The sequence below is a fragment of the Athene noctua genome, chromosome 4, assembly GCF_965140245.1.
Source record: "Athene noctua chromosome 4, bAthNoc1.hap1.1, whole genome shotgun sequence".
NCBI lineage: Eukaryota > Metazoa > Chordata > Aves > Strigiformes > Strigidae > Athene > Athene noctua.
Genome location: NC_134040.1, coordinates 15,693,622 through 15,765,710, shown reverse-complemented (window position 1 = coordinate 15,765,710; position 72,089 = coordinate 15,693,622).

Below are 72,089 nucleotides of genomic sequence, written 5' to 3'. Positions count from 1 at the left end.
ACACAGGAAAGGTCCAGAAGTAGATAATCCACTTTAGTGGATGAGTCTGGAATCAAGGAAAATCCTATAACTGATTACATGTTTACAATACCAAAGGGCCGGGCCAGAAGAATTCTCCAAGACCACGATATGTATTGTTTTTCAATATACATAACATAAACTCCTACAGTAGGGACCATGGAAGACTTCCCTGACACTTAGAAATGTTTAATCCATGGGGGAGACTGTATCACATATCAGAATTATCATACATGCAGAGACATCAACTTACCATGCAGCAACATCTATAAAGCACTTGAATTCATGCAGATCCATGTCTATCAGTCCTGTAACAATATGTTTTGTTGGTCATCCAAGTGGGGAAATAAAATACCCAGCCAGCAGGCTTCCATGGTATTATCTGTATGCGCAATTTCTAGCATGACTTCTGGGAAGACAGCACAGGTTGACTATTAACTGTTACCAAAATGTGGACCTCTCACAGCAAACCATAAGGACCAGTGCAATCTCCTGGACACAACAGGCAAAAGGATTTTGTCAGTATCTGAGACATTCCTAGTGATGAAGATACTACCAAAAGCAAAATTGTGTTTGAGCCAAAACCAATTTGAGGACTTATACCATAGTGACATTTTTCAGAAGCTGGCATCTGTTTAGTGCTCAGTGCCGCATGTAGAAGTGCCTGGTGGATTATTGAGCCTGTTTGTTGTGAAAGGTCTTACCTAAAAAAGCCCACAGTGGTCTCATTATAAGAAAGCTTCGAGATAAATTATAGCTACTATAATAAGAGAGATAAAACATTATTATAATGTCTTTCAAATTTGTTTACTGAATAATTGAAGATCTTTAGTTCTAGATTAGGGACCATGAACTTTAGATCTCAAGGGCTGTCACTGTTACTTATATGGTCTTTAAAAAGCAAGACTTTTTTTTTCCATCTTGAATTATTTACATCTAACAAGCTTAGAAAAAAGAAGTCCTTTCTTACGTAGCATGTAACTTCAAATACACTGAAACGTATAGACAATGCTTTTCTGATAAAAAGATTTCATCCCAGAATTTGATGAATAGAAAGTTTGTTTTAATGACATCAATTAAAATTGTTTCAGTTACAAATTCATTCAAGATGCCTCTCATTCTCTTCTAATGTAGTTACTATTATAGAAAGTTAGAGCATAAAAAAATGTTTCCTTTAGCTCCCAAGACATTTTTAAAAGCAAGATGTTCCTTTTCCCTTCACTCAAATAATTCCGTTGTTCCTGCATGAGAACAATGCCTAACTCATTTAAAGAAAGTGTGGTGTGGTTGTTTGTTTTTTTTTTCTGTTGCTATGCAAAAGATACAAGCTGCTTTCTTGTTTCATTTTATGACAAATTATCTTTTCAACACCAGCAGTTGGTTTCAGTGTCTGTCCACTGGATGTGAACATAACTTCTCCATGCAAACTCAGTAACAAACCTGGACACACCGTTAGCACTGGTGTCTAAACGAGGTCCACTGAGAATTACCAGATTTTAAGAGAAATCAACAATCAACAAGCTCCAGAAATGCAGCCTAAGCACCACGTCAGTGATGATTCTCTCAACAAAAATAACAGTATTTGTAACACTTGCTGTAAGCAAGCATGAAATTGGAGGCAGTCTCGAAAGAATAAATCTGCAGTGCTGTATATAGAAGCACTTCATGCTAGGAAATGGACTTTAATTAGAACATCACTGGTGTCAAATTTCTAATAAAATGTTTAAAGACAAATGGAGATAGCAGAACCTTGGGAGCTCTGCTAATGTAGAAATGGCTGTTAATTGCTGGGGATTTACATTTTTACATTAGCACAAAGTCTGAGGCACAAAACTGATAAAGGGACACAGAGGCTTTGTATACGCCTAAGCTCTTTTCCAATTGCCATGTAAATGGCGTGTTCAGCCAGCATGGATCATCTCCGAGCTCACAGACCCCTCACCACCCCCACCACCTCTGCTTGTGCAGTCTATGGGGATTAACTCCCACCTATGCTCCTGGTCATTTTTTATTAGTACTTGCATGCATAAGTTACCACAGACTACCTGCATCTGCATTTAGAGTAAACCCAGTTTTACTCAGTCTTTCATAAGGTGACTGGAAGACAGAGAAGGATTGCTATTTTGACAGCTTCATTGCCTGTTTCCTTGAATCTCTCCCACCACCACTGGAGCATGACATAACTATATTCTGAAGCACAATATTCTACGGAGCCCCACATGGATTTTCAATAAGATATTTGATAACAGATTATTGCTTGTCTTCAGTGAACTACCCGAGCTTCTCTCTGGGATCTCGCAGGACCAGACCATTAAAAAGGTGATAAATTTAAAGCTACAGATAACAATGCATGAAGTCACTTGAGGGAAACAGGTCCAAACTACTTCTGCCCCTCCTGAAGATGGCAGGTACAGCTGACCAGTGAAGATAATATGGACACATGGCCAACACAGCTAAGAATCTGGAAAACCAGCAACGACAACTGAAAAACAAACTTCCCCTGTAAAAAAAACCCAAGCCAAAAAAAACACAGAATACCAAACATATGTTATTCTTTCCTACTCAAAATACAAAAAGTGGTCTTCAGATTGATGTCTTTTCACAAAATGAATAGTTTGAAGCCTGCATATTTCAAAATGTCTCTATGTACTTTCAAAGTTATAAAAAAAATCACAAACTCAGAAATGGTCATTTGGGAGGTGTGGGATAGAAAGAATCTGTTGAGATAAACAGGCAGAAACGACCTGTGCAATTGAAATCTATTCTGCATGGCGTTAGACCGCAATAGCAGAGGATGGCTGTGCAAAACCCCAGAGGGAGGCAGTGATATGTATGTGCATATATATTTGTGCAAATATGCTTCAACAGATAAAGGTTTCTCTCTTGCATTTCTGGCTAGGACACCAGAGCATCGAGGCAACAGTGTCAAGGGAAACGAGCTCCATGCTCAAGGAGAAACTGGCATATCACAGAGAAAGAAGGCAGTGAGCTCAGAAATGAGGAATGAGGAGGGTATTCCTGAGCACCTCTGTCCTGGCACATGTCGCGCTCTGCAGACACAACCTTCACACCAGAGGCAGGTTCTCAGTCTTGGCTCTAGCATTTATACCATCCACCTCTTTTGCCTGTCTCACCCTGCTCCAACAATCCCCAGGCCTCAGCTGTCATTTTTTAGGTGACTATTTGTAGAAATTTTGTGAGTGTGCATGAAAAAGGCAAATATGGAATCTAAGAAACAGACCTGTAGTGGTGTCATTGGTCTCAGGTCATCCCTGTTTTAGAGAAAATCCTTGGAGATATTGAGGACTTGAATGGACAAGTCTCTGAGAAATCTCAGCTTGGCTGTCCCTGCCCTGGGCTGGGTTTGAACAGGTGGTCAAAGTCTCAGACTGCATCTCAGTGGGACATTCACCTTGACATCTCTACACTATACCCCACTCCTTACTTGTTAAGGACAGGAAAAAAAAAATGACACCGGGAATTTAAGCACTGGATTTGAACCTGCTGCAAAAAACACTCAAGCAACTCATATTTTTCATTCAGTCATTTAAAGTAATTGGTTTACATAACATTCAGTGTTTCCATATACAGAGAGGAAAACTAAAGCACTGCTAGAGGTGAAGCAACCGTGTAGGCCACATTTTTCTTTTGCTTGCACTGCCTGAGGAGAACAGCTTTTATAAGGCAGATGTGGTAGTGATGGGTTTTTTCATCTTCTGCGGTGATTTTTCAATTCTCTTGGCTAAGTAAAATCTGTTATTCTGAATAGCAAGGCACTGACTTCTGTGTTCAACCATCTGTAAGGGACTAATAGTTGTAAAGCATCTTCAGTTCATCCAAGGACGGCCTATAATACCGAGCAGAATGTGCTTTCATAGGCAGAGAGTGTGCAGAAACCCTGATACCTCACTCTGTTATAAATAACAATTAGACATTTTTAACAAGTTCTGCTAATTCAGAATGAAATAATTAAAAGTTACACATTAAAGTGCAAGAAACTTCTGAGATGGAGTTCATTTTATTAAGCTATTTCAAATACTAAAGTTTATGGCAACATAGAGTTTTTACTCCTTTAATTGAATTTCTGGCACTAAAAGCTTGGTAATTTGAATATCTAAATGATCTGTAAGGAAATAAGTAGAGTTATGTATATTTTTTAAGTGATAACAATCAATTATGTCACACATCTATGGGATGGCTAGGGGCGTTACCTCAGGCCTTAGCATAAGAAGATGTATTTAGTGATTCTGTCCCAGAAGAGGCCAGAACTAAAGTGGGATTCATTAAGTTTTACTTCCATGTCTAGCAGTGCTCATTGCAGAGGCACAGGGAATGAGGACAGTTTTAGTCCTAATCCAGACTTCCTGAGGTATTCCTGCCTGCTATCTGCTGCTGCAGGATTTCCTTCCCACTGTCTGTCCCATTTAAGAGGTTGGCTGCCTTTAGCCCACGAACATAACCCTTGATGGAGGTGGTCTGACCAGGGAAGCAAAATGTTTGCAGTTAGTCACAAGATTCAGCGAGGGTAGAGGAGTTATTTTAATCCTTAAAATAAATTGGAATCACTTTCAAGCTATATGTAAACACAGCCCATGTTCTTGCTATCATGCATTATCTTTGAATTGTCAATATCTGGGCAAAAACGTAAGGACATATTGTCATGCAATTAATTAAATGAAACTTTCATTAAGTAAATGAAAAAGAGATTTCCTGCTCTAAGGATTCTTTGCTGAATGTATTATTAGATATTGTATAAATACTGAGGTTAACCCCTCCGTACTTTTTTTTATCTAGTATTAAAACCTACTGCATTGATGATCATGCTACAATGAACTGAAAAGATAAAAGCCAATCTAACTATATTTATTATGCAAGAACAGTCAACAGTCAAGTTAATATTTTTTTACAGTCAGCTTTTGCAGGTGTGGACTGAAAGGAGCTAGGGCAGGATGATTTTTTTTCTATGCAGGTTGCCATTTGACAAGAAAACATTTACACATTTAATGGTTACTGAGAAAGAAGAAATCTGAGGTTCTAAAAGAGCTCTGTCTTTTAAAAGACAGTTTTTCTGGATTAAGGACAGCAGGATTTAGTTCTGAGCTTTTAAATGATGAAACTCATAAATAGTTTTGAAGATGCAAAGTCAAGAAAATAGTAAATAAAGGTCTTTGAAGGATTAACTGTAAAAAAGATTCCACTAATCACTGCTTATGAAAGGGTGACCTTCAACATAAATAGAGCTATTTTGTCAAACCAAAGTCGATTTGATGGAAACAGAACTAACAGGGAATAAAATCACAAATTGTCTGCAATCAAAATGCTTTGTGCAAGGTTATAAAAACATTCAGTACATCTATCAATGGTAGGACACTCACATATTTTAGGTCTGTGATGGTGAAGAGTGTGGTATAATAAACTCATAAAGACTAAGGCCAGAAGGACCCTTAGATCATTTATCTGACCAACATCATAAGACATCACATCTCCTCTACTCACCCACTACACTGAGCCCAACAGTTCTTTATGGGCTAGACCATGGCTTTGCTATAAACTCTAGAAAATGCATATTTTTGCATGGTCCGTGGAACAAGGTTATAGATTCAGAAAGTGATCAGGTCACCTGCATTCCCATATGGGTCATGTGGGCCACTGCAAGGCACTGGTTTGAGTCTACCATGCACTGAGGTGGCAAGATGAGAAGGCTCTTTTCACTCCCCTCCACATGAGAGCCCCAGCTAGCATTACTGCCAAACAAGAGCTTGAGATATGTGGTGGCTAGGCCTAGAGACTTAGCCCCTTCCAGCCTCAGTCATGGACCTCATCTTCTCCAGAAGAAAGAGAAGATTTTGGCCTGGCCCCATCACCCCTCTTCAGATTTTTCCTCTGTCTTTCCATGTTCTGTGTGTGAGGCAGGAATAAAACCTTCAGTCCCTGTCCTGGGGAGAGGGATCTAGTGAAATTCAGTTGACCAGTGCTGCAGAGAATCTTTGAGAGGGCTCCAAGATCTGACTGGCCTGTATTAACTACTGGTGCACTGAGAAAAGATTGAAAGGAGATGGTGCCATAAAACTATGAATTCATCAGAGTTATAAATACAGGGGTCCCTTCAGAACTCAGATCAGTATAGCTAATCACTGGGTATTAGAACTGACTTTCCTTATACAGCCTGTAGGAGATGCTTGGAGTCTACACTTTTCATTTTAGCCATCAGACAGCCAATTTGCACAGTGGTTTTATTCTAGCTGCTTTTTTTTTTTTTTTTTTTTTTTTTCCAGGGTGATTCCTTCTGATTTATTGGGTTTTTATTGTTATTGCAAATGCCTTGAATAGTCTACTACACTATTTAAGGGAAGATGCTTGTTATTAGCAACTTAACTGTAGAGCTGATGAAGCATAAAACCCACAAAACCAGATGAGAGGAAAAAAACCCAAAAAACCAACAAACAAACAAACCAAAAAAAAAAAAAAACAAAAAAAAACCAAACACCCAAAAAAAGACAGCTGAAAAGGAAACAAAATCCCTTGTCTAGATACATTCAGGTTTTAACTAGATGTATAGACAACACATCTTGTATATTCTGAGCTGCAAATTATCAAGTAAATGAATGAATCCATCATTAATTAAGACCAATGTTCTTCCTTTCCATACTTCAGCAGAAAGAAGAATGGGAGATGGTCATATCAGCCTAAGTCCCCTGAAGCATTTGCTTTACTGAGGTTTGGTTCAAAATCCAAGATTTAGTGAGTTTTACAAATACAAAAGTAATGAGAAGGAGGAATCTGATTTCAGTAGTCAGGCTGGAGGATACAGTTCCCTATTGTGGGAAAAATATCAGAGGAAAAAAAGAAAGAGAATACTTCTTAGTTGTGACTTGAGTAAGGAAGACTACCTCAAATGATAGTATACCATGTCTTCTGCATGAATTATCACAAAAAGAAGGAAAAACTCATGAAAATCTATTTGGAATGGGTAAGTAATGCATGATCACTGGATGGCGTACATAACAGCATGTTCATCTGAGTGTTCAAGCAGTCTGAAGATAAAATGGATTATGAAACATTGAGACTCAAAACAGCAATGAGACACTGTTAGATCTGGTCGTAAGTGAAGAAGAACTAAGCATGCCCTGAGCTCAACTGGGATGACTGAGTTTGTGTAATTTTTATATCTTTGGATATAACAAGAAGTATGACACTGGGGAGGGAAGAAGAAAACTAACACAGCAGCAACCCCAAACCTACAGCTTGTTTACTCATTACAACACGCGGAGTATAAGTTCTTTTTGTCCCACAAGCTACAGTAAGAACTGGATGTGCCAGGATATGGGAAAAGACAAAGGAAGTTCAGTAGTTTGACTGGAGATAAGAGAGAAATGGAACAAGTGACTATGGAGGATAATGATTCTCTTGAATAAATAGAGGCCTTTTAGGTCAAGAGCTGAAATATTGCCTTTCTATACAGAGTTTTCACCAACGCATAACCAAATCTGACAGTGTCCTGAGTATTTCTGGAATATGTTTACCTTTAGAAGAGCACTCTACCAAATTTCTGTATTCATTCAGAAACACAGAATTTCTTTTTTAACACAATCTCCCATTTATCAGTATTATCTGTTGTTCTCTCTGAACCACCCAGAGACACAACTGACATTTAATTTATTTTTTTTTCCTTTCCAGGCAACTCCATGGCTATATCACAGTATTGTCTTGTTCAATCCAAACATTACCTATTGATCTTAAAAGGATAAAGATGCAATTCATTCTATTGCTTGCTCCCTGAGAGACCTTACAGATCAAGCAAGTACATGCCATAGCCAAACTATGAAGTAAGTAGACATTTTGTATATTGGGAACTTGCAAGGTTTTTCATTTAATTTTCCTTTGACATTTCAAAGGAAATGGGGCAGATCTCCTCAAATTAATGGAAGGACAGAGAAACCTTTACAAAGTATATTGTTAGGCCTGTGAACGATAAGTGTTACTTTTTATACTCAGTGAACAGGGAATTTTTATGTCTCAAAAAGAGAAAAAAAGAGAGGAGTAATTAGACTCTTTAGTGGTGAAATACAGATATATGAATAGTTTGAGAGAACCGTATATCCACAAGGTCAGTTCAACATTCCTATTAATTTAGACCTGAGATTGTTTCCATTATGCACAACTAATACTGCCTTTCCAGAGACTCCTGAGTTGTAAATAAAATGACAGACTTTTATGTCAGTAATTGGGTGGTATTGAGTTATTGAGAAGTGGGCTGAAGGGGCATGATAATGTTAATGAAAGCTCTTGCACAATGCATGTACTTGAAAGGAGTACAAAGGTATAACTTGTCTAGGATGGCCTATTTCAGTAGTCAGTAAGAAGATTAATATGATGGTGTCAAACAGAGATAATTGATACCAATTTTATATGTTTAAGTTTCTATCAAGGAAGTGCACTGAAATCCATCATTCCATTTGTAGTGACAAGTTGGTGTAATAGCAGCAGAATTTTTAGGTTTAATTCTTTCATAACTTGTGATAAGCTGTTATTCTGAATTATCAAGATTATGAATTGACAGATTTAAAGATCACACTTGGGGATCAGTAATACTTTCCATATGAAAAAGGTATTAAAAAAGATGGAAAAATATTTTCTAGGAACCAAGCTGCCAGGAAACACTGGAACTGTATAAAAAGCTTTTCAGATATAAGGCTACCACATTTCTCATTTATTTCTGATAGGTCCCACACAGAAAGTCTGTTCAGGTAGTGATCCCAACACCACTTTGTATTTTTGTGCACTTTTCACAGCAGTGTCCAACCTTTCATCAGCACCTGCCATACACCCAGAAATCCTCATTGTCCCCAGTGTGCCCTAAACACCCAAAGAGTACTGAGGGCATTCAATAAGAAAGCACTGCGTGGTGACTTGCTGTATAAACAATCAGCATAACAGCTTGTAGATATCAGTTAACAGTGAATAATCCACCTCTTCCAAGGAACATCATCTTCTTGGGAAAGGCGGAGGTTCATCAGGACTCTAGGAAGGCTTGTGTGCCCACAGAGGTCCTAACAACTGAAAAGGGCAGACCCATGACCATATTGCAGAATCATGTGGGATCACACAATGCTTCCTATAGTCTGTCCTGACTACTACACATGTATATCCTCTTGTCCTAAGGGGTACTGATGTAGAACCGCTACTACTTTTTAAGGACTGTCCTGACCCTATCATCTGACCAATATAGACACAGCCAAATCTTCAGCAGTTGTCTTATTAGGCACACAACTGGCTTCCAACACATTTTCTTCTTCATTCAGAGATGTTTCTATAGAAGATTCTATTCCCATTCAGGTTAAGTAGAAGTACTGCATTATCATTTTATTTACAGTTTTCTTACAGTCCACTTAGCCACAACCATCTTTGTGCACACATGAAAAATTAAAAAGTAAACAAACTTTTAATATAAATACTAAAGACCCTGCTGTCCTGCAGACTGATATTTAAATACATTCTTTGGCAGTCCTTTCCTCCATCAGCATTTTTATTTTCCATTGTGTTGCACAAAAAATTGGGATATAAGTACATCATGAATCTCCATATGGTTTCATTATTTCATTGACTAGAAATTTAATGAAAGGTCTTAAAAAACTTGCTGTAAATTAGAGCATATACATGTCACTGGAATAAACTTCATGTTTACTTTGAAACTGAATGCTACATGGCAATTTCAATTTTGCAGTGATTTGTGTCAGTTTTTTTAATTTTTCAGTGTTGACAAGGCATTTACAGGACCTACATAATGGGGCCGAATTTTTACTTACTCTATGATGTTTTGACATACAAAGGCATATGGGTTTTTTTTGGACAGATGAAGAACAACCCTAATGTTTTGATACTTGTTTTATTTAAAAAACATAGACCTTAAACTTGTGTTTGGTTAGGATAAAGGCCTCTTACTTTCTTGTCATGATGAAGCCCAATCCAACATGATAAATTCTCCTTTTGTTGATCTCCGTATTTTCCATGACTGATTACAAAATGGAAGATCAGAAACACAGACTGATTCCCCCTCAGGAAGACTGCCTCACCCTGTATGTTCCTCCCTAACAGCTGATACATTAACAACGCTATGCATTTAACATGATTTTCAGAGGAAAGTTTGGGGTGCTGCTAAGTGACTTTTTGAAAAAAATTCTTATTTATCCAAGAAAAATGGGGGGGGGGAGGGAGTGTGGGGGTGTGGAGGTAGGGAATTGGTAAAAAAATTCTCTAAATAAAATATTTGGTTAGAAAATTAAAATATTTCAATTCAGATGCTGCTGTTTATCACTGGAGTTGTATTTTGGCTGTGTTTCATCTCTGTTCCCCGTGGGCTCATCTCTTGTCTTGAACTTTTCTTAACCCCAATATATATTTTATGAAAAAAATCTGGTTTTCTAACCAGGTCCCAAGGCTTGGTGCCTGTGGTAAGAGGTAGAAAAGAGTAGAGAGATTTCTAATTGCCTGCTCTGTACAGGGAATATTTGCATATTATTTATTTAATATAAATTCTATATATTATTATTATTGATAATATAAATAATGTAATGTCTAATTTATGAGTAAATTTAGTTGATGAATCTTATACATCATAACATACATAAAATATGTGTTTAATTTTATACTTATAATATAAACATCATAATATGTAAAATGTGCAATGATACATTATTTTGTATATTAGTATAATTAATATGCATATTATGTATTTATGCAGCTGCACCTGTAATTTGGCCTTCCTCTGAGAGAACTGAAGACCATTAGTCTTTTATAAACTGCCACATAATTTTCTGAAAACTTGTGAAAAGGAAGAGGTTTCTTTTTCCAGCTGCCTTCTTTAGATGACTATTAGCTAGCTAAAAAAGCAAACATGCAAAAACTTTCATTAACCATATTTGATACTATAAGTCAGAAAACCACAAGCTTTAAAAAACACCTAGTTATTAAAAATCCCTAAAAAGCGATATACTGCTTGTTGATATTTACATGGTTTAAGTGTTATTTGCAATGCATGAACACAGTTCTATTGTGTAAAAACCAGAACACGACCAGGTTGCTGCAGTTCTCCAAGGATGACAGCTTTTGTTGGACTGATTTTATATGAGAACTCATAAAATCTCCACACAGGAGCAGGCCATTGGTAACTTCATTTTCCAGCGCCCCTTACTGCTGCACCCAGAAGCAGACCTGTGAGGAGGGACCAGTACTTTGGACTCCAGCGACTTCTTCGCCTGGAGCCACCCCTTGGAAAACTCTCAAAAAAGCCAGGCTCTGGCTTGCAGCTGTGACAGCTGGGCTTCGGGAGGTGAGGGTGCATCAAGTTCACCTGATGGCCAAGGGCCCTGAGCCCCTGTTGAGCACATTTAAAGATATTTTTGACAAACATACAAAAAACCTATGTAGAAACTTCCTTTAATGAATCACTAAAAAAGCATGCTTTTCCCTGTGCAGTTTAAAAGTTGAGTCAGAAGCTTTCTTGAACCCTTCTTCAAACATTGCATTTCTCGAGGATATTCTTTTGAAGATCCATTTTGCATGGCAATTCCAGATGCTAAACCAGTGCTGCTGCAGCAGGACTGTGTTTAGCCAGACGTACTGCCTCGGTCGGCTGACTGGGTGACTGCAGGAGCACTGCTGCCTGAAACAGATGACCACCGATAAATGGTGGTCCTAACTTAGATCAGCATATGCTGATCTGAAAATCATCAACCATCTTGCCCCTGGTTTTAATATTTATTATGTCATATGTAAATCCTATGAGAGTTACATCAGTTCCAATGAAGTGTAAGCAGCTCTATATGTTTTTTTTTCTGAGTATACATATGCTAAGGCTGAAAATCAGAACTAGGGAATCTTAGAATATGGTAGCATATTCATTATCATTCAAAAGCTAGTTAAAAATAAGCCCCAACTAGGTAACTATATTTCTAGTTATAGATACAAGTTCTCATGAAATAAATGTAAAAATGGCAAAAAGCCAGCACTTGAAATAATTTGGAATTAATTTATCAGTCTGCAAACCAAACCAAAACATGATTAGATATACTTAGGGAAAAAACAAGAATGAAAAGACTTTAAGTTGTTTTCTTTATGACTCTATCTGTCCCTTTCCTGCTCAGATACAGACTGTGTTTGTACTTCAGGCTGTTTGTTTCACATTTTTCTTTAGTAAGTCTGCTTAGTTGTCTTTTTTTTGCCACCATATATTGGGCTTTTTTTTCTCGTCTTTTATCTACTACAGAAATACAAGAAAGTATGAGGATACTTTACGTACACTGGGAGTGGAATATTTACATTACTTATACAAGAGTGCATAGTAAAGATACAAAGCTGCAGCAGGTTCAAAGCTCAAACATCTGCCCTATTAATTTCAACCAAATGTTGACAAGCCCTGGATTGCCTCATGGGCCTGCTGCTTGGGTCAAGAGCAACAGGCAGTGGTGAATTGATGTTGAATAGACTCCTACAGGATCCAACACAAGTGCTTTCCTTATCTGGGGAGTCATAAAGCAGAACAGTATGGCCCACATCTGGAATATGCATCAGTTAGATTACATTAATAGGAGAGATACAATTATTGGGCATCTTCACTAAATCTGATCTTTTCTTACTTTAACACTAAATTCTGAAAAAGTACATTTCAAGTCTTTCAGGAACAATAAATATTTAAGTTCCCAAATTTACACAAGAAAGGAAGTTGATGCTTAATAGAAACATTCTCTGTACTCAACAAAAGAAGCTGAGGCTTAAGTCCCACTTGGCAAAGACTATGGACACGCTTAATTTCAGATTTGGGAAGGGCCCACTTAATGGATCCTAGCTCCTATGAAGCTTTCATTTCAGACCTCTTTGTTATAAGACAAACCTGTCCACTTTCAAACTTCTTAATGTCTGAGATTTAGATCCAGAGGTTTTAGTTATATTGCTCAGAAGTGGCAAAGTTTGGACAACCCCCAAAATTTGGTGTGTTCTTACCCAGATCCTTAGAATGTGACCACAAATATAAATTAGAGATTGGCAGATCTCCATCTTGGAAATTAACAGGGTTTGAAAGTACAATAATTACTTAAAATAAAACAAAACTAAGCTAAAACCCAAACCCTTTTTTGCAGTTTAATGTGACGCTTACTGTCACTGGTATCCTTCTGCCAGATGATCCTACTTGCCCTGTACTTTGAAAATGTGTGTGTGTGTTTAAATGACTAAAAGCTTTGCTTTAATAATTAGGGAATGAATTAACACTGATGTCAGCTGCCCTAATTAATGTAAAAGCCAGATACAGTCCTCAGAGGGATAGTCTTCTTTGCATTACACTTACATTCATGTTAAAGACAGAACTAGAACAGAAACCTTAGTGTAAGCAGGCTTAGATAGATGACATTTGAAAAGGAAGGGGAAAAGATATGTGCTGTAGCATTACTTATGGCATATAAATGAGAGGAGTTAAAGACAGCAATGGATCAATTCTGATCCATTTCCTTGCAAGTGAAGGTCCACATCGGCATAGCCCTGTGATTTTAGTTAGGCTCTGTGAAGATGCATGTGTCAGTCTATGCATCTTGGATTTTAAAATAAAAGAAGGGAATGACTAAAGGTGAATCCTGTCTGTCTATGAAATACCACTTGAATTTGAAAAGAAGGAAAACAGTTAAGTTCTCCATGGGGGTGAGCATCAGTAAAGCTTTCAGACTCTTGACAGCTACAGGGATCTTCAAATGTTTAAGGAAGTTGAAAGTACTTACAGAAACCCTGAATAATCAGGAAAGCAACTTTAATGAGACTAACCTCAGGGAACACAAGGGGCTTCTTTCCCCCTACTGAGTGGATATTCTGTTTTAGGAGGACAATTGTAATTGTTAAGGTAATTTGTTGAGACGATTTTTTGCCATCATTTTTTCCTTCAGTTATAATTAGAGGTGAGTTAAAATGGAAAATTGTCATAAATTGACACCAAATTTTGCTCCTGCCTTGGTTATTCAAAGCCAGTCAGGAAGCTGGCTGCACCAATTAGAAAGATTTGTTAAAAGATATGCTGAAATATCACAGTTGCTTCAGGTAAATGGAAGGATGTTAAGGCAGGTGACTAATGATATGTAACAGTGAGAAAAATATGAATCTCCATAAAGTGGACTATACTGTGCTACAAAAGCTAATTTTGTAATGGCTAAGCATTTTTTTTTTTTTTCCCCTGGAGGTCAGCATATTTAAAAAGCTGAAAAGGAGAGTATATCTTCAGAAGGTAAGAAGGTCACTGTGTTCATGTTTTAATCAGAATACAAGAAATGTGTGAAACGTTCAGTGGTAAGCTGCCAACAGTAGCTGTAATGCTACTACTGTGTCATGACAATGCAAGCAAAAGTGGTGAGATAATGTCAGTTTCTTACATTGTAAAGTAAGGTGAAGTGAACGATCTTTTGGTTGCCGAAAGATTTGAGGACTATGTTAACCCCAAGAATCACCAGACAGTTAACTGAGCAGCAGATTTAGGACAGTGGGCAATTGCGACTCCTTCATCAGTACAAAGGAGGAGCAGCTCCAAAGTGTAATTTAGACCCTACATAGGATGAACCACTTTTCTCTCTTTTTACTGAGGTTTAAAAGAACAAAAAACTCTTGTAAATTGGATCCTCAGTCTAACAGTACGTGGGTCGCAAAGAGCTACATGCGTTAGCCAGGAGCAACCACAAAACCACTCAGAATAGTCCAGCCAAGCAGCTGGCACAGCAAGATGCTAGGAAAGTACAATGACTATCATTAAAGAAAAAGCTCTTGCCTTGATTGGTTATGTTACTCTTGCAAATCTACCATTTGCATATTTCAGTATACAACACACTGCTATGAGGTAATAATCCAGAGTACAATTCTCCTCTCCAACAAACTAGAGCTGACAGAAGACCTGATCCAAAGCCAGTCAACATTTTTCTACTGGTTTCAGTTTAGATCATACCCATAAAATCAATTCTAAATTGTCATCTAACCAGCAGTGAAGACATGACTGATTTTATTGTACATATAAATGTAAGCAGGAACTCTTCTCTCCCAGAAACCAACTTGTTTACCCAATTGGTGTTAAATACCAGGCTTTGCTCATGTTCTGTTTAATGTTACCCAGCTATAAAATCATGACTGACACTTTTCTGCAAGAGAGGTGTTAGGTCTGGTATCTCAGCTAGCTCCAAATTTGGGTAATTACCTTCTGCCCCTGCAGTTTAAACAAGATACACCATTTGTCTTCATTACCTGCCCCAAAATTGCTGTTCCAATTTGCTGTGCTTTACACTGCTGCATTTCACTGCAGAAGTGACTGCTTTAAGTGGTAGGTGAACTGATTTTAGAAAGATAGATAGTTTGTATAAAATATTTTGTTATCCTTTGAAGTGAGCAGTGCTCAGAATTATTTTTGATTTTTACAATCCTTATGAGTATGCCAGGATAGTCACATTAAATATGCTATTTGGCAGGTTTTATTTTTAAAGATTACCATATGGTATATGTTTATCACCCAAGCTATCTCATAGAACAATTCCATATGAGTGTTTGATGTTAATTTTATTTGAGGCTGTACCGAGATCATCATGCCAGGTTAATTAAAGCATTACAAAGAATTCTGCACAATGAACTGATGCTAAAACAGAAGGATGTGTCAGTTTTCAGTGAATAAGATAGCAATGCTGGAAGGTAATTATCTCCTGTTGGTAGCAGAAAGAAATTAAGATTATTGCAGAGTTTTGTGAAACAAAAACAAAACCCACAAAAAACCCCAACCAAAACAAGAAAAGAAAACCCCACCAACAAAAAGCTGTCCAGGACTTATAGCAAAGATTAACAGCTTGGGTAAATTTATTCCTAACTTGGCAGCACTGAATGTAATATTCAGAACATTGTCATATAACATGTCATGAGGAACAACGTACCTGAGTGAATAGGGATGGAAGTATATTTCAGTCTGGGTGTGCCATTGTTTAACTTATGAGTATTGCTACTGATAACTTGAAATGTAAAGTGCTTTCTTCTCTGTGGGTGTGACACAATCAATTCAAATAATGCACTTTGAAGATGAAACCTATCTTTACTTTAAATGTGTTTCTGCCAGCATTTCTGAACAAAAGTGCTTTCCACAGTTCTAGATTTGGCTTTCATTGTAACTCAGTGGGTTCAGTTAATCACTAGAGTGATTCAGTTTTATACCTGTGCAATTCCATAAATTTGAATTCAGGCACATCCATGGTAGCTGTAGTTATGCAGTGGTGAATAAAATGTCATGCGAGAAGACCATCAACACTACAGTAAGACAAATATTTTCTTGTTCCCACAGATTTTTCTTAAAGTAAAATATATTTTGTCCTGAAGTAGAACAGGACAAAATATATTTTACTTTAAGAAAAAATATTTTTAAGAAAATATTATTTTTTAAAAAATTTTTAAGAAAAAATATATTTTACTTTAAGAAAAAAGAAAATACATAACATCTTAAAATGTTAAAACCAAAAACTATTCTGAAAAAAAAAACCTTGAGAGCACCATGAGAAGGGGAAATTTGGGGAGCAATTGTCCCCTATAGTACCCATTTCCTCTTGCCTTTCTGTGAGCAATTTTGATGATTTGGACCATATCGTTCATCATTATAAAGTATGACACCCCTATGCGATACTTTGTAGGCTGTGCAATCCTCTGTCTTTTATACCATGCCAAAAGTTTCAAGGCACAGGCAGCAACAGTGCTATCAAATGTGGAGATCCTGCACAGCACGCCAAACGCCAACAGCCCTGGTCATGCCTGAACTCCTTGTCAGCATTCAAGGGATCAGGATAGGGCTGTAGACATCAGGAAAGCATGGATTAAGTGTTTCTGGATGGCAACATGATGCCCTGTTGTCCCATAATATTCCAGAAAGGACACTATCCATAGTGAAAATATCTTCATCCTTAGGTTTTCAAAGAACAAAGTACACTTCTGTGTACTTTTACATACTGATTTGCAGGTAGCTCAAGAGATTCAGATAAGAAGTGGTCAGACTAATATGGCAGCGTGAAGCCACACGTAGGAAAAAGGAGATACTTCTGTTTTCTCTAAACACTAGTTCCTTTATGCTGTGATAGACTGACAAAAAATATTGCAGCAAGGCAGTGATATTTTGAAGTATTCTCTTCCAAAACCCATTTCTGTTCATGTGACTGGAAAGTGTGTCTCTTGCTTTCCTTATCAATTCAGTATCTTGCTAAAAGTATGTCTGGGGCACAAGCACTTGCAGAAAACACAATGAGGTTTAGGAGACTGAGAATTTGATCTTACATTTTTAAAAGTAACAAAGATATTTTGTATTAATGAAAGAGAAAGACAGCTGATGCTTATTGAAGCTAAGCCTGAACTTTTCTGTAACATAAACCAATCAACTTTAGTGTGTACAATGTACATTCTTGGCCTTAAAAAATTAGTATAATTGCAGTTAACTTTGTCTTCTCAAGAGTAAGGGCAGCATTTTCAATTTAATTTAACAATTTTTTTGCTGTTGAACAAAGGTCTAAATCCACAGCACACAACAGAGAAAAATGTGAATGATTTCAGGTTGACATAGCACTGAGGGATCTGGTGTAGTTGAAAACGGTCAGTGTTAGGTTAATGGTTGGACTAGATGATCTTCAGAGTCTTTTCTACCCTAGATGATTCTGTGATTCGGTGATAATTCCTGGGAAGTTTTCTAACCTTGCACTACAGTATGCTCATTCAAATGTTTATAGAAATTAATGTCAAGTTATTAGATTTCAATCCACTTTTTAATTTGTCATTATAGATCCTTTCAAAATTACATCTAGGTATTCACCCTGTAACAGCACTCCCATGAAAAAATTTCCAACCAAAGAAAAGGAATAGCTTCTCTTATAACGCACTCACAACTCTCAGCTGGATTAATGCAGAATCACAGAATCGTCTAGGTTGGAAAGGACCTTGAAGATCATCCGGTCCAACCATTAACCTAACACAGACAGTTCCCAACTACACCAGATCCCTCAGCACTAAGTCAACCCGACTCTTAAACACCTCCAGAGACGGGGACTCCACCACCTCCCTGGGCAGCCCATTCCAACGCCCAACAACCCCTTCTGTAAAGAAATGCTTCCTGACATCCAGTCTAAACATTCCTTGGCAAAACTTGAGCCATTACTTCTTGTCCTGTTGCTTATTACTTGGTTGAAGAGACTCATCCCCAGCTCTCTGCACCCTCCTTTCAGGGAGCTGTAGAGGGCGATGAGGTCTCCCCTCAGCCTCCTCTTCTCCAGACTAAACACCCACAGTTCCCTCAGCCGCTCCTCGTACGACCTGTGCTCCAGACCCTGCACCAGCTCCGTTGCCCTTCTCTGGACACGCTCGAGTCATTCAATGTCCTTTTTGTAGTGAGGGGCCCAAAACTGAACACAGGAATCGAGGGGCGGCCTCACCAGTGCCAAGTACAGGGGTAAGATCCCTTCCCTGTCCCTGCTGGCCGCGCTATTGCTGACACAAGCCAGGATGCCATTGGCCTTCTTGGCCCCTTGGGCACACTGCTGGCTCCTGTTCAGCCGGCTGTCAATCAACCCACCCAGGTCCCTCTCTGACTGGCAGCTCTCCAGCCACTCCTCCCCAAGCCTGTAGCGCTGCTGGGGGTTGTTGTGGCCCAAGGGCAGCCCCCGGCATTTGCCCTATTGAAACTCCTCCAGTTGGCCTCAGCCCATGGCTCCAGCCTGTCCAGGTCTCTCTGCAGAGCCTCCCTACCCTCGAGCAGATCAACACTCCCACCCAGCTGGGTGTCATCTGCAAACTGACTGAGGGTGCACTCGATCCCCTTGTCTAGATCATCAATAAAGATGTGAAACAGGAGTGGCCCCAACACCGAGCCCTGAGGGACACCACTCGTGACCGGCCGCCAGCTGGATTTAACTCCGTTCACCACAACTCTTTGGGCCCGGCCATACAGAAAGTTTTTTACCCATCAAAGCGTACACTCATCCAAGCCATGAGAAGCCAGTTTTGCCAGGAGAATGCTGTGGGAAACGGTGTCAAACACTTTACTGAAGTCAAGGTAAACAACATCCACAGCCTTTCCTTCATTCAATAAGCACGTCACCCTGTTGTAGAAGGAGATCAGGTTTGTCAAGCAGGACCTGCCTTTCATAAACCCATGCTGACTGGGCCTGACCATCTGATGTTGCATGATGCTACTCAGGGTGAGCTGCTCCATCAGCTTCCTGGGCACCGACGTCAAACTGACAAGCCTGTAGTTTCCCAGATCATCCTTCTGACCCTCCTTATATATTGGTGTCACATTGCCCAATTTCCAATCTGTTGGGACCTCCCCAGTCAGCCAGGACTGCTGGTAAATGATGGAAAGCAGCTTGGCAAGCCCCCCCAGCCAGCTCCTTCAGCACCCTTGGGTATATCACATCTGGTCCCATACTTGTGTGTGTGTAGCAGGTCACTGTCTCCTCTGCAATGCAGGGGGGGTCGTTCTCCCAGTCTCTGTCTTCTGGCTGAGGAGGCTGGATTCCCTCAATACAACCAGTCTAGTTATTAAAGACTGAGGCAAAGAAGGCATTAAGCACTTCAGCCTTCTCCTCAACACTTGTTGCCATGTTTCCTCCTGCATCTAGCAGGGTATGGAGACTCTCCCTGGTCTTTCTTTTGCTACTGACATACTTATAGAAACATTTCTTGTTGTCCTTGATTGCTGAAGCCAGATCAATTTCTACCTGGGCTTTAGACATCCTGATTTCCACCCTGCATAGCACCACAGCCTCTTGGTAATCACTGTGTGTGGCTAGCCCCTTCTTCCAAAGGCTGTAAACTCTCCTTTTCTCCTTGAGTTGCAGACAAAGCTCCCTGTTCAGCCAGGGTGGTCTTCTCTGGCGTCGGCTTGTCCTACAGCACCTGGGGACTGCCTGCTCTTGTGCCATTAAGACTTCCTTCTTGAAAAGTGTCCAGCCTTCCTGGGCCCCTATACCCTTCAGGACCATCTCCCAAGGGATTCTGTCAAGCAGGTGCCTAAACAAGACAAAGTCAGGTCTTTGGAAGTCCAGGATATCAGTTCTGCTGCCCCCTCTCCTGGCTTCTCTAAGAATAGAGAACTCTTCTATTTCAGAATTGCTGTGCCCTAGTCATGCTCCAACTGCCACGTCATCCACCAGTCCTTCTCTGTTCACAAAGAGGAGATCCAGCAGGGCACCTTCTCCGGTTGGTTCACTCACCAGCTGTGACAGAAACTTGTCTGCCACACATTCCAGGAATCTCCAGGACTGGTCCCACTCTGCTGTGTTGTATTTCCAGCAGATGTCTGGGAAGTTAAAGTCTCCCACAAGAACAGGGGCAAGCGATCGTGAGATTTCTCCTAAGTGCCTATAGAATATTTCATCCACCTCTCTGTCCTGGGTGGGTGGCCTATAGTAGACTCCTACTACAACATCTGCCCTGTTGGCCTTCCCTCTGGTTCTAACACAAAGACACTCCACCTTGTCTTCACTACACTTGTACTCAAAGCAATCATAAGGGTCCCTGACATACAGTGCCACCTCACCACCTCTCCTTCCCTGTCTATCCCTCCTAAAGAGCTCGTAGCCATCAACTGGCACACTCCAGTCATGGCAGACATCCCACCATGTTTCTGTGATAGCCACTACATCATAATTTTCCTTTTGCATCATGGCTTCAAGCTCCTCCTGTTTGTTACCCAAGCTGTGTGCATTGATATACATGCACTTCAGATGGGCTGATGTTTTGCCCCCTTCCCCCTTCAAATCTAGTTTAAAGCTCTGTCAATGAGCCCAGCTAGCTCCTGCCCCAAGGTCCTCTTCCCCTCTGGGTGTCAGGCATAGTTTGAGTGTAGGTCTGGTTAACAGTTTCTGCAGTGATTTAGACCTAAGCGTGTTGCAAGCCTGAGGCTTATTGTGGAACTGTAGACTTAGTGTCAGATGGCATGTTTATTTTGGGCCCATATTGGGCTGCATCATTATATGTTCATTTGGCATCAGGCTTGGCACACATTGTTTTTAAAGGTCTACCACTTTGTTCCAACAGGCCTCTCTGGGCATTTTATGCACTACTGGTCAAGGTTGCCAGTTTGAACTTGCAATATGTAACACTTGCAGCTAGGAGAGTGATCAGCAAACCAGCCACAAATATTCTGCCTAAACATTAGCCTTTATGTCACTGAGGTGTTTTGCATCAAAACAAAGCAATGAATCAACCAATTGCATCAATGGCATGAAATTTAACAAGCCAAAATGCCGGATTCTGCACCTAGGAAGGAGTAAGGCCGGGCACAGGTATGAACTGGGAGAGGATCAGCTGCAGAGCGGCCCTGCAGACAGGGATCTGTGGGGCCGGTGGGCAGCAGGCTCAACGCGAGTCAGCAGTGTGCCCTGGCAGCCAGGAGGGCAAACCGCACCCCGGGGTGCGTCAAACAGCATAACCAGCGGGAAAAAGGGGCGGTTGTCCTGCTGTGCTCAGCGCTGGCGCGGCCTCACCGGGAGTGCTGCGTGCAGTTCTGGGCCCCACAGTTTAAGAAGGGTGTTCAGGACTCGAATGCATCCCTACCCTTGTGAGCAGGGCAACGAAACGGTGAAAGGGCTGGAAGGCGTGTTCTGTGAGGAGCGGCTAAGGACCCTGGGTTTGCCTCGTTTGGAGAGGAGGAGGCTGAGGGCAGACCTCATTGCTCTCCACAGCTTCCTGAGGAGGGGAAGTGCAGAGGGAGGTGCTGAGCTCTTCTCCCTGGTATCCAGTGACAGGATGCATGGGAATGGATCAAAGCTGCACCAGGGGAGGTTTAGGCTGGACATTAGGAAGCATTCCCTTACTGAGAGGGTGGTCAGACCCTGGCACAGGCTTTCTAGAAAGTTGGTTGAGCCCAAAGCATGTCGGTGTTTGAGGCATTTGGACAATGCTCTTAATAATATGCTTTAACTTTTGGTCAGCTCTGAAATGGTCAGCAGTTGGAATAAATAATTGTTGTAGGTCCCTTCCAAATTCTATTCTATTCTATTCTATTCTATTCTATTCTATTCTATTCTATTCTAATTTCTATTCTATTCCTATTTTTATTCTATTCTATTCAAAGTAGACTAAAGAGATAGTAGTTAGAGAACTAGGACTTTCATCTCAGTTCTGTATTCACAACCAAAACCAGCTAAGGGTTTTGTTGTGAGGAAGAAGCCGAGAAGTAGCTTTGGAGTGTAAGCTGGCAGTTTTGCACCCATGCTCCCAGTAGTGCATGAGGATGCAGTACAAGGCATTGGGTTTGGTAGAAAAGCCACTTAAGAAAGGTCTCACCTGCTGATTTTTCTTGCTCATTCCTGCCTACCACGTATCAGGACAAAGTGAAAGCACTGTGTGGGATGGGGGCAGGCAAGTTTACTCTGATGACTCCAGTGCCAAAAGCCAAGTACCTTACTCATCTACCTCACGGATGCCATTAGAATGTTTTGAAAGCAGAGCATCTTATTTCACTCAAGGACACTTCTAATAAATATTAAATGTGTATTGTGGTGTTTAGTATGGAGTACTTCACGTGCCCATTACCATAAATTCTGTGGGACTTTCAACAGTCACACACACATCACTCACTTTGTGGGCTCTCCTGAAAAATGACAGAACACAATATAATACAAATATTTGATTACCTATGTTATTCTTCATATTCCTACTTGCTTTCTTTTGAGTGGCAGATATCCAGTCACTGTTACGTTCATAGCTTCTCAGACACTATCAGGATCAAAAGGATCAAAAGACAGTATGAATCATATTTTTTCTAACTTCCAAAGAAATCTAAGCTGTTAAAAAACATCTATTATCTACTGTTTTCATGATTGTTTGTTTGTTCCATTACCAAGCTCACTGCCATCAACTATGTATAATAACCGACGGCTGTATAAGTATTAAAAGCTTGCTTGGTCAGAAAAACAGGCATGAATGACCACAGTGACAGAATTTGCAGAATATGTCTTGTAGCTCTTGGGAATTGGCTGTCATTCATGTCTGCTACTTAACTAGGACAAAGATTTTTAATTGAGAGACTGCCTACAGTATTGCTCAAAAAAAGCTCTTTCCTTGAAAAAAATTAGTGCTGAATGTCACTGCTCTTCACTGATAAATCCTCATTACTACAACCTCAGTCTAACAACAGACTTCTCTGATCTCAGCAATTCGATTTTTCTCCAACTCCATGCTTCTTAAATGAATTTTGTTGTGGTCATATATGTAACAAAATCCAGCTATAAGCCAAGGTCAGAAAATCACCCTTAGTGTTGACAAAGTGGAGAACAAGGTCTATTTCTTTTAAAAAAGCTTTAATTCAAGCTCAGCTGGTGGGTGCTGAAGCCAGAAAATCCTCATCTTACAAACCAGATATTGTTTTGATGATGTTTTTGAAATTTCCATACCTTTTTATGACATCTTTTAAACTCACAGAAGTTCTGTTTTTTCTTATGATCAGCAAGTATTCCAAAACTCTTTGTCAGACTGCAACTCGGTTTTGTTTCTTTCAAAAACCCTATTTCAAATAAACTAATCTGGATAATGTTCATCAGCTCGTTTCAGGCACAAAACACTCAGGAAGGCCTGACATATTTCTTTATGAAACATTGGTACTTTTTACCTCAAAGCAGTTAAACTCTTGGATACTTTTATCTTGAAGGAGTAAAACCAACCTAAATTGAAATAATATTTTAAATTAAATGTATTCAATCAGAAAATGAAGCAAATAATTTAAACTCCAAATTAATGATTTTTTCTAGCTTCATCTATTGTTGAAAATGTTTCAGATACATATACATGTGTTTGTGTGAATCATCAAATTTTCTGCATATTTATGTATATATTTATTGATGAGTGGCTGTGCTGTTGCCAAGACTGTCTAAGTGTATAAATGAAGCTATATTTGTAGGGAACTGAAATAATCTTTATTAGACCAGCTGATACAGCTGGTAGGAAGCAAATGAGCTTGCAGGCTTACAAGCCCTGCTCCATATCTGGAACAGACACAGCAACCTCAGGCTAAATACTCACTGCAGACAACTGCTCTGAGTTTCACTTGATTATGGTAAATAGTCAGACAATGAGAGGAAACATGTGATGGACATGAGAAGAGCAGAAGGGCAGGTTAGAAAAAGGGGAGATGATGGAGTTACCCCCATGGGACAAGCAGAAAAGGAGAGAGGAGGTAATTATCAGCTTGAACTGAGAGATACAAGTGCCACTTTTAACTTCAGTTAGAGAATGAGGGAATTAAATATCTTTCTTTTAATTTCACGATAGCTAAAACAATAGAAGACACGGCTAAAGGCATCAACCAGCATGGAAAAGCCTAGTGTGGAGTTGAGAAATAGGTTGATATATATATATATTCTTTAGGAAGATGTGTCTGGTAATCCGTCTCTGATTTCCTTTGTCTTGAGGCACAAATCTCAGCACCTCACTTGTGCCAAGCACTATCTGTGGGCAGCACACTGAACTGGATGGAATTTCGTGATATGAGGATATCACTGGGAGCACCGAGGCCCATTCAGCAGACTGGTTTGCTTTTGTCCTGGTCCAATTTATTGATCCCATTTGTGGCATTTTCCCCTGCCTCCTCAAAGAGTCCTACTGCACCACTGTGTGTACACCACCTGTGGTGATATATATATATAGCAATGATAATTTTAATGATAGCAATGATAATTTTAATGAAGGAGCATTTAATTTCAAATATTTTAGCACGTGGATAGTTTTCACTTGTCAGGTGGTTATATTAAATAAAAAGAATGGGCTTCTACTCCACTGGAAAGACTCAGATATTTCAGCGTTAAAATCTAGAGATGATTTTCCTCCTCCTTTGAAGGGCAAGGTGTAAACACGTTCGATAGATTCATTATTTACAATGCTGCATCAAGCAGCAGATGTATTTGCTCTGGAAAATGTAGTCACTAGTAATTCAGTCACTCTTGGTTGTGTAAAAAAGATTAGGTAGAGAATGAAATGAGAATAATGCTTCTCCACATAACATGGAAAGAAAAAACAGTTTAGGAAACTCCCAAGGAAACACTTCCTTCTTCCAGCAGACCTAAGTTTAAATATTTAATACTAATCTATGATGAAGTTTAAATCTGTCAAAAAAAATGTGATATTACAGAAAATATGACCTTTCAGATCTGGGCACATTAAGGGTAATGCTCACTTAATGGAGCATGTGCAGCAATGGAGAGGGCAGTGCCTGCATTGCATACTGCTGAGCAGCCTGCATGAGGCTGCAAGGATATGTCTGTAGAAATGGACTTGAAGTAGAGACACAGGATGAAAACAGCTGACTCCGTTCCCTGCTTTGTTAAAAACTTCATGTGTGAGTTCACTTAGGACTCATTCATAAACATCACAGCAACACTCACATTTTAGACACTATTCTGCTAGTTTCAGGGGTAATTCTAGTCCAAGTCTCCCTATACAATGACAAGCAAGAATCATTCATCTAAATAATGGGATTCAGTGATGCCAGCATGCTAGGCAAAGAGCCTAAAAATATCCACAGCCATACCCTGTACCTCATAAGGCTGATATAACAAAGTACAGTAAAGGATGCTAGGAAGATTAGAGGAATATGAACAGCTGAGATAAATAGCAATCATTGTCAAGAACAGCCTCAGTGGTTCTTATTGTTCCTCTTTGGTTTCCACCAAGTAGAAGGTGGAAGAGTGTCGGAGCAGAAGGGCAATACAGTATCAATCAGGTGACTGACTGTCATCTCCCTGTGAAAAGGATATTGGACAATACACATATATATGCACTGATACTTATATATGTATATCTATGTAGGGAAGACTCCTCCTTGGAATTCAGCTGTGTGGTAAATGTGATCTCCAAAACACAACTCGATCCACAGATGGTCCCTCCACTCAGTCCCCACACTAACACAAGTACAATGAAGATGAAATGCCTGACTCAGAAAAAAGCTTTTAACTGTAAACCTAAGCCCCTTCTGTGTTCTAGGCGTATTCTTACTTTGAAGCCCAGGGGAAGTGCTATTTTCAGCATGGACCTTTTAGTCCTAAATCAGGATTTTTAAAACAAAACAAACCCCCTTACATTTTCCTCATATTTTCACAGCTTTCTTTAATGTAGCTGTTTCTCATCTGTGCCTTTTTCCCTTGAAAAGATGAGTTTTGCCAAGTATTGACACATGTATTTTAAAACATAGGATAACAAAAAAGACCCATTTTTTTTTCCCCAAAGACTTCTGCTTATGCTATGTTGTAACTTTCATTTTCCTTAGCTCGTTTTTCTTATTCATCCCTTTACTCCACATGCTCATCTGTAAAGTTCTGCCGCTTTCATTTTTATTTTCTAGGCTCAGATTTTCATCAGCAAAACAGAAAAGGTTTGCTTTATGTCTTGATTTAATTTACCATTTCAGTAAATTCTTTCTGACAATGTTCATACCATAGTTAGTGTGTGTACCGATGATAACAGTTGCATTGATTACTTTACTGACAAGTAATATAAAAAGGAAGGAAACTAAATGCAATGCTTTCTCAAGGAATGAGAAATTTTTCTGTATTATAAATATAAAGGGAAAGGCAGAATGAAATAAGCTGTAGCAATAAAGAGGAAAATTAATTCCAAGCTTTTACAGATGGCTGCAGCTGTATTACTTAGCATGCATGTCAGCTGTAAGAGAATGTTTAAAAAAGGAGATTCAGCTCTACAGTAAGAAATCATAACACTTTCTAAATGGATCAAATTCAGCAGTGGAGTAAAACACTGAAGTCAGACAAGTTACAAACCCAGTAAATTTAGCACTTTATACTTTGAGTCTTTTAATACTTGTCCTAAAAGAAAATTGAAGGGGAGATAATTTCTCCCTACTACATTGTTATTATAGACAAGTTATCAATAACGTATTAAAATGAATGCCAAAGCAAGATTGTTATGTATTCGTCTAGATATAAGAGTATTGCATGACCTTTCAATAAGAAGAATGTCTGACACTGGAATTAATAGACTTTGATAGCTATATTCATGGCAATACTTGTTTATTTCCATCTATAGGAAATGTGGATTATGATATTAGATTGAGCACAAGTTTAAAAACAGAAGCCCAAGCTTTATTGAAACAGAAGTCACAGTTAGAGTGTTCACCTCACCAAAAAGTCTGTTGCTAAAAAGCCATGATCTGCTCTGAGGGGTAAAGACAGAACTAAATGACACCTTGATGCATTACTATGCTGTAAGGAGAGTACAGGTAGCATAAAAAGGCATCTGTGAGCTGTAGTGACAATTTCTCTCTGGTTTTATAATAGTTAAAATATTGAGTACAGGTAGCATAAAAAGGCATCTGTGAGCTGTAGTGACAATTTCTCTCTGGTTTTATAATAGTTAAAATATTGAGTACAGGTAGCATAAAAAGGCATCTGTGAGCTGTAGTGACAATTTCTCTCTGGTTTTATAATAGTTAAAATATTTCTTACAATAGATTCTTTCATACTTGATATGGTATATTTCTGATTTTGTTTGCCAACAAAGAAGTTTGCACATGTTCTAATGGCATAATAAATGAGTAAGTTTTCCTTCTATCAGAACTGTTATTATAAAAATAATAATATAATAATAATAATATATACTATTATTTCACATTGATCTTTTACTTATTCAGATTAATTTTCAGATTCTAAATGCAGAAGAATATTCAAAAAATTGCTGTCAAAATTACAAGGGAATTTTGATTGTTCTATTTTACAAGAGAAGCAGGAAGACCCAGAAGAGTGTTACTAGCATTTTGCTAAATCTATGGAGACATTTTTAGAAGGTTCTAGAAGACTTAGGCTTTGAAGCCCACTTTTCTAAGAAGGCTTTTGTAACTTCAGAAAGACACTTTATTGAACCTAAATTTCAAGAGTTGCATCTGTACTGTGAGATAGCTGTTCTCTGCAGAACTGAGAATCTCTGCAATGAGATATCTCTGATTGCCAAGCCCAGGATCCTACTGGGTGATCTGGGTGAACCCTTGCCACATTTCCATTAAAGCAAAATAAATTGCAGGAGGGTTAGTGGCCATGCAGGTTTTATCCTCAAACTACTGTCATGAGGAAGCCATACCATAAGTAAGGTGTGATTGGAGCTTACATTTCATTTGCCACATATACCTCAAGCCTGCAGGAATTTTACTTTAGTTTGATTTTTCATCCACTTCACTGGGATGATTAATATATTTGTGTTAAACTGTGGCACAGTTTTTGAGGCTTGGGACCTAAAAGAGAAGTGGTTGGAAGTGGCAGTACCTATAGTGCAGAACTGGTATTAGGGTGGTCTCCTCCCAAACATACTTGCTCTGCAGGGTGCATCCTGCTTTAGGGGACACTGACACAGTTGGCCTCTTCTCTTGTTCAAGACAGAAGAGTGTCCCTACAACTACTGCCCAAGTGCAACTGCTTTGGTGCTTCTTGGATAGACACTGGCCTTAACACCCACCCACAGCTCTGTTGCTCTCACACTGGATTCCACACTTCCACATCAGTCTCAGTAAGTGCTTGAAGGTCCCTTTGCAAGGAGAAAGATAACCATACTGAGAATGGCTTCACACTGATAGGGCCAACTCTTTCCAGTGTTTTAGTAGCAATGTTATTAGATGAGAGGTTTTGTTCTGTTTTAGAGCATCCTAATATTCACCTTAACATTTTCCAACACTCTTGGAGTTCTGGCATCATGTATGTACAGGTGCGTACACACATACATACATATGAATAAATATTTATTTATAAACACATGTCCATAAATTACCAGGAATTGAAGGGCTTTACCAATAAAATATGAAAATCTTTATGGGCACATATGTTATTTTACTCAACACATACTTTTTTTTTTAATATTTAAATGTCACATATTGAAAACATGAGTTTCTCTTAACTAATTCATGTTAAGTGTACAAAGAGGTCTACACATCCTGCTGAACAGAGTTTATCACTTAGAGCAGATAACTGAGCATTTCTGGATTACTTTGTAAGCGTTTTATTTAGCTGCTCAGGAATGCCAATATCAATTGCTCAGACCTGCTAGTGCTCTCATCATAACACTTTTCCAATAGGTTTCTGCCACCATTGCTACATAAATAAAGGGGAAATGGGGAGGACATTTAAACAAAAGTGAAAGAGATAAAAGGGCAAATATCATTATGTCAGAAGAATTGGCCTGAAGTCTGTAACACCACATACAGCAGTTTCTGAAGATAATTGACATCTGCCAGTTTTGTAATAGGACAAGTTTTTTTGCTGCCTGATCACATTCCTAGCAGCACTGGAAATAAAGACAACTTCTCCTGAAGAACTTAAGCACCAGAAGTGCAATTTACGTCCTCAGAGGTTGGACTAGTGACCTTCTGATGTCCCCACCAACTTTAATTTTGCTATGATCCTATGACTACATTATTATTATGGAGTTCAACATATTGCGCCACAACATGTCCTCCCTTTGTAAGGTAGAGGTTACACAAATGCATCTTCATTGTTTTCAGTTGTTCTTTGTTTGGGGAAACAGCAATTCTTAACAAACTTGTGGAAAACATAGCCATGCTGACATTTCTAACTCTGTTGTGGATGGGAATCAGCAAAAAAAGAGAGCAGATAAGAATGAATAAAGAAGGGAGGTTTGTTACTACTATTTATTGTTTCCTCCTTTTTGCCAGAACTGGGCAGTTCAAAACATTGGGCTGTCAATGCAGGACACGTGTTGATTTTAATAATTAAGCACTGTTGGGTTGCTGACACTATTAGTCAAGGGTCAGTAGACGTTTTCATTACAATTGCCATTTTCCAAGACTTCATAACTGTCATTTTGATTCACGCTGGGCTGAGACTTAGTGTGTAGATTATCAACTTCCTGGATTTTTGCCTCACCATAACAATCTGTTTTAAAGTTTTCAAACTGCAGCAATTAAGATTGTTTCAGCCTGCTTCCATTAGGATTCTGTGAGCTGGGGTGACTGACGAAAGTGGGGATTTTGAAGCCTCATTTCTTTTCACTGTAAAAAACACTGAAGCCTTGGGTCTGGGCATAGAGTAGCAGAGAACTGTATAATCAGTGGAGGACTGTGGGAGTTGTGGAGTCAGGGGTTTTCAAGTCTTGCAAGAGGTGTCTGACATGTGGGCAATTTTGAATGTAGGATCACCCTCTAAGAGACATAAGTGTCAGAAGGGGAAAGAAATACCCTTCACAGTTCATCCAGTAGATGGAAAACATCTGATTGTTGAGCTGATAAATGGCATGAATAAGTTGGAAAACCTTCATTGCTGCACCCTTATTCCCTCTTTTCCTCTCCGCCACACAGGGAAAGATGTTATTTACTGAGCTCTGTTTCACTGTCAGCTAATGGACGTGCTATAAGCATCTGTGTTATAAGAAAGTATACATTAAAGTTTTGTGAGCTAGACTCCCTTCACACTAATTCCAAATTTAACACAGTTTCCCCTCAGGAAGAATGCTGAATATATTTATAGTGACAGAAAAAGGATGCGGTTCTTGCCACTATATATGGTTGTCCTTGCAACATATAATAGTTGTAATATGAAGACCCTGATAAGCTTGTCTATTTGGACTTCAGCTACTTGTTTTGCTTTATGATATTTAGAAAACCTACAGCAGCTTGCTTTTTGTAGTGGTTATTTTTGCCTGTCTCACCCAGCTTTGTATTGGGTGGACATAACATTTCTGGAGCACTACAAAAACTTCCTATGTAGGCTCAAGCTCTGAAGCTGGTAAAATTCCTGTTAGGAACAGATAGCATGTGCTCAGAACACAGATAGACCTTCTCTGCTGTGACCCAGGAGAGCTGGGACTTGAAGTGGAGGGCCAGTTCTGTGAAACAAAGATTTATGCTTCTGTAGTCTCTATTCTGGGTTATCCAATCCTTACCAACTAGAAGTACAAAACACCTACTGCATCAGAGGAACTTACTATTCTGATTTATATGAATTATAAGACACACTATAAAAAACTCAGAATAAAGAAGAAATATTCTTCTTGTGAATCTATCAAAGTTCAAAGAACAATATTTGAAATGGATACTACTATTCCATAATTCTCCTATTTATTAGTAAATTTTTATCATTAAAATGATAGTATGCTACAGGCTAACATTGGGAACTTCGGTTCAATGGTAATTGGGAATCTTCTTTCTTGAATTATACTATGCTGAAATACATTATTCCCAGGGAGAAATGTATACTTATGCTCACTTGAAGAATTCCAGTTACTTGGAAAATCATTCCCACCCATTCTCAGAAAGAAGCTGCAGTCTTGACTATAGCCTAAATTCTGAGACATACTGAAAAATATTTTGCATGTCTATTAATTCCTTAAAAAATACTACCTTGAGCAAAGAGTTGATAGTCACCAGAACAGTAAATTCAAACACATAGCTTGAAAACATAAATACTGAAGAAATTACATTGTTTGTTGAATTTTGACTAGTTTGAAAACGTAAGTGTTCATGAAACACAAATCTGCATGGCATAAAAAAGACATTTTTTTAGTTTAGTGATTTACTGTAGCTCATTTTCTTCAAGTTTAGTCCTATACAGATATTACCAAGAAAGGAACATCAGAATTAAATGAATTTAAATTTTAACAGAAATATCTCTTTATTATATATGAACTGGTAAATAGCCTACCAATGTCTCTCTCTGAGTTTCAGATTTAAGCAAAATGTTATCAAAGCAGTAAATATATACTAATTTATGTGTACATGAAAAGAAAGACACAGTCAATAGAATCAAACCCACAAAAGTAAACATTTTATGTTGTAAATATATAGTGAACCCAATTATTAGAACTGAACTGTGCTCATTTTTCTTAGTATTGTCTTGTATTAAAAGGAAAATACAGAACAGTTTTCATACTTTTCATTTGATGAAAATTGTTTTGGTTTATCCTGAAAAGGTCAGAAGTAAGTGTATATATAAACACAAACTACAGCTTCCAAATGCCTATTTAGCTTTTGATTGTAAGTTTTACAGTATTGCATTCTCGTATACAAAGGCTTTGAAACTGCTCTGAAAAATCTTTTTTAAAGAGAAGGAACATCCCTTTACACAGTTATTGCAACCACAAAAGAGTCATGGATGAGAATGCATTCCACAAACTATATTACCTGCTCTACAATTACAAGTGTGGCAATTAAGTTACTGAAAGCCTGAGACAATGTTCTGGTTCATGAGTCACAGCAAAGTTACCTACATTTATAACATTTTACAGAAATCCACTCATTGTGTAAGTTCTTACCAACTTAGAAGAAAATAATTCTATCAAGAAAAAAATAATTCTATCCAAGTTTTCTGTGTAATTACCCTGATGAGAGAAAAATATGGATAGGTTTATCAAGAGTTTGGTAGACAGACAGCAAAAAGGTAGATACCAGTTATGTGTGGATGCAAATGTTTGAAATGTATTTTTAGCATGTAGTACTTTTAGTCACAGATTATCTGAGAAGAAGCACTTGCCTGTAAGAACTGTTCATTCTTATTAACTGTTGAATTCATTCAAACCTCCAGACTAACAGCAGAAGTCACGGTAAAATGGGACACCAGCATAACACACGGCGGTCTGGCTGGAACATTTTAAGTCACCTTAGCTCTAAAGTTTCACAGATAATAATTTTTTTGTCCAGAGTTTTTGATATTTAAAACAAAAAAAACACAAACCAAAACAAAACAAAAAACCAAGCACAAATCCCCAAACCAAAACAGTACCCATCCTGAATGAGAGAAAATTCAAAAGCTTGAAAAAGTTAATTAAAAATTCAAAACATGACATTCAGCCAAGTATATCAAACAACATTTCTTCTTTAATTTTTCATCTCTAAACATGGTTTTACATTTTTCAGCTACATGTTCAATTAAATTTCAAAGGGGTAGTCATTTCAGACAAAGATTGAAGCATTTTCTTTCATATTGTTACTACCTTGAGCACACCAACAGGATTCAATTGCCCTGATCAGGCTGAAACCATCGTTATCTGTAATCCTCTTCTGCAACATGACCCCCCCCATGAAGGGCTTTAGCTGCTTGTGCTGGAGGTCAGCTCTGACGTGCCACAGCTGTGTGACTGGATCAGGCTGCTCTGAACAGGCTGTGAGAGGGCTCCTCTCTCCTCCCTATCTCCCCATGCACAGTGGGGCTGCACACCAACTTGGGATCTGCACCTTGCTGTAGGTAAATATTGTGGTGCCTGGTCTTGCACCAACCTCACCCTGACCTTGACCCTGTCTTTACATCCTTCTTGACCTTGGTCCTGAACTGTTGCTGGTGCCTGGCGATCCCCGTCCTGCTGGCTGACCCTGGTTTCCATCACTGGACCTTCCCTGCTCGGGCATGGTGGGACAACACTCAAGCTGATGAGGACCCTGCCTGGCCACCCAGCTATCACCTGCAGATGCTGGCTTCCCCGCCCCAGTGCCACCATCTCATGATTGCAACGTCCTGTCAATAAGAAGCCAAAGTGGAAAACATCAGTAATTTTGAAATGTGTAGGTATGAAAAAATGACATGGGAATTTGTCATGATAGACACTTTCCTGCAAACACTTTTGACTCACAGCAGCCAACATTTGCTGATTACAAAGGATACTGGGGGCGGGGGGGAGGTGGGCAGGCAGAAATCTCAAATCTCAACCTGTTCTTACCGTGACTGTTTATCTCTGCTACCTGGGAGGAATTGTGAGATGAACTTGATTGATGTTTCTTAAAATCAAAGCTGTGAAACCTGTGATGGAGACCTTCCCATAGAGAAGTGCAAGTAGTTTAGTCATCATGCATGTTAAACACGCTCTTGAAAGACCACGCATTTAACAGCTATTCCTCTTTCATTTTTTTTCTGCATCATGTTTTAGTTATTCTAAATCAAGCATGAATATCTGGACAACTGACTAATTACCCTCATTAAGAAATATTTTGATGGTCTGCACAACTCTAGAGTGTGACATTCAGTTGAATTAAATGTAAACTTTATACTGTAATTTTTGTGAGAAGTCATATTAGATCGTTGTTAGTTTGACCATGAAGGTATCATCTCTTTCATCTTGTTCCATTCAATAAGCTTTCTTTCAGAGACTAGCACTGATTAACAGTATGTAATTAAAATGGGACTATAGGGGTGGGAAAAACAGTAATTTGAGACTTGCTTGGGTGTCATCGTCGGCCATCCCCCCTCTCCCCTTTAAATTCAAGCTAGTAAACAATGGTAGCAGCAGGTTCATTAAGGGAATCAATACTTTTAATGGACAGTTAAATACTAATTGTAAAGATTGTCAGATTCAATCTGTACATTTTTTTTTAAAATTAGAAGAACAGCTAAGCACAGCAATTTTAGAGGAACCACATAGTTTTATATAATCAGACATTTAAGACCCAGGATGCTTGCAATCAACTTCAGCATGCTGGCTTTACTTGCATACAACAAACGATAAAAATCCCTCCATTTTCTAATTTTGTATTGTTTTGTTTGTCTCTTGCAGTTTCTGGCTGCCTTTCTTTTTCTGTGTTGTTTGAATTTAAAGCTTAATTTTAATTGTGTATCTGTATGACAAAGAAAGAAATTAGGTTCCCTATTTTTCACAGCAAAGTTATATATTCATAAAGAAGAAAAAATTAAGTGGTTGTTCCGGGTGAACTGCTGCCTGTTCTCCACAGCAATATTCTGAATCTCAACTTTAAGAAAATGACCCATTTTTCACTTTGTTTTTGCTAGTTTTCCTCTTATCTCTAAATTTCTATCTGTACAAATAAGCTTAAAGCAAAGGACTTGAGGAATATTAGTGCTGAGTGGAAAAGGACAAGTGAATTACATAAACATTATTTCATGGTTACTAAAGATGGATGCAAACTGGAATTTCAACCCTATCATGCATTCCAATATTTCCACTTTGTTTTGTCCTAGATAGAAATAATAGTCAAAATATATTAGGTTTTCACAGCATATATTTTTTTAAATACCTGTTTTTAATTGTTAAAATTCTTCTGATTAGGAAAAAAGTGTCAAAAATTCCCACAGGAGCTAAAGTCCATCAAAAGTTTGATCCTTCTTTTCCAAAAACCAAAATATAATTTCTCTGACCCGCTCACTCTTATACAAATACAATGTGGAATAGGCAATTAAATAAAATAACTAACTAGAAAAGAAGTCGAAACAAATCACTGGTATACAGTTCTTTGCCTAAGGAGAAAATTACAAGAGAGAATGGATAAGACATGACTGAAATTAGTCAGAGTTCTTAATGCACTTCTGGAATCTGCTCTCACATGATAATGGTAGGGGTACTGTAAGAACCTATAAAGCAAAGAAGTCTTTTGCTTTGTATTGTTGCAATGAGTTGAAACATGATGTTTGGTTTTCATTTGTTGAGGTTTCCCTGTGGCTATGTCTGTATAAGCAAGTAATTTGATGCAGAAAGAAGAGATCAATAGATCAAAGCAATTGGTACTCAGGACCTCAAATCCACACCATATGTGACCGGAGAGTTTTACTATAGACTGAATTTTATCAGGTCTCCCCCACACCAAATGTTCCCACCCCACATTTTTTTACGCTGTCTAAAGAAACAAACAGTGCTGCAGACTCCCAGAAGGTGCTGGACCATATCTCTGCACACCTGAAACAGAGCTCTGGCCTCTGGAAGGCGTCTACCTTCTGTGTACTGAAACCTTTCTCTGACCCAAACCAATGTGTAGTAAGTGGGAACAGGGAGACGAACTTCAAAACTTCAATATTGTTCTTCACCAAAATGCTAGTTTAAACACAGCCTATGTCAGATGTAGCTGCTTACAAGTTGATAGCTGTCGATCATGTGCTCATGATTCATTTGTAATGATGCACCACAAGCCTAAGACTTATGTACTACAGCAGTTTTGAGTAGGGGAAGTCCATAGTGGATCATGTGCAACACATCTTAACCCAGAGAGAGCAGTAAGATAACACAGTAGCCCTCCAGCAGCTATCTGATCACATGTAAAGCACTAAGCTTCAGCAAATCATCTTGCAGATGGAATCTATCATGAAATTGTTCTGCTTGATTTCTTTATGAGAAATTAAAGAACTCAAAAATTAACACTTTCAAAAGATGTTTTAGGATAACTAGTAGGCATGAGTTCTAAAATGATAGCCTTTAGATTAGCTATTACTGATTGCTAGATTTGCTATCTACTGTTTACTAGAAAATGCACAAAATTGAATTCCAGAAGTCTATTAACTATTACTACTACTAATAGCTACTAACTAAACCTACAGGAGTTAAATAGGTACTGCTTTTTAACCAAAACTTTTGCCATGATGTATTTACTCTGATAACTAAAGCATGACTAGGGGTCAAGCCTGACCTCAGGACTATTGATCACCCATACTACTACACTGGCTTCATGCTGCAGGTTGGAGCACTGGCCCATACCAACTAGCAGTCTCCCAGACAGTGTCTGAACATGGTATACACTTGGACATGACATCTAACAGATACTATTCCAAAAAGAGAGTGTAGAAAAGACTAGCCTCAGTTTGGATGTCTCCTCCTTTCACCATCTTCCAACCCTATCCCATAACAGGTTGGTATCATTACACTCTAACATCTTTCTCTGTATAGAAAAAGTTCAGGGGCAATCTTCATACACCATAGCAGGGCATACAATAAATGTTCACAGTTTAAGACACCACTTGTCTGGGCTGTAACATGGCCCTATAAGTATTTTAGATATTTTGAAATAAAATCCTCCATATTAAATAATAATGTCAAAACAGCATTGCCTAATCCCAAAGATAATTCTTACAGAATCACAGAATCTCAGAATCATCTAGTTTGGAAAAGACCTTGAAGATCATCCAGTCCAACCATTAACCTCACACTGACAGTTCCCAACTACACCAGATCCCTCAGCACTATGTCGACCCGACTCTTAAACACCTCCAGGGATGGGGACTCCACCACCTCCCTGGGCAGCCCATTCCAACACCTAACAACCCCTTCTGGAAAGAAATGGTTCCCAATACCCAGTCTAAACCTTCCCTGGCACAAATTGTGGCCATTCCCTCTTGTCCTGTTGCTTATTACTCGGTTGAAGAGACTCATCCCCATCTCTCTGCACCCTCCTTTCAGGGAGCTGTAGAGGGCGATGAGGTCTCCCCTCAGCCTCCTCTTCTCCAGACTAAACACCCCCAGTTCCCTCAGCCGCTCCTTGTACGACCTGTGCTCCAGACCCTGCACCAGCTTCGTTGCCCTTCTCTGGACACACTCGAGTCATTCAATGTCCTTTTTGTAGTGAGGGGCCCAAAACTGAACACAGGAATCAAGGTGCAGCCTTATATAGCATGAAGACAAGTAGTCTTTGCTACTTGGCCTGAAAGCTTGAGTGTCCTTACCTCTGTGTTTTTTAGCCAGAGAGACACATCTTTTGTGTGCAACCACATCCAGCTTCCGCATATCACCAAAGCTGCCTACTCAAAGCAGCTAGAAACCATGTTCCTACCTATGCCCACCTGAGAGCTGAAATGCAGGGGAAGTATTTCCACACACTTGGTCTGGAAGATCAGTTGTTAAATGGGCTCTCACGGAAATCACCAGCATCAGGCCACTGACAAAATGCAGATACACTTTCTTTTTAAAATGCAAAGAAAAGAGAATTGTGTTGGTACTAAATTTACAGCTGCCTAATGATTAGGGCAATCGCCTATGAAATGGAGAAATCTATGCCCACATAATTCAGAATGGTTTCCAATGTCCAGCTCTCCCCAGAAGGATAGTTCAGTGTGGGAAAGAAGCATTTTCAACCTGTCCTGTGAAAGTCACAGCAAAGAATGTATGGGACAGAAAGAACCACACATGCAAGATATGAAGAAACAGTATGATTTTGAAGCTTAGCGCTAGGACGGATATTCATCTGGAAAAGAAGGAATCTGTATTCCTTGTGTTATATGAACCATGTACTGGATAAATTTGACAAGAAATAATGCAAAACAGCAAAAGTCCTACTCAATTATTTGTAAAAATATTTGGAAAGGAAAAATCTAGACTCTGATTCAGAGTGGAGAGAGGAGTTGTTGCCATGAGTAACATAGCTTACCGTAGGGACAGGGATTGGACTTCATTTGTATCCCTATGGGTCCTGGTAGTTAAGTAGCTTTCCTAATGGAGAGAAAAAGATTTCTGGAAAGAGATTGATTTGACCACATGTAGACACCTATAATCATCCTAAAATAGATTACATGAGTTGCATCCCACAACTCTCTTGATCATAGATGGAAACTAGATCAGATAAGGACACCTCAAGCAAGATGAGAGTAGTTACTTGGTAACTAGCTGTCCCCAGGAAATTGTGGTGACACTAGGTGCCTCAGTCTGGGGATTACAATTGACATTTGGGTACTCAAATAAGGTAATATACTACATTAAGCATCTCAGCCTTTTATTAGACACCGGCTCTACTAACACAGGCAAGAACTAAATCCAATTTCTACTTATTTTTTTCTTCCTTGGCTAGCAATAGTCCAGCCTACAAGAAACAACTGCACTTAGAAGTGGAACAAAGAAAATGAAACACAGCTTATGTGCAGAAATATTTTAAAATGTTAAGTGATATGGTACTGTGAGTTGCAGAATAATTCGAATATAGCCGCTTAATGAGACAGCAGTTCTGATTCCATACATCAACTACCTCTGTGCATTGCAAATCTGGAAATAAATTAGAAATGCCAATTTATTTTAAAGGTGTTTCTATATAAGTTAATGGTATGGAAAAATCTAAAAGGTTTGTTCCATGAAAATAATCTTCTTAGTTTACTAGCCATGAGGAACCTTTTGCAAAAAGTTTTGAAAATGTCCCTTATAGTTTTAGACATATTTATGTTTATAGCAGCTGATTCATAAATAGAAAACAGAATATTGTAAAATTTTATTTATTTTACACTTTCAAACTTGCTAAATAGAGATAAACACAATGGGCATGTTAAGATTTCTTTTTTTTCTGATTAATTTTACGGTAATTCAAAGTGTTTCAGTATTAAATGAATTGTTTGAATACTAAATTATGCAGCTTTATGATCCAAGAGATAAGCAGAGCTCTAAAGATGCCTCTGAGACTTGGAAGAGACAGCATTAGAAGCTCATTATTGCCGGCACATTTAACATGGTTAAAGTAGGGGAAAATAGCCATTAAGTTAATGTAATAGTTAAACTGCATTAATTTGAAAAACTGTCCAGTGAAATGCTTACAGTGAGGGTGTTTTGTTTTGGTTGTTGTTGTTTTGGGTTTTTTTTTGGTTTTTTATTTTGGTTTTTTTTTTTTTAAATTCTGTGGCATTTTCAAATATTAAAGAGTCAAAATCATTTGAAGAGTAGTTCTTTTCAACCAATTTAACATAATGTTTACACTTGAAGGAATATTCAGTTTATCACTCAAATGTGTGTTAGAGTATCAACATTTTCTAAAGAGAGAAGAGCAGATGTTAATATGCATAAAAGATGAGTTCAGGACTACTGGGTGATAACAAAATAAGCTCCACCTCTCCTTCCCATTAATCCCTTCCCTCTGAGTCCTTTCTTCCAAACACTGAAAAGTAACAGGAGTTACTGAAAGTAACAGCACCTCTCTTCTGATTGCTTAAAAAGACCAAAGGAAACATTAAAAACTATCCAAAATGACAGGGAAAAGAAAACAGCTAAGTCCTACAAAGTCTGCATCAAAGAAACATGACTGCCACCAGACGACTAGATTTAATATACTTCATGTTTCCAGAAATGAAGTAATCAACCCCACAAAAGTAAAATACAGGGTAATCTCCAACATATATATATATATATATATATGTATATATATATATATATATATATGTTACCACTTGCTCCAGTGTAGCCTCAGAATAAAGCACAATATTTAATGCCCTTTCCAAAATTTGTGATATTAATTGTGCAAACTTCAGATAGTTCTTAATGTTGTTGTAATTTTGCAACTTTTTTCTTACCTTGACACATTTTTGGTCTCATTGAGGAACAGAGTCCTCAGTTCAACCACATTTGAACAAAAATAAAGTTTTTATTGCCGGTATTTTCACTTCAAATGACTTCTTGTGTTTTAGATTTGAAAGAAGGATCTATTAAGGTTCTACTGCTCAAAATTTATAAGGATCATTACAGATCTCATAAACACTGAGGGGTTCTGGCTGCAAGTGTTAGCATTAGACAAAAGCAAGTTGGTACCTTTACTGAGCAACAAGCTCAAGGACACAATGTGGAGTCCAACTGCCTCAATAGAGGAAATACAGAAAGAGTATGTTTTCCACAATTATATTCCTAGGGCATATTCCTAATTTGGGCCACCAGCTGGGTAATATAAAGTTTAGCGCTACTTCCCTGAATTTATATATCCCAGCCCGACTTCACATCTGGTAGAACCTGGGAACAGATGATGTTATGGTCTGTATTGGGGGTGGGGTGGGCTGACATGAAGCAAAGAAGAACTGGGGGAAGAGACTTCTTGGGCTTTTCAAGAAGCTCATCATGCAATGCTGACTGAAGACAGCTTTCAAAACATCTTACCAAAGGGACAAATAAGGTTGCTCTGGGCAGGTGGAAAAAATACAAAGTGGGGGAAGTTTGGCACCTGCTTTACACCCCATCTTACTGGGAGTCCTCACACTGTGTGTGTTACATCTACCAAGCTGATTCTTAAGATGCTTTTGGTGGCAGAGGAGGACAAGGAAAAACAAAGGACTAATCTCTCTGCTCTTAATATGTGCTCAGATATGGAATGAGCACATATGAACTCCTAAACCATGAACCAGACCAGTGCTTGTGGGGGCAGAAAGCTGATGCAGATCTAGAACGGGGCAGTAGACCCAGTATCACTCATTACTTCAATGCTGCAAAGCTTTCAAGCAGCCCAGACATACGTAATTTGCTCTTTGGAATAGGAAGAATGTGCCTGTTACAAAGAAGATCTCTTTCTTTGTTGCTCCACACCATAGTATTTGGGGAAGGAGGAATTCAGGGAAACTACTCTTCATTCTTCTTTGGTCCCTTTTCCTTCCCATTAGCTATGACTAAAGGGTTACAGGGTTCATTCTTCCTCCACCCTCCCCATAAGCCGTGGTGGAGGCTCAGGAGCTGCAGATATTGCTTCTTTGCAAAAATAATTAGAAGTCTGTGCTCTGTATGGAGATCAGGTATCTACCTGAGGAACAGGTTACAGCTATCTGCTGTCAGTGTTACTAATCAGGTTTGGTAGCAATGGAAATGAAAGGCCTGGGTGCCAAAACCCAAGTACTTCAGTTTTAACATGGAGAGATAGAAGCACAAGATGGAGCAAGACAACAGAAGTATTTTCCCCCTTTATATTTTTAAGTAAAAGAAACCTCAGACTTCCTGAATCCCCAGCAAAAATGACAAGTCTCACAGAGGGCCTGTTATGATTTAGGACCAAAAATACACCTGCCAAAATAAACTCAATGGAAATTTTAGCTAAAGTGGGTGTAGTTACCCTAACTAGTGCTCCATTATTACTTGTCAGAGATTGTAAGCGAGCACAAAGTAAAGTTAAATTAAGAACTCAGTAACTTTAGATTTCATTCAAAGGATAACCTTTCTACTACTACAACAGTTGAAAATCGATTGAGATAAGAGCATCCTATAATTTACTGTTACCAATATCTGCACTGTGCATTGCCCTTCTTGTCTTGGCTGCCTTAAGCACTACCAATCTTTCCTGCCTTTAAGTAAAGCTGTCTTAAAAAAATTAGGAAAGAAAAAAAAAGGGAAAAAAAAATTATTTTGTATTTTTCACTGGTACTCCAATATTCTCAAATATGCTTCACCAAGAGATGTGGTAATACCTTATTTCTTTTTTAAAAAACCTCCAGACCACTTCTTTTTTCTGGGAAGATATTTTTGGAGATGAGTAAACAATTTTCCAAAATAGAGAAACTGCTATCCAATATTCCATGTTAGCTGAGTAACTGTATGAACAAATGAAAGCTATTTTCTTCCCTTCCCACTGTAATTGATCCTCTCTCCTGAATTTGCTACATTGATTATATGATTATATGGTCTTCACTGACATGAAATTCAACCAAATCTAAAAAGAAAGAGGAATCACACTGAAAAGAGTAGCAAATAGCTTTTCATTCGTTGACAAAGTCACGTTGCTATCTCCAAAAGCGACTTTAGATGATTCTCTGACATTCTTTACAATGAAATCCGATCAAAGTTTATGCCCCTCCAAACAGCAACAGAGAATTATTCCCATGTAAAATATGTGCTCCCAAATCATTATACTTACATGTAGAATAAAAGTTTCACTTTTGAACTTGTCTGGAAGTTCCATCTTAAAAACACTTGTCTGCCCAATCTAGTCTTGAATCTTTGAATATAAAAAGTGTCGAAAGAGGCATCTTCTTTTTATATTTCATTCCCTTTTGGACATAGATGCATAAAAGATGCTTTTCAGGATTCTGTGCCTCTATAATAATACTGTGTATACTTACTGCACTGCAGATAATTCTAGTTTGTTCCACTGGTACTAATTTGAATTTGAATTAGTCTACTTTTCCTCTGACATTTTTTATTCCCTTTTCTTATTTTCTTTTCTGTCCATTGTCTTGCGTATTATTTGAAGAATACCTGCCACACAATTTACTACAGAGCAAAATAGCTATAAGGTCAGCCATTATGAATAAGCCGTGCCCTCTCTGTGAGTTTATTCCATGAATTCTAAGCAACTTTCAATTTAATATGGAAAGAGAGCTTCAATTTCAGTTACAACCTCAAAGGTGCTTAGACTAGGATTTGGATTATGAAATTCTGATTTTTGGATTCCATACTTCTTTGTTCCATATTTCCATACTTCTTCCATAGTAATTAATTCTCCATGGACTGTAAATTAACTATGTAAACTAAAGGAAAGTTCTTGTGCAGACAGATCTACAAGAGTTTTGTTAACTCCCTCTTTCCCCAAAGTGATGTTCTATCAGTACCCATTCTCTTTTAGCAATGGCTAGCAATGCTGAAATTATGACATTATGTGAAAATAATTTCCATATTTTCAAATCTTGTGGCATGCAGAAGGATTTTCTCCCAATTTTTCTAGTCAGATTGCAAGGTGGTGTTACACAGATCAGGTGACATACCATCAAAGAAGATGGTCAGTATTTCAAAGGAAGCTCAGAAGTATAAATTGCAATTAAACGTGAAAATATAGAATCCATTCCATAATTTAAACATACTGCTAATTGCTTCTTTCCTTACAAAAGGTTATATTCTTCTCTCATCAATTAATGCAATTTCCATTAACAGAGAATATAAGGCTCCCAAATAGCTGGACAGAGCAAAACTAATGTAGATGTCTTTAAACATAAGTACCTGCAAAATACCATTAACTGATGTATATTTGACAGTCAATTAGCCTCTCTTATATTGTAAGTGCTTTTAGTATTTGGAAGAAAAACATCTCAGTCATTAATTCTGAATTGAACATAAGCATCTGTTAGTTGATTCTAAACTTTTTCTGCCATGGCAGAAAGGTTTTTATAATGAACAATAGGGATTCTGAAAACAGATATCACAAATCAGACTGTGGCTGTGTCACCTTTTCTTAAGCGTGCTTAACACTTCCCACTCATACAAAGACTGGGTTTTCACTTTTATATAAATTTGCCAAATTTCAACAATTTGTCATGAAAGATTTTACTCCAGGTGTCTGCCTATGGCTCATCATTTCCTTATCCCTGAAAAATTCAGTGAAGTATTTCAATATATGGTTTTACAATGTTAAAAATGCATTTCAACTTAGAATTATAGAGCATTTCATGTGTTCATACCACAGCTTTCATTGACTTCACTTGCAGCTGTGTGTACTCTGCACCTGTGCAAATCAGACTCCAGAGTTTCACACTGTGTGCCCAGAAAAATGAGGAAAGCATGCAATTCAACCACCTGTGAAAAGTTTAACGGTTTGATCTCCGAAAAAGTTTATAAAAGGACCCAGTCCTTTCCATGCCTTCCAGTGGATGTGTCTTTTCCAGTGCACATGAGAAATGAGACATGGGCATCTATACTCTTAATGATTTGCATATTATTCTGGGAGGACATGTGACTGGGACGAGACATTAGTTAATTCCTTTACGTTTACACTGACTTTGAAGGTGACTTGTTTGCTCTGGATACACTTCTGTGACACATCCGTATTTCCACCGTAGCTATCTTGGAAGAACCCCACACCAGGATACGGCAGGTATGTTTACACTATGCTACAAAACCTGAGTTATGTGAATTTATCAGCATTTTCAGCCAAAGGCTTAGTACAGTGGAGCCAAATCAGTTTGCCCCCACTAAACCTCCCTGACAAAAGATTTGTTCTACTTGCCATAACTGACTCTTTCTGAGATTTTACAGGCATTACTGCATTGGGATGTCTGACTCATTATGAACTGACAAAGTTGTGCCAACAGATATTTATAATGGAGACAAAGCCTTTGAAGGACTTGGTCTCACTCATGTAGTCATTTAAATGAGACTTGTTTTCTCCAAACCCACAAGCTTTTCCTTCTGTGATATAAAATTTCAAAGGTTCAGTGGAGTACTTGCTTTATGAAGAGAGGAAGCTCTTTTCTTTCTAATATTTCAGTTAAAACTATTTCATTCATTTCTGTGATTACTCCTTATAAGGCATCAGAACGAAACAGGTTTTAGCTTGTCTTGTGAATGACTTTCATTTCTCATTACTCTTTTGTCACAATAATATCTTAATTTGGTGCAATTTTCCACCTTTTTTTTAATTTTTTTGGCCCAGAGAGTAACAAGGACACACGTTTACCCATTGAAATTGTATGACATTGATTATGATAATGCACATAATTTGCACAGAATCCACAACATTGTAGCTGCAAAATAGTAACCCTTAACTTCTATTTCTAGTCCCTTTTTTTTTCTCCAAAACTTCCAGTGCTACAAGAGTTCACCACAGGGAACTGTACTACGTACAGAGAAAACACTGTATAGCCTAGCAGAAAGATTTTTATTTGCTGATAATGCAGGCTTTGTTCCTTGGTAGAAAATGCATTGCTCATGTGCCAATTTAACATTCATTAGAGAGCCAGGAGAATTTATATATTCTGTCTCAGTGGGACAGTATAATATATCACTCTTTCTTTTATTTTTATTTTGTTTCAGAACTATCTTGGTTAAACTTGGCCAATACCCACTTGAAGTAATTGATGATGGTCTCAGAGGTACTGAACTTCTTAGCAGTAAAGCCCTTTTCAGTTGCTTATCAGCTGCAGACATTAGGACTTACCAAATGCAGCAGCTTGACAGTGGCAAGGCTGCAGTGGCTCCATGCCCCCATGCCCAGCCATAGTGAGGCTGACCATGTACATGTACACACATGTGCACACTTACATGCAATACACATATATATAAACATGGCCAGCTACACAGGTCAACAAGGACAGAAACCTCCGCATGCATGCAAATGCAAGCAGCACCATTGGCCTCATCTTTTCCCCTCACTGATCAGGATGAAAGCCTATTATTTAAAATCATATATATATATACATATATATAGACATATACAATGTGGATCCCTCCAGTAGCAGGTTTTAGACACACAGTCTATTCAGTAGTTGTCCCTGGATCTCCCCAGTTGTTGGCACCTGCACAAGAGACCCTCAAGTCCGCAGCCCCACTACAGTTATTGCTACAGAAAGCCTTTGCACACCCACAATGACAACCACCCCTGCCCCACCACACAGAAGCACTATAGACACCTCTAGTAAGTGTCCATAGATGATCTACCCATTAGCTGGCTCCTGGAGCTCATGGTCTCCCAGTTGCCTCACGCACACAGACACACACATACAAACAGGTCTGTTCAGTAGCTGGTTCAGCCTTAGGACCTCACCCATGGCTGTCTGCCAGTCCCCATGTCTGCCAGTCCTCCAGTGACTGGCTTGGATCCCCCCTGCTCCCTCCAGTAGCCAACTCTCACCTAGTCATCACGCTGCTATTTGGGCCAGACTTATGATCACTGCAAAACCAGGGTACCAAACCTCTTACCCTATCCACCAGCTCATCCAGTGGCCACACACCAGCACACACACCCACACAAGATGCACATGCTCTGCTCTCTCCAGTTGTTTCATGACAGACGCATGGGACCTCTGACCTGTGGTCTGACTCAATGTGCCAGCACTCAGACACCCCTTCCACACATGTGCACACAGAATATAAAATCCCTCACCCAGAAAAACTGTTAGAAATGGAATTTTATCAGAATGCAGGACAGACTGCAGCGATCAGGCACAGGGCATGACCAAGTCAGTGTACTGACCAGATAACATGCACCTGGTTCCTTTTATCATTATCCCTCTGTTTCCATGCTTGTTCCTCAGCAAAGTTTGGTGATGCCTTCACTTCTCCGCCTTTGTTTTCTCTCCTAAACATCTCATATTGAAGTCTTGTATAATCCAAAGCTGCTCTTCCCCAGTATCCCACAATGACCCCAAAACCTGGCAGGCAGTAACCTCCCTCAGCCTGTAAGGTGGTCCAGAAAGCCTCTCCCATTGACTAATGATGATGGGTGTCACCACCAGAGCACTGATGACTGTCACCTGACAGCCCTTGGAGAATCCAGGGCAGGGGCTCATTTCTCTGATGAGGTTATTGGAATTCTTTCACTTGCCATCGTGTGTCTTTGTGTCTTAGTGTTTGTGCTGATGAACCTTTATCACATAACCTAACACATACTGCTGCCCCTTTCATAAAAAGTGGATGGCTTCTTGGCAGTGGTCAGTTTGGGAAATTCAAAGTAATTTCTTTTTGGCATAAATGCAATCTTGTCACTGATGACATGTTATAAGGCATTTGTGTCTAATTAACTTTTGACAGCTGGAAGGATTACTGCGCCATTTCAGACAGGATATATAGCAACACCTGAATGGAAACAGTTTACAATGTAGTATGGTAAAATAAACGAGTGACAATTTTGTTTTACTCAATATAGTAGCATCTAAGCTGAGTATATGGGAACTTATTCCATTTAGTCTCATTTAGTGGCTCATGAGAAAAAAAGACAAAGACTGAGACGGCAGAAGGCTGGACATCTGAGGGAATTAATAATTTCCCACACTTCCAGTTTGATTAGCTATGAAGTAGGATTCAATGTACTTAATTCTTGAATAGATTTCTCCGTAAGCATATATATATATATATATATATATATATATATAGTTTGCATTTCTTGCAATTCCATTGTCTTCAGTTTCTTGAACATTGCCAAAACCGGCTGTGCATTGCTGTGTCATCAGGGGAAGAATCTGTACCAAGTGAGAAGAGCTTTCCGCATAGTATTAGGATTTCAGAGGAATCACACAGAATCACAGAATCATCTAGGTTGGAAAAGACCTTGAAGATCATCCAGTCCAACCATTAACCTAACACTGACAATTCCCAACCATATCCCTCAGCGCTATGTCAGCTCTACTCTTAAACACTCCAGGGATGGGGACTCCACCACCTCCCTGGGCAGCCCATTCCAACACCCAACAACCCCTTCTGTAAAGAAATGCTTCCTAATACCCAGTCTAAACCTTCCCTGGTGCAATTTGAGGCCATTACGTCTTGTCCTGTCGATACTTGGTTAAAGAGACTCATCCCCAGCTCTCTGCACCCTCCTTTCAGGGAGCTGTAGAGGGCAATGAGGTCTCCCCTCAGCCTCCTCTTCTCCAGACTAAACACCCCCAGTTCCCTCAGCCGCTCCCCGTACGACCTGTGCTCCAGACCCTGCACCAGCTCCGTTGCCCTTCTCTGGACACGCTTGAGTCATTCAATGTCCTTTTTGTAGTGAGGGGCCCAAAACTGAACACAGGAATCGAGGGGCAGCCTCATCAGTGCCAAGTACAGGGGTAAGATCCCTCCCCTGTCCCTGCTGGCCACGCTATTGCTGACACAAGCCAGGATGCCATTGGCCTTCTTGGCCCCCTGGGCACACTGCTGGCTCCTGTTCAGCCGGCTGTCAATCAACCCCCCAGGTCCCTCTCTGACTGGCAGCTCTCCAGCCACTCCTCCCCAAGCCTGTAGCGCTGCTGGGGGTTGTTGTGGCCCAAGGGCAGCCCCTGGCATTTGCCCTTATTGAAACTCATCCAGTTGGCCTCAGCACATGGCTCCAGCCTGTCCAGGTCTCTCTGCAGAGCCTCCCCACCCTTGAGCAGATCAACACTCCCACCCAACTGGGTGTCATCTGCAAACTGAGTGAGGGTGCACTCGATCCCCTTGTCCAGATCATCAATAAAGATGTGAAACAGGAGCGGCCCCAACACCGAGCCCTGGAGGACACCACTCATGACCAGAAGCCTCAGGAGGAGATGCTGGTGATGAGTAGCATGCCTCAGCATCTGGACCATATGACTCTCCTCTTCCCTTGTTCTGAACATGATGTGCTCAATAATGTGTCAGGTTCAGCTTCTTTCCTCACTGTCCTGCCATGTTAAAGTTTGTCATTAAGATATCTTCCTGAGATTGACACCTCTGATTGAAAGACTCTTGAAGAGGCAAATGCCAAACCTTCAGGGTCAGTCCTTGTCAACATGAACAGAAGGAGTTTGTAGCCTCTCTGAAATAATTCAATAACACATCAAAAGATCAAAAAGAGAAAACAGAATTCTTTAATGAATTCCTAACTATATTTACAAACAATACATACATACAATATAAACCAAACAATAACATGGTCATAACATAAAGTCATCAGCTTTGTTTCCTTATTAGTGACAGTCATGTTAAACTATCTTCTGGCATGTTTTCTCTAAGTGGTCTTCAATCTTTAATATATCCTGTACTTGGCTTCCCTTCTCTAAAGTAAATACAGACTGAAATGACTGTATTGATTTTACATTTTATTTCTTAGGTAGGGTTACACCAGCAAGTGCATATTCTCCCTCAAACCTTTCTACAATCTCCAGTCCCGATGACTGATTTAATTAAGCCAACTGCTCATTTCTTAACTCCTGTCTCCTACAGGAATATAGTTTTGTTTCACAGAAATTCCCTTTTTTCATTCCATTTAAAGATGCCTTTGAAATGTTCCACTCTACCAGTCTGAAGGTTTCACCAGTCTGAAAGTGATTTTGACTGTAAATCTGCCTAGTTACAGATGCAGTACAGCATATCCTGGCAGATAAATGGATCTTTCCAGATTGCATCTTCTCATCACACATTTAAGCACCTAACTTCTTCCAGAAAGCTGCCTGTTCATCATGCAAACCCTTAAATGAGGACAATGAATATGCCTCTTTATCAGGCCTTGACTGAGACTAGATGTGACAAAAAATTCAGTTGGGGTGATAGTGTGTTTGGCTTAGCTCACCCTTGGAGATGGTCTGCTGAGATTTGGAGAAATGCTGGCAATAGTCTGAGGTAGTCCTGCAATGTAAAAAGGTTCTGTTACTGGAAACTACCTGCACATTTGTTGGGCTGATCATTGCTAGACACTGACTTTAAGACTGTGTTTCAGGCACAAGAGACTTGCAGAAGAAATCAGGCACACAGATGAACCCTGGTTAGATAACTTATTCCTTTTCATCCTCAATGAAGTTAGAAAGTCCTGTGTTACAATTTTAGAATACTGTGTATTCCTTTAAAAAGCAGGTTTATGTGTCAGGGTCAAACTAATAAAAAAATTTTTAACTAGAAGTGTTTAGGTCATGTATTGCCAATTATGGAGAAAGACTTCCCGGGGCAATATATATAGTAGTATCTACCAGGAAGGGGATTTTGCTTCTTTATTCCCTAACTGTTTTAGCAGAGGATCCCTATTGCACTGGTCAGTGAGGGAGTCAGTGTGGGTCAGTAATATGATCTCCTATTGCAACGTTTTTGGTGTTCCAGCATGGGTGAGAATGATGCAAAATTCCCCCAGTATCCTGCAGCTCAAACAAGGAAAGAGTTTGGGACAATAAGTGTTTCTGTACTACTTCTGCTTGGTCACTTCTCCCCTGTTTTGTTGGCACTGCCAGCAGTATGTTTGTGCGACTGTTTTGTTTGCAGTGCAGATCCCTGTCTAATCAGTACCGAAATGAAAACATCCGTCCCTTTCATGCAGAACGCTGCACAGCCTTCAGGAGATCCTAGGAGGGTCGAGGATGAACTTTTTAATCTTTTGCCTTTGGTCTAGCATTATGTATTGTTATTATAGTAATCTTTCAATTGCCTTGATAAAGGAAGAAGGTACTTTTCACATAAATCTTATAGCCATTTTCTGTGGAGAGACGTGTTCTCTTTGTCTACTAATATTAGAAAATGTGATCCATCCATCAAATTGTCAGAGACTTCCTACAAGGCAGATTGACAGATTTTGTTCAAATGAATTTTAGGAAAGCTGAATAAATCCCTTTAAAAAAAGATAGTGACACCTGCCCACAGTACCATTTGGTCCAATTCCTTATCTGATATAGCTATTTGAAGCTTTTCTTAAGTTGTCTGGAGCAATATGAAGAGTTGAAATTGGCCCTATCTATAGAAAATTGCTTGCTACTCTACTAACATTGACAATTTGGGGATAGTGCATATCAATCCTCCTACTGTGGGAGATGCAGACTCCATTTGAACTAGGTGACTCTGGAGGCAGTACACCTGATATTACAGCTTTTACTATAAAGTCATGCTTAAATTATTAATAATTGCATTATAGCCTTAATAAATGCTGAAGGTACAATAAAACTATGATTAAAGGTGCTTTATGAGAAGAAAATTATAGTGTCTTTTAAGCTCTGCTGTTTACTGTTAGGCAATAATATTACTGTGCTATGACACATTTACAGCACTTTCAACCTTCAGCATTAAGCTACCATATAGCCACTTCCCAGTTTATTTTGAGATAGTTCTCCATCGTTAAGCAGAAAGTAGGATCAATGTGCACTACGTAGTGCTCTGTACGTAGGAAAGGTCTGCAGCTGAGCTTCTAAAATATCATGACAAACAGGAATGTTTCTCTGATCTGATGTAATAGTCAAAAAGAACATAGGAGGAAGAGGAATGACTCTTCCGTAGGTGCAGACAGACATCTGCCGTCAGAAGATTCTGCTTCCAGATGAAGAGCCTCAAGGTGGTGGACAGCAATCAGGTAGACAGCATTGTCTGAAGTATTTCTACTTTAAAAGTAGCACTATTAAAAGAAGGACATGAGCATTTAATACTTTATTATCTAGAGTTCCCCTCTGTAAGAAGAGATTACAAGACATTCTTTCAGGTCTTGTCAAATATGTTTTCATCACAGTATATTCCTGGTCAAACTCAAGTGGAGAGAGGTTTTATTGAAACATAGTGATGAGCACAATTGCCAGTATAACTGAGTTGATATAACTCTGGTAATAAGCTTTGGCAGCACCTTCAAAATTTTTTGGTAAACTTTGTTTTGTTAGCAAAAAAATTAAAAAAAAAATCAAAACAAAAAACCCTCCACCCTGCTATGTCCACATGAAAAAAGGAAGCCTGTGAATTACTCTTCATTAATCTATCATAATATATCATCACTGACACTGATCTGATTCCTGACAACTCTGCTAAGGAGTACTGAAAAAGATTTAAAAGTCGAGTTTGCTGTGTTTTTTTTAAAGTTCCTATTTTTGATGGAAAAAGGGTTATTACAGTTCCACTAGTGGTTTCTATGTACAGAATATTCACATCTGACCTGACAGTGCAGAGCACAAGGTACAGCATGGAGGCTTTTGATAGCTCTCAGCAAGCTAAAACAACCCTGTGAAGTCAACAGTCCAACTGTGTTACCTTAGAGCTCTAAACACAAATTAACCCTGTTTTTTAGCTCATATTTCTCCCTTCTAAACTGAAATTTATATTGCAGCTACATACATAATTAGATAATCTATCTGGATATGTCATGTTTCTATTTAAAATGACAGCCTCTCTTAGATAATCTTATAAAAAAGTCATATATGTGGGAACTGTAATGACAAAGATGTGGAATTTCTTTTAGCTTTGAGTGATGGTGAGAATTTATCATTTAAGAGACAGGTATAATTTTCTAGTAGTGGCTTGTTTTCTGTGTTGCACATCAACATTTGTGGCTGAGTCCTGCATTTCTCTTCTCCATATGCCAAAAATAAGGTCCTTTTGCATCAACATGTCACACTTGCTCAGGATATTTATGATTAGTTCAGAATTGATGAGCTTGACGTATGTTGCCACATTTTATCTTTTCTCTTTCTAATATTTCTCAAGTGCATAAACTAGACAGGTTTGATGGGAGCTAAGAAGTTACTCTAGGTTAGAGTGGAAGCAATGCCTCCCAACCAAAGATAAGAAAAAGAACAAACTTAGAGGAATTGCACTCGCATCTTGCATGCACAGGGATGACAGATAATAAAATGTACATACTTAGCATTCACTGGCAGAACTTTCCACTGACTTGCCCCAGACCTGTTCTGTCCACCAAGGAAGGACTCACCACTGCCTTCCGGTCCAGAGAATGCTCTGGGCTTCTGGAGATTTCACCTTCACTGAATTTGCTTGAGATTTTTGATTTATTCTCCCACTGCACTCAACAGCTACATAGAAAGGAACACATGTCCCGTAACATAGACGTGCAGAGATAATGCCATGAGGAAAATAAATCAAACAGATAAACTAGCATAACTTGAATTTAGACTCAGTATTCTTTTGCAACAAAACCTGAAAATGAACTAATGCTTTCATCCATGTGTCCTGAGTTACTTCCCTTCCCTTCCTGACCCTCCCTCCCTAAACTGTCCTAAACTACATTTCTTTTCATAGCACAGACACCCTGTTCTGGGTGAGGACAATAAAAGGTCAATTGCTGCATGGAGTGCAAAATTTTTTGCGTGTTGCATATAACTTGCAGGTGTACAGAAATATATAGAAGCAGAAATCAGTCAAATGCATTTTTTTATGCTGAATATAGCCAAGTTTTTCTGAGTGGGGGCCAGTTACTGGGCTGCTCAGACACTTCCAGTTTCAGAAGAGCCAAAAATCACCAGGATTCCTCTGGTTTCTCACATGCCTACATTGCTCAGCCTTAGCTGAACTGATCAGAACCTTTCTAGCAAAACAAAAATACACCAACATATTCATTAGAGCCAAAATGTTTCTATAACCTACAACTAGGACACTAGTCTGACACACGGGGACAAAAGACTTATTCTTCCTTCTCCAGAAAAATGCTGGATCAAAAATTTAGGAATTAAACAGAGCAGATGGCTGCCATGACTAAGGCCAGCTCTCTAAGCATCATGGGTTATAAATACACTTATTAAACAGAACTACTTGCATTTTGGAGTCAAAACTTTGATATTTTTCCATTCCCATGTAAATGTTTGAACGATTTTATTTTTGCTCCAGAGCAGAATAAAAATATATTTCAAAAGTTCTCCTGATACAAAATTTCCATCCTCCACAATCTAGTGCCAGCTACTCCCTGAGAATATGTGCTTTTAAGCTTTCTACATCAGCTGAATTAAGTTTGACACATAACAATCTGTGGCTTTCAGAAATAACATCTAAAGAATAAATCTTTTACACAGGTCCAAATGTTTAAGTTTGGAAGGGAGTAATTGCCTAGGTAATTTCACTAAGAAACCAAAGAGACTGAACTGCAGATATTTCCTTTGCAACTCACAAAGCAGTCAAGGTACGCAGAATGTGAAGAAACCCCTCTCCTGTTTTCACTGCTGCATAAAATGAAGTGGCAATTGAAAGGGGTAATTTTAGTAAATCTCAGAAGATTAAATGGAGGCAATCATAGAATAAGTAGTGCTCCTTTGTATATAAAACACTAACAACAATCTGCTGTCAAAGATGTAATGTTTTCTTATGAACATACTTTGGCTCTAAGAGCTGAATAGTTTACTAAGTCTGCAGATCAGCATCTCTGTAGCCTTCCGACAGCTGTAGCATTGAAATATATCTATAAAAGGGATCAGATGTAAATAATGAAACGGGACTTACCCATGACCTTCCACAGATATTGAAAACTGTAAGGAAATATTACTTTAAGCCATAAATGTACAGTAGAGATAATGCCAAGAGAATTAAACAACCATCTGGTGTAATTATTCATGTTCTCTAAAAATAGTTTGCATGTGAATGTGGTACCATATTTCCCTATATAATTTAGAGGTTTGAATCTAAAGGAAAATTGCAGAAAATCACAGGAAATAAAGGCTACTATTTTTTTAATGCAGATTAATGCATTCTCTTCTAAATAAGAAGGCATGGGGGAAAGTGTGGAAGGGGAGCTTAGGGTGAGAGGAGCATTGTATTGTTACTTTTGAAGAAAACTTACATGTGACAACTAAAACTCATCTGAATTCAAAATAATCCTTCATATGTTGGTGTTTTCATGATACTTTGTAAAATGTTTTCAGATCATACAGTTATCAGGTGAGATATTGTGAAGATTTTAGTTGCTGTTATATTCTAAATCAAAGATGTAAAGAAAATAAAATGTGTGTGGAGTAATACAAATATTGATAAAAGAGCTTTTGCCATAGAGATCAATCATTTATCTTTGAGGAGGGGTAACTTGTGTGTACAAGGCCATTTGCTGTCCCAGCTGCAAGAACCTACCCATGTTTCTAGGAGCATCAGGCAGTTCTAGAGAGCAGAAACAGTGCGTGGCTTCAGCAGCCACTCACACACACTGTCCGTAAGTTTTTGAGCAAGCCACAGACTGATCTGTGCTTGAATCCGGTATTCCAACAACAGCAACAACAAATTAAATGAGTAGAAACCTGTCCAAGGATAAGCTGCAGAAATTGTTCTCCCCACTCATAATTACATGTTTGTGTTCTGTTACATTAGGAAACAAAATACCCATTTATAACACAGGGAGCACTCTGAAAATACTGCTGGGCAACTTGAGTATTTCTGAACGACAATATGTGACTAACGCACATAAGTAATGAACTTATAAAGAACGTGAAATTATTTCTCTTTGCTCATGTGTGATGACCAGTATTACCACAAAGAACATCAAAGTGTGTGACTAGAACTAATGGATATTAATTGCAAAATAAATATCTGCAGTAGGTGTTGTTTGATGCATCATTTCCCAGGACTGTGTATGTGGGGGAGACGATACATATCACTGTGTATTCTGAGGGCCAAGTTTCCTATACAAATATGAGAAAAAATGATGCGAACTAGATATTACTCCCTCATATCAGGTGGAGGTACCACCTCTGTGTGTCAAAAAATGGCAAAATATTATCTCAGTAAAAAATGTTCAGAATGAAAACTACCACATGAGCCAAGAGTGGATAAGAAAACAACAGGCCAAGATTGTCTCATGGCATTTTAGTGTATGAAAGCACCATTTGCTTCAGTTAGGCCCCAGGTGTACTTGATGTCAATTCTCAATTTAATCTTCTACTTTTCAGTTACCATCTGAAGTTTTAGCAGTCTGGTTTTAGTATTCTCAGAATCCTAGTCAATAGAGAAATGGCATATTCCTTCTAAACCAGTTAAGAGCAGGTAGGCGGGCTGATAATAGGGTTAAGGGTACGAAGATCTTACCATGTCAAAGTTATGTCCTTCTGCAAACAACTCCTAGAAATTTATTTAGGTATCAGTACAGTCTTTACACAGTACTAGAGAGAGGAAAGACTCTAGATTGATACAAAAATGTGTAATAATAGTATCTTTATTCTCAGAAAGTCAGATTGCTATAAATGTATTTCCACAGCTACTTATTTCAAGACAACATTTTTGTACAGAGATGCTTTTGGTTTTCTCTGTTTTTTGTCCAGAGGAATGAATTGAAACTAATTAAAGAAATTCCATCAGGTTTTGGTTTCTGTCATCTGCTTGGTTAAGGCCAGTGCCCAGGAGATAGCACTTTTGTGGGATAATACAGTCTCACATGTGTGAAATGACTAAAATGAAGTAATTTCTCTCTTCACTTTTTACAATGTTTTGTATTATGTCCTTAAAAATATATTCATTAACTGCTGAGAGTTGCTTTTTTAACATATGGAAGTATATACTAGAAACCTTTAGATTGTAAGTTTAAGACTACTGTAGAAAGCTTACATTTATTTCACGAACATTTGAAACAGCTTCTTTAGCCAACAGCATTCCTTCCCCTAGTATTAAATATTTGTTTTTAAGACATGATTGTTATCTCAGAAAAAAAGGGTTGAAAGCAACGTATGTTTCAGAAAGATATGGTGCTGTATCAAAATTAATATCATGACATTATGTCTGAAGAGTAAAGAGCAATGCAGGAATGTGTTATCAGAACAACAAAATGAATCAGTGCATCCTTTGTGCATCCTTTGCACATCCCTCTTTTCAAGGAAAAAAAATATCCCATTCTTAAGTTAAACCTATGAAAAGTATATATGTATTAAATATTTACGTATACTGACAGTTCTCTAGAGACTTAGGGGAAAACAGTAACAGTGGGAAAATGTTTTACATAACCTAATGCTTGATTTCAACTAACTCCTGATTCAATTCAGTGCATTAATCATGTCTTTTCCTGAAATGCTTAAGCTGACAAACCCCTTTTCAGAACTGTGATTGCCAGTACTACTTATGTTAATAAATCTGGAAATAACAACTTCCAGATACCCATGTTGGATGAGTAGTAAAATGTTTAATACACCCAAAAAATCAAATGACCTTGCTGGGTTCCTTACTAGGAACAATAGCCATTTGAACATATGCTATTTATGTTAATTGGGGAAGTTGTTATCTGACAATCCTTACACCATTTCTGTGCCAAACTCAGAAAGACAAGAGTTGTCTCTCCAGGAGCTATTAATATGATGCAGTGCCTTTTGGGATGGATGCTTAAATTTAAGGACACTTTTAAAAATAAGTTATGTTTAGAAAGGCTATTTTGAAAACAGAGAAGCTCCATAAGAAATGAGATTTGAATCAGAACTGAACTCTTATTGCTTGCTGAAACCAAAGAAATATGACATAAGGTAGGTCAAGCAGAAGGCAGTTAAAACTCAGATCTTGATAACTTTTTACCACAAAGGCAGTATAATCACTAAGTTGACAGAAATTACAAATGTGTGTGTAATATCAGGCTCCCTTCATGATGTGAAACTGCTAACAAGAGAGAGCTGAGCTAATGAAAGAGTAACAGCAGCTAATTTTGAATCCAGCCAAGCCTGAAGGAGGCATATTTTCCTCTTTCCATGAAACTGTTGAAACGGTGGGGTGCTGTAAAAGCTAGCTGCAACAAACAAGCAATAACAGATGCCACTCCCTTCCTTGGCTTTACAGAACTCATCAGAGTTTCCCACTATAAAAAAAGCGAGCTACAAACACAGCATGCAGAAGTCTAAAATTCAGCTTGGAAGCAAGTGCCCATGTCACACAGTATCTGTAGTATGGTGATCTCATGGGGATTATATCAATATGGATGAGATGAGACAAAGTTATTTATTATTACACAGAGGTTTGTGTTTTTTTTCTCTTGAAGTAATTGCAATTGATATTGAAATAACACCAAAATTTAAAAGAATAAAAAGTTTGCCTGTAAAACACCAGAATGTCTTAATCCTATATATCTAGAATAAATATTTGAAGTAACAGTTGTAGTTGAAGTAAACAGGAGACTTAACTGATTTGAATAATTCTCTGTACTCATTGATTTGCCTATGGAAACTATTATCCTTGAACTATTTTCCTAAATAAGGGATAGATCATATAAAGAACTTAGGAAACCATTCTTAATAGCTGGCAAATAAACTGGAAAGTGCCCTCTCATCAGTATCTAGGCTCACTGCACTGTACTCCAAATCTATTAGGAGTGCAACACCATCAAAATGGTATCTAAAAGAGATAACACACATAAATGCCTTGTACTGCCCAGCAGAAAAGAGTAAGGGCAATGAAGTCTTTATTCTCCATCTTTATTGATGGAGTTGTTTCTGCCCATAACCATTTTTTCAAAGAATTAATTTTGGTGGTCATGTCACTACAGGTCTTTGATACAACTGCGGTGAGAGCAGGAGGTCTGAACTTTTTTAAGAAGAGTTAGAATTAGGACCTGGCCCTGCCATAGACAGAGATTAAGGTTTCAGAGATTAACTCCTTCCTTTCATCATGGGCCACAGTTTCATGATTTGAATAAATTTTTAACAGACTTCATCCTCTTTATGTGGAGAACATTAAAATTACAACCTGTCTCAATGCTCCATGCTGCTTAGCTGTAGGTCGCCATGGGAATACACCTGTAAAGTTACATGTTCTCATTCTGCTTGAAAAAAAGGCTTCTTCTGTTTGTATAAACCATTTTGCAGGCTGATCTCTTCTGAAAAAGGGATGTACCATACCAGCAGAACCCCAGGCTACCTGCCTCATGGATAATGTAGTGCCAGCCCAGAAGGTGCACTCAGAGGTTTTCACTGAGTCATCTCAGGCTGAGATGAGCTTCATTTTCACTGACAGCAATTCAGTAGCATGCTTTATTATACACTATCCACTGAACTAAATGACAATCATTGAAGTGTAGCAAAACTCAGGCATGCTTTAATTATGATTTTCTATAGAAAGGTCATGTTGTTCTTTAGTTTGCCATGGGCATGTCTTCTCAAATACACAAAATACAAGAGATGAAGTACTACTATTTCTTCTATAAGATCATAGTAAATCAGAATTTTGCTGTATTCAAGTAGTATTATGTTAAATATACCTCCTCCCTTAATTTCAAAAGCTCATTAAGTGTTTACTTACATAATGCTGTCTGTGCTAGATTACAGATGCAGTCTTTCAAACCAACAATACTGCCAATTATATTACCTAAACAGCTGAAAATGTATTACAGAGAAAATCCACAGATATCCGTAAGAGCCTGAAGGAGAACTGCCATCATGTTTTAAATACTGTAATCTTTGTGTACAGATAGAATTAGACAACTCAACTACATGTCACCAGCCTAGTAACTGAGATATTGTTAGTAATTAGTTGGTAGTTAGTAGTGACTAAGATATTAACCAAAAATACATTTGACCCTGTATTTATCCTGCCTAACTTCAGTCACTTAAGTGAGACATTTAAGTTAGAAAATTACACGTAAGAGGTAATTTCTACAGTTAGTGGAAAGAGCTCAGCAGTTCAGAGCTTTAGGTGGCTATTTCACTATTAAGAGGTGCCAACTTTCTTCTGTCAACATCTCAGGAGAAAAAACTCACTCAGGTGACTAAGCTTCAGATGTGGGTGCTATGTGGTATGCAAAGTGAGTGCCAAAGAGAATGATAGCTAAAACCCTACATAAACCAGTTGGGCTCCTACACTAAACTTAAAAGTTCAAATGTTGATCACAGAGGGATATCACTGCGTCAACTGAAACAAATTCATCATATGCTTAAACAATTTGGGTGTAAAAATCTGAGTTCAAGCATTTAGGAGCTTTGAAGAGTCTATGCAGTAAATGTGCTCTGGCCACATAAAATATTTGCTCCAGCCACAAAAAGCTCAGCAACAACATTGTTGAAGACAATGTGTTTTGAGGTAGTATGTACCTTGTGTATAGCGTCTTTGTTATTAACTGCAATGATTATACTTTGCAGAGCTAGCAATGACTTGGTAACCTACATCACAATCTGTAGACAGATTCTAGGGCTAGTTTGCAAGAGAAGACTGCTGTTACTAGGCTTTTGCTTTGAAGATTCCACAAATGAAATACAGAAGCAGTATGTGAACTCTTACTGGGCAAGGCTGCGTGCTATGGGGCTGTGAGTTACATTCCTAGTTGTTTACTCTCTTCTCCCTCTCTGGCCTCTCAGTCTTGTTTTTCTTTCTGCACAGTGGAACAGCTTCAGCAGAAAGGCAGTGAATAAACTTCTGTCATCCTTGCCTTAAAGCAGGAAGTGAAGGCACAACTTCTGGGACATGTGAGATGTAGGTTTGACCCTTCTCCACATAAAGAGGGCAGAGAAATCAGTTTTGTGCTTCCTCTGAAAGTCATTTGTTGAAGAAAAGGTGGACAGCAACACTGATGCCTTGCCTTTCAGTTGTATTTCAAAGAAAACTACAAGACAGTATGCAAACCCAAAGTGGCAGCTAGAGCAATGAAGCCCATCAGGTTAGAAATGCCAGTCTTTCATAAACACAAGCTTAAGAATTTTTCTGAGCTGCTGAAAACTGGAAGAAAAGTAAGAATTTCTCTCTGCCTTTCCTCCTAGTTGTCTGGCTGGCTGAGGCACCCTCCGTTACACAGTCAGGATGAAATTTCACAAAGCCAGCTCATGGGTATAAATCCCAGCCAGCAGTCTCTTTCCACCCATGATGCCCAGAACAGGCAGTTTCTGGAATATGTCAAATCTAGCTGTAGCTAAGACCTCATGCCCTGAGATGTGTGCTCTCCTTTTCCTCTGTAATTGTTACCCCTGTATCAGGGTGGCAGAATCAAAGCTCACATCGACTTTGTTAGTGTGGTTTTAGCATTTTTCTATAGCTTCTCACCAGGGGCTTAAGCTAATACCCTGAATTTGGAACTGGAACAGTGAAGTGCAAATCGAAGCTCTGTCCTCCTGCCTCTACCTCAGGGGCAGTACCCACAGCAGAGAGGGAGGACAGCCAGCTGCCAAAAGAAGTGTTTTAATTTACTGCAGCTATACTTACCTTGTGATGTCTTCAAACTTTGGTTTGTGCACAGCCTCTGCTGCCATCGTACCCCAAAATTCAGCTTGCTACAGTGAATCTATGGCTTAAAAAATTCTCCTTTAGCTGATTTTAAGTAAAAGAATAAGAGCTCTGCTGCTATCACAAAGTTCCGATTGACCAAAATGTGCAGGACATTGCCATATGTCAGATGTTAGGTGGCCACAAATTTGCCATCATAGAGTATTATTATGTTTCTCCGAAGGTACAGTCAGCAATTTTAGAGAATGCCATCAGAAGTGGCCATTCTCTGCATTACTGTCATTGTCACAGCTTTTGGCCTGAGCTGCTGCTGCCAGTTAGGGAAGGAAAATTCCATGATATGAGATAAAGCAGAGCTCTGTTACACAATAAGGAAAATAACAGCTTTGATTGTTGTTATTGCAGATAAATTGTAGAGATGGAATACCCTGCTGCTTTCCACAGAATTAGATTAAAAGAAAGATCATCTGGCAAAAAAGTACTAGACTGGCAACTCTTGAGTAGATGGTGTTGATTTAATGCTGTTAAAAATCACTCAAGAGAATAGAAACTTCAGATAAGACAGAAAAGCGACAAGTGCTTGTAATGAGTTGCTGCTTCATTTCTGAGTGGTTTGGAGCTTAAAAGTCATAAACTATTAAACTTCCAGGTGCCTCTCAAAGACAACTTCTTTCCCCGGAATTTAACATAAACTGTAGGAGAAAAAGAGTTCTCAGTAATAAATATGTGAAGACAATAAAAGGAGTATACTGAACTTTTATACATCGGGATTATTAAAAAAATAACAGAATACTCTTAAAATAAAAAGCATATCCTTCTTATTTACAATATATAACCTCTTCACTGGCCTTGCATCTCATTCTTCCCAGTGCAATTCTGCTTTAGCAGGGTTATTCAGGAAATAACAGCACTGAAAAAAGAAAGTGATGAATTGGTCTGTGAGTCATATAAAATGGAATTTTGGCTTCAACATCTGAAACTTGTAGACACTTTAAAAACCCTTTGCAGCTTTATGGTGGCAGTAGACCTGGCACAGGCACCTGAGTGAGGACTTTCTGAGACATTGTTGCTCTAAACAGCCTGAAGATTTTGTGAGTGATTAAAGGAATATTGATCATGGCTCAAATCCTGAGCAGTATTTAGGTGCCAAATTCCCATTAAGTAAGATTTAAGTAAAGAGCCTAAATACCTTTGAAAACCTGGTATCATATTTTTATAAAGGAAGCCCCAACTCCTTCTCCCTGCTTCCACTCAAATTTTTAACCATAATGTTTCTCTCTGTGTGCCAAAGCATTTCACAGTCAGTTTGGTCTTCTTAGAACTGCATCAGCTTTGCAATTTTATTTATTTACACGTGTGGCTGGAGGGATTTTTAAAGTCATGCAGGGTGCCAGAGTGGTCACAGATATCTTGGTCAGAAACAGAAGAGCAGAAAAGACGACCCATTTTTCCCAGTTCAGCAATTCTGCATGTCCCAGAGCCAGGGTCAGAGTTTTCTTTGCACTCTCTCGGTCCTGGGCTGGGCTGGTCCCTGTGGTGCTGGTTGTGTGGCTGCAGGACCGGAGGCAGCGCTGAGGTGGGTGCTCGCTCAGCTCCGCTGGCTTCTCCCCAGGGAAGGCTGCCAGCGGGCACACTTGGGAGTACATTGAATTTGTGAGTGTATTGCATCACTCAACTATGGATCAAACTACTATTTTTAATTCAATAATGTACTACTTATGTCTGTACTAATAGGGATCATTTTAATTAATTGTAATATTTTAACCTCTGATATTAGCTCAGATTTAAGAAGCCATATGGGAACAACGCAGGCAGAATACAGAAGGGAAAAACACAGTGTTGCGTAAAACTTAGAGGAGAAGCAGAATAATGCTCTGAAGCTGATTCAGCAGGTGTTTTGACTTCAGAACAAGTATTGGCAGGCATCTTGTGCACCTAATAATCCTAAAACAATTTGTCCTGTTCCATTAAGTGGTGCCTCATGCCATCAGAGACAGGGAACTTTCAACACTGAGCACTGGAGGAACTGAACTTTCACTGGGGGAACAACAATGAAAAGTAGGAAATTCAGCCTCAGCTATACCAATCCACAGAGTTTGTTTCTGCAGATGTGGGCTACAAATCCCTTCTTATTCAGGAAACATCTCATCCTGCTTGGTATGTTCACTCAGAAACTCATGAAATATTATTTCCTTTTCTAAGGAACAGCCAACAAAAAATAATCACCATCTATTTTTTGCCTTATCTCAGCACATTGACAATAGTTTTTCAACAATTCAGTTAGCTTTATAATAAAAACAAAGTCAGAAAACTTTGAAGTACATTACATATTTCTTATTTAATTACAGATGTGACTTCATCTGCTAATAAAAGAAATTTTTATCTCTTCTAAATGCAACACAGATTTTAAGGTGTAAAATATTTTTAGTCATCATTTTTTAGCGATATTATATCTGGTATCTTTACCATTCTTTGTTTTAATTCTCATGTAATTTATTACTTTTTTACATAAAGCTGTATGAAAGCATGAATTCTTGTCAATAAGAACTGGTTGAAGAAAGTGTCAGTAAAAGTGTTGACAAGGTAGGCAAGCATCTCTGGGCAAGAGAAAACCAGAGGAACACAATGGTGCAAGCACCATGAGGGAGGCACCTAATTCAGTGAGCAAGAAGAAACACCAAGATCAAGAAATGCAAAAAACAGGAGTGAACTTTGCTGCAGTAAATATGTAACAATCTGGCTAGCTATGAAAATACAGGGTTTATATACATGGGGATGGTGAGGGTAGGAAACAAATAGGAAGATCTAGGAGCAACTGGGAAGCAGAGGGTGCTAGTTAGGCTGTAAGGCTGCCTCCATGTGCTTTTGCCCAGCTGGTGGTTTAACACCACCAGGTTACTCGTAGCCCCCCCTGCTGCCCCTGTGATGCCTGGTGTGAATTCCATGCTGCTTTCTGGACAAGCACTGTAGCCACCGGCTTCTTGTGTCCTGTGGATGAGTCGTTTGATTTAATTTCCCAATTTCCCTTTTCCTCTCTTGGCTCCCTGCTTGGAAAAAAGAAAAAAAAAGAAAAAAAAAAAAGAAAAAAAAAAAAAAAAAGGGTCCTTTTCACCAACTTCTCTAATTATTTATGGAAATTCTGAGGTCTCAAGTCATAATATCTGTGTCATCAAAAGCAGCTCCACAGGAAATATTGCAAAATCACAAAGCAGGTTTTTAATGAAAAAGGTAGCTGAACAAACCTAACTGTGAGAGAAGTCATGCCTAGGCCCAGAATATAACTAAACACTCCAAAACACATAAACTGACCTCACAGAACCACAAGACAGCATCTTCCAAGCCAAAATCAGACTCACTGGTCTAATTAAAAACATGAATTCTTCTCTCATATTGGTATTTGACTACAATTGCCAGAGAAAGGAGAGGGTACCAACAGTCTTTGTAGCCCTTTTGTACCTGTTTCCTCTCTAATTCATATGAAATATGTATGGCGACTACAGACAGTAAGATCACATGTGTATTAAAATCACTTTTGCTATGGTTTCTGTGCTTCACCTACATGTTATATTTTCGGTTCTGTACCAGTGGTGCAAGATCTATACACTTGCTTGAAGAAGCATTAGCTATTAAAAACAAAGTGAATACCACAAGATTTTTAGAAAGCAGACTTCAGTGTGCCTGAAGATTTCAGAGCTTGTTCCAGTCTTAGCTGCCTGCTGTTTTTAACAAAGATAATTGCCATGAAGACATTCATGCTCTCATTCAAATGTAAAGTTAAAAATAAGAAGTTATACTAATTTTTAGAAACAAGACCCCAATTATGACAAGCTTACTGCCGGTTACCTCTTACTCCCATTAGGGATTTGTGCTGCTAAAGGAGTCCTGTCCCTCTCCTCTCTCACGCTGGGCGCTGCACTGGCCTCAGCCAGGAGAGCGCAGTGAGCAAGGTACATGAGAAGGCTTTCAGCAGGGTCTTTTGTCAGGGTAGGACAGGATGTGCAAAAGTGCTAATGTGCCCAGCCCTTTTCTTGGAATTCACATACAGCTTGGAGGAAAACCAAAATTCACATTTAGATAAGCAGTCGGTCATAAAAATCATTTACCTGTCTCTTTATATTCACTTCTTTACCAGTACCACCTGCTCATCTGCCTGTGTTTTCAGGTGTCATGATGTCACTCATCCTATGAGCAGACTGCAAATCTCCTGGAGCAGGGATTATCCTTCTGTTTTCTGTCTGAGCAACAGCCTGGTCTTCTGGCCCTTCCCAGTGCAAGTGTTGCAAATGTAAATGAAATTTCCCTAATGTTACCAGTTGTGAACAGACCAACACATTTCTTTTTCAATGTTCCATGGAGAATGAATAACATGAAAAAAACAACCTAAACACTCTGGTTTTAGAGGGATACAAAAAACAATGAGAACAAGACTGGAGTCAAACTATCATGGTGAGGAGAGTAATAAATACATTCATAAAGGCTCCCCACTAAGTCACTAAAGATGTAGCTCAATCTTGCAACAGAATTGTAAAACACAGTAAGTGCTATAGTAAAACTCATCCTCACAGCACTTCAAAGGAGAAGAACAAAGAGACAGAACAAACATAAATGTCTTCATTATTAGATGTTGAGTGACTTGACTATGTTTAGAGAAACCTGTTTGGAAAAAGAGAGAAATACGAGTAGGGAAATGTTTGTGACAACAATAAAAACATAAAGATTTTAATTCAGTTACAGCAAACAGAACAATGAAGCAGGCTGGGCAGGATTTTAAGTGTGAACTGACTGTGTTAATGTAAGAAGTGTATAATTTCTTTGATGTTTTACTCCTGGATGTTTTGGAAGCAAAGCAGTTTGTCATGACTATTTTTCAGGCTTAAAGAGGGCACTTGCATGCATAATACTGTCTTCACCTAAACAAATAGAAGTGTTTTCATTTGTCTGTCCACTTTTTTCAGCAGTATTTATGATACACAAAAACCCCAAAGTGTAAAGTCCTTGATGTGTTAAATCTCAATTCTTCTGGACTACCTTTAACAGTTAGTTGTTGTATTCAGGTGGTACTTCTGTGGTTTCGAAGAGAATTTTTTGAAGAATCAAAACATTTGACAGCAGATGCTTCATGTCCTGGCCAATCAAAATCCAATTATATCATCAGAGTTAATGAAGCATTAAACCGTATTACTGAATAATTGAAAAAAAAACCCACAATAAAAAACCCCAAAACATTTTATTCATTTTACATTTATTCATGTAATAATTGCAGTTATCACTGCTGGGTAGATGAAAAAGGGGTTTTGTTGCTGGCTATTTTACTTAGGAAATTCAGTTAGCTATTCAAATAAGCCAGCATCACTTTTCATGGCCCTGTCTTCTCCCTCCACCCCCAGTCTACGATTTCATTTTTCTTACACTTCTCTGTCTTTGGTACACATATTTTTGTCTGTAATTGCAATGACAGAAATTCTAACTGATTATTCAAATGTTCAAGTAAAAACAAAACTGCTCACTAGACAAGCAAATGAAACAATACTTTTATCCTGTAGAAACTCCCTCTGTGATCACAAGTGAACATATGACATAGTTATGATAACTGAGGACTGGCAATAGGTGTTAACAATTTCCTTGCATCAATTCTGGTACAGAGGTCATTGGTACAAAAGGTTTTTGTTCGGTCATATAACACTGCCCAGTATTTATTCACTCATTGAATAGATACTGTTATATTCTGTTTTCTCTAAATGCTTACATTTTTAATTAAGGGAACCGCATACTGGCAGATTCAGCTACTAATTCCCTGAACAGATCTGACTCCATTTCTTTCCATCCAAACCTTTTTAACATTCTGCAGAGGAATCTCCAATTTTCTATGTTGTTAGTTTCTTAAAAACTGAGTCATATTTTAAGGCATTTACTGATCTTCAGAGGGGTTTCTTGACCCTTCAGAGGGTCTTGGTGACTTAGAAGGGAAAATAACATTGAAAGAAAATAAAGTTAAAATTAAATGCCCACAAATAAAACAGAGGAGAGAGAAAGAGAAATGGACAACCTCAATGATTACTGATGTCAGCAATAAAAATCTCCAATCTTTTTCACTTGAGAGTGGCTCCTCCTTTCCAGTGGGTTTGATAGTTGGAAGAGTCTTGATTTAAGATAAATCAGATATGTCATCCACCTAAAAAAACCCCAAACAAACAAAACCAAACAAGAAATTAAAATAACAGAAAACTGAAAAACAAACACAACTAAAACAGTAGCACTAGCACTGCAGCATGACTTTTTTTTTTTTTTTCCAGAAGAGGAAGGAAAGTGTTCATGTAAAACTTTCTCTCACCTTGCCTTTGCACACTGGGATCCTGTAGAGACAGTGGGCACAGAGAGTCAGGTGAAGCATCAGGGAGTCAGCACAGAAGCCTGCTTAAGTAGACACATCACCCCATTAGCAATTCAGCCTCCCCACCCTGAGGCAAGACATGGGAAAAGATGCTGCACTTGCCTTCTGGCATCTCTTTGGCTAGATGATCGAAACAGAAATGGATACAGATATATCTGAGGCAAGAAAATTTAACTCTCACAGATATAAAAATCCACCACAGCTTTTGGCATTTCTCACATTACAACTCCTATCAATTGTTCTCAGTCAGTTACTCTGAATAATTGTCTCTAGGCAAGAGTATTTATTTCCATAGCATTACATCACGTTGCAAACACCACCCTTTTCATACAACAAACTGCAAAAGATGAGAGCTAAGTTGCAAGCCTTTTCCCCAGTGGGCAAAACTTGCATTACAAATGTGAAGATCAGGTTTTCACAACTGCTGACCTATCAGCAAATTAAATTTTAAAAGCTTCAACACTCAGATTTCATTTGATCATTACTGCTAAAACAGAGTCTTACTTCAAAATAAATGTTCCTCCTGAATTTAGTCTCTATTTCACATACTCCTACGTTGCTTCCTCATTTTATCATATGGAAGAAATATTTCTAATCCTGTGGAACTGAGGAAAAATTAACATATAAATGCTCAAATAATCATAAAAATCAAAGGCAAATGAAAGATTACCCTCTTTAATAAGAGGCACTTAAATATGACTTACACATCACCTAAAGACATTGTTCATTGTCAGGGGAAAGTATCAGAATCTTTAACCTTTAAGGCTAAAATATATACCTTCTTTTGATTTAGAGTCAAATAAGGACATGGGAATATAAAACATGATTTAGAAGGATGTTAGGACTACTAAATTCAAAAAGACAACCTAAAAATCTTTGTTCACACTCACCTAGACTTAGCTGGCAATGATCTATCCTTGGAAGGGCAGGTACAGAAGGCTGAGGGGCAGCAGTGCAGTGTGTACCCTAGAGAGACAAGAAAAATCAGCCCTCTGGGTGTCTAAAGGCTTACAGAAAATAAGAAAGGGAAATTTGAGCTCACAAGCTGGAGAACTCTTGGCCTAAGCTCACTGCCTATGTTCTGGACAGAAAATTCACTACACACCCAGAGCACAGCATTGCAGCCAAGAAAATTCCTTGCCTAAAGAGCTGCATGGTCTGATCATACCCTGCCCCTGGAGGGAGCATCAGGGAATCCTGGAGAGGGATCAGTGCTATGGACATGCTCTAATTACCCCAGAGAATCATCTCCAGACTCAGAAACACTTTTTTTTTTTTTTTTTAAATTAAGCCTATAAAACAGGTGGTGTTGCTGAATCCATCTCTGACTTAATATCGTTAGAGAAAAGAAGAGTAAACAAGAAATCAGGCTTCACCTCCTTCATCTGGAGTCCAGAGAGGGTGTTCAAACCCACAGTTCTCATTTCTGAGGAGCCAAATACCACTTTTCTTCAAAAACATGTAAAGCAAGATCCAGGAGGTGAAGAAGCGAAAGCACAGTGGATAAAGCTCACTTGTATGAAGGGAGATCCCAAGATTCCTGCCTTCAGCACTGAAGCATCTCGGCTGTGGAAATAAAGCTTCCAACTTACTGGGAAAGGTGCTTTCCATGTAAGACCAGTCATTATCACCTCCGTTTTCACTTTTCCCTTTTCAAAACTTCACAAGATAACACTAAAAGAACTTAAAAAGAACGCAAAGTTCTTAAAAAGAACTTTACAAGGTAACACTAAAAGAATCTTAAAAGAATGTGGAAGTGTCTTGCTGCATCAGGACCTTACTTAAAGTACCTACAGGTATGACTAAGCCCAGGAAAATGCACAATTCTAATGAATTCAGGGTCACGTTCTTTTCAATTAAAGTCTTCATTTCTGATACATTTCCCAGTACAGTCAGAATGCCTAAAAGTATGTTTTAAATATAATGCTTAAGTAAGTAAATAGTACTTACTAGGACCATCTACAGTAATTTTTCTTTTGTTTTACTATTTTTTCATCAAATGTCTATGTCATTCACAGCACTTTCTGCCATTTTCTGACACTTATGTTGTACACTGACCCAGGTCATCAGACATTCTTGTAATCCAGACAAAACTTCCGTTGAAGCCTGAGGTTCCTGGTGCTCTCTGAGCACACCAGCAACTTCAAAACTGGAGGACTTCAGAAACTACATAGCACAAAGCACTATTTATATCAGCAACAATACTTGTATATTTTCACTTATTTCCTCCTTTGAAATACAAAAGCAGATGCTCCAGTTCAGCAACAGTGACGAAGGCAGCTAATTGCACACACTGCAGAAATGTGACTCGGTAATGAAATGATACCAGGTCCACAAGTTCCAAGTTGTGAAGGTGTAACAGTGAAATTTAAACTGCAAATATAACAAGTATAGTATAGTGATAAGAAAGCAATATCCTTAGATCCTCAGAACTGGCAACATTTATTAAAACATTAAAAAATTATATAATTCTTAGTCTGTGTCTCTCTGTCGTTAGATTAATTTGTAATTTGGCTTGCTGGGCATCAGTTTGAAGTATGTTTTTAAATGAGTCTACATTTATTCTAATACAAAGAAAGGATTGGGACTTTTTTTGATATGCTCCTTCTGACAATAAAAAGTTTTATTTCTTTAATGAAATCCAGCTTTTCTGAGCTATTCTGTTGATACAAGAGCTGAAACAAATTGCAAGGAACCAGCAGAAATCAGTCTCTGCTCTAGGAGAGCTGTTGGTCCAGGATTGGAACCTGCCCCTTGAATCTCCCTCTTTTTAGTTTCTTTAGAGAAAAAGCTGGAAGGTAATAGGAGCTAGCAATATTAAGAGCATCACTCTGAGACAAAAATGAGGGTGACTGAATCCCAGAAGAATACCTTCTCTCACCTCACTGAGGATCAGAGCTGGCATGCAACAGAATCTACTCTAACCAGTACCCAGAGTCTACCTCACAGTACCCAGTCTACTTGAATCAATAACCAATGATAAACTCAATTATACCAGTAGCAGATAATCTTGCTAACAACACTGCAAAAGAATAGAAAAGGTTTGGGGCTTTTTATAAATTTTCAGCTTTATGCTCACATCCTCTAAATCACTCAAAATTCTGAAGTACTTCCCATGTAGAAATTAAGTGAAAGTTTCAAATATTCTGTTTCACTCTCATAAGCATCAATAACACCTGCACTGTAAGCTGTACAATGCCAATTTTTTCTGTATCTAGGCTGAAGTGATGACTTGCTGGTCCATCAGGGTATTTTGCCATCCCATGCTTGTTACATGAATGTCTGAATTTTCAGGTTGTTAGAAAAAATGCAGCCAAAGTTCCATTAGCTGTTTTCATAAAAAAGAATTTAAAAATCTATTTTATTCCACCCTAAGTGAACCATTTCAGCTTCAAAAACTTCTAACATTTATTATATATCTATTTAATTTTAGAATGTTGATTCAAAACAAAAAATGAAAATACCTGGTTTATAAACTGTCAAAATGAGCTATTTCCTTTTAGAAAATAATATTTATGGTGGGGTGAAACTATTTGCCAAACTTGGTATGACATCACAAATAGCTGCAGTCAATCAAAAATGCAATTTTGGATAAATAAGCTATTTGTCTTAAAAAAAAAAAAAGAAAAAGAAAAAAGTATCCATTGTTGTTCTCTACTGATTGTTTATGCCTGAGGGTTAGAGGGAGTTTTTATTTATTTATTTGTTTTGCTTTTTAGTGATACTGTTACCAGTGATATCAGCTCTTGGAATTGCTTTGGAGTCTGATGATCTCTATTGTGGGTGAGATTTGCTTGAGCTTTGTACCCTATTTGTGCTTCAGAAAGGGGCAATGAAAGCGTGTCTAAATGAAGAATTTTTGTTCAAAATAAATTTCCATTTTAAAAGTTTAAACACAGAGATTAATAGCTTTAGGTATGATTTTATACACTGTGTTTATTCTCAGAGAGTACATTTCCCATCCTATATGAATCACAGATACCTGTTCCTCATTCAGACAGGCTTTTGCTCCCCTCAGATTTCAAACTCCAGGGTCCTTTGTGGTTTCTACCCACAAGTTTATTCATATCATAATTATTGTAGATGGGATGAACCCAAATAACCCCCCTTAAGTAGATCAACTATTAATGACTTCCTGGAGATTCCAAACACACTCCCATTAAATATTAATTATAAAACAACTTATTACTGTACTGAGAGCAAGAATAATACCTCCTCAGTGACCTCATGGATTCTGACAATAGCTATTTCAAGACTGATGGGAAACAGAGGAGCTCAATTAAGAACACGGGAGCACGTTGAGGCTGTCTGATGCCTGTGGCACCACACAGAAATTCCCACAGCTGCGGTTTACTTTGCTGCTATCAGCTGAGACCACTCTTCACCTGTATATGTAAAGTCACCTGTATGCAAAGTCAACTATACATGTAAAGTTAAGGGCCCAAACATCCCCAAAGGGCTGAACACTGGACTTCTGGATGCTTAGTCAGTTATTCAGCATTTTGTTTGTCTCCTTTTCCTCTGTTCTCCAACCTTTACCAATACGCAGTCTTATTTTTCATATGCTGGAGAGAAACGCAGGCCTGGGTAGCTCATGCTGTACAGCTGGGCAGAGCCCAGATTTTGCTATGAAATGTGCAGTGTAAAAGTTTGGCCTGCTCCCTGTCCTGGAGGCAAAGTCTGGGCTGCTAAGGGTGCAGCCTCACACACCAGCACGTCATACCTGGGTGGGGATGTAGCCCGGAGCCCACGTGCAGAGCTGGTCAGCCCCTCATCACAGAGCATCTGCTACATTTCCTCCTGGGGCTTGAGCCAAACCTCCCGCAGGGTCTTCCCAGTTCAACAGCATCAGTGAGTTTGATAATCACAAGAATCTCAAACTGTGGTTAACACCTAGATGCCCCACTGCTTTTGTCTGATGCGATTTCGATGCCTCTTTGCATGCCTCCTAGAGACGACAGAGGGATCTGTAACACTGTGTTTGCTGTGCACAGGAGAGTGCTCCCAC